Below are 68,781 nucleotides of genomic sequence, written 5' to 3'. Positions count from 1 at the left end.
TCTGCGCTCAGTAGGGAGTCTGCTAGAGATTCTCTCTGCCTCTCCTCTCTCTCTCTTTAAAAAATAAATAAATAAATCTTTAAAAAAAAAAAAAAGGTGCCAGGACAAGTGACTGCTTCCTGGGTCCCAGGGCCCAAAGACTCTCTTCCCTTTCCCTGCCTTAGGGACCTCCCTGCTGCACCTGACTTCCCTGAAAGCCAGGGTGCCCTGGAAAGGAACTCTCCCATGAGCTCAGGCTTTTTCAAAAAACAAGCAAACACCACCACCACAAAACAGGAAGAAACTTTGTCTTCCACCAGCTGTCCTATCCATATCTCCAGGTCCCTAAAATGGTGAGTAGCTGGCTGGCTACCTGTTCAGAACGGGCTGGACAGAAAGCATCCCTATGCCTAAAATGTATGAGCCACATGCATACGATAAAAGCAACATAACAACTCCTGCTCTGTCAAAAGCCAGTTGTGAGTCCTTGTGCAAGTGATTTAATCTCTCTACCATATAAATTCTTGTTTCCAGGTCTGATAAACTCAAACTCATTATGGAATAAATAGCACTGCTACTCTGGCCTCAGAAATACAAGATGATTTCTCTTGTTGAGATGTCAATCAAGATGACTCTTACCTGGAATTGGAGATCTTTAGGGTCCAACAGAGGTGGTGACCCAGAAATCAATGTAGAGGATGAGCCCATTTATGCCCACAGGGAGGGGAGGGAATCTGAGAGTCACAGCCTCTAGGCCCTGGGTCCACCTGCCTCCCAGGCACCTCTCCTGGATGTCCCATGAGTATCTAAATGCAACATATCCCTATATGCCCTCTCTGTCTTTGCCACAAACCTGTTCCTCTGCTCAAGCCCTCCAAAGGGCACCACTAACTACCTGGTCCTTGCCCACGTAACCCAGTCTCCTCCTGGTCCTTGCCCACATAACCCAGATAGTCCCCAAGACCAGGCAATCCTCCTTCTGAAGCATGTCCAGTGTCCATTCCTCCCACTCTACTCCAGTCCGGGCCACCACCATCTTCCTTGCTGATTCTGCCCCAGCCTCCTATCTAATGGCTACTTCCAGGCCATTCTTCTCCCAGCTGCCGGGTTTATCATTCTTTCTCTTAAATTTTTTTAAAGATTTTACTTTTAAGTCATCTCTACACCGCACATGGGGCTCAAACTTGCAACCCCAAGATCAAGAGTCACATGCTCTACTGACCTAGCTAGCCAGGTGCCCCCTTTCTCTTTATTTGTTAAAGTGGGTTGTAGTCTGAATAATTGCCTCCCAAAGATGTCCACACCCTAATCTCTGAAACCTATGGATATGTCACTTTACAAGGCAAAAAGGACCTTGATTAAATTAAGGAGCTTGAAATGGGGGAGATTATCCTGGATTTTCCAGGTGGCTTCACTGTAGTCACAGGGCCCTTATAAGAGGGAGGCCCGAGGGTCAGAATGGGAGAAGGTGATGTGATAATGAAAGCAAAGGTCAAGAGATATGACAACTCTGCGCTACCGGCTTTGAAGATGGAGGAAGAAGCCAGGAGCTGAGGAATGCAGACGGCCTCTAGAAGCTGGAAAAGGCAAGGAAACAGATTGTCTCCGAGAGCCTCCAGAAGGAACCAGCCTGCTGACACCTTGACTTTAGCCCAGTAAGACCCACTTCAAACTTCTGATGCCCAGAACTATAAGGTAAAAAACGTGTATTATTTTTAAATGTGTGCTGTGGCAATAGGTTATTGCAGCAGTAGGAAATTAATATAGTGGGTTTCAAATAGGGCTAAATACACATACATATAATGAGTTAAAACTGGTCTCCTTTGAAACAAAAATCCAAGTGGTAGCTCAGGTTCCCTCCATGTCTGTCCGAGTGACTCCAAGCCAAGTTCTCTGAGAAAAGGACTCCCTCTGGCCAAATTTGCTTTTTATTTTATTTATTTATTTATTTATTTTTATTAAGCTCTACAGCCAACATGGGGCTCGAACTCATGACCTCAAGATCCAGGGTCCGTGTCTACCGACTGAGCCAGTCAGGTGCCCCTGGTCAAACTGGCTTTTTACAAGCACAGGCAGTTTGATCATATTCTTCTGGAGTCTGTCAACATAGTGTGGTCCCCAGTCCAGAACCTGACACCACCCAGGGCACCACCTACTAAAGGAGGCAACACATTGCCTGCTCCCAGGGCAGACAAATGGCAGAGAAACCTTCTCAATATGAAAATACCATCTGATCGGTCTTCTGCGGAAAATACTTCCAGGGCTGCCTTTTGCGTTTAGGATGAATTGAAACACCAAAGCATGGCTACCAGGGCTTGCTCAACAAGTTCCTATCCACCTCCCTGTCCCTGTCCTCTCTGAGGATTATGCAGCTCCCGGAAACCACAGCATCTGCTGCCACCCCAGGCCTTTTCCCACAGGGTTCCCTTTACTTGGAGTGTTGCTTTAGCTCCTCCTGCCACCCGTGGCCAACTTCTGTGAAAATGTGCGGCCCATTTTTCTGGGACAGAAGTCAGCCCCTCGGGCAGGACTTGTTCCTATCCACAGCAGCTGCCCCTGACCCACAAGGTAGGTCTGCCCAGGGTGGGAGAGCCCAGAGGGGGAGAGAAGGCCCAGCTGTGGTTTTAAGGGCTTGCACACGCATGTGTGAAGATTCTGAGCCGGCTTTCATGACTCCTAGAACCTCTGGGCCAGGAAAGAGCAGCTCACCGTGCCCGGTGCCAAACCAGCCCATCCTTAATTAGAGCTATTGAGTGCCTGGGCCCCCTGAGACTTGTCACTCATCCCAGGGCAGGTCAGTAGTTTACCAGTTTCAATCCCAGCTCTACCATCGCCAGCTGGGCAAACTCCTTAACCTCTGTGAATCTCAATTTGCTCTTTTTGTAAAACGAAGGTAACGAGAGCTTCTGCACGAGGGTGATGAGGACTGAAAATGTGCTCATACTTTCAAAGCACACAGAGTGTTCAGCTGATAGTAGACATCGATACGAATCCTCTAGACCTTGCTTGTCTTTCCATCAGGAAGATGATGCTATCCATTTCATCAACTAACAAAATTAAATTTTAATTGTCAAATCAGACTGGGTGGGATGTGGTCAGCCACAGCTCCTGTTCTCTGGGTCCACTTTGTCTGGGTCACAGTATCCTTTCCAATGAACCCTGGATGAATTGGCCGATCCACTTGGTTCATCCCCATGGCCACCAGCATTTCTTACCCCAGCAAGCTCAGTAGCCTCCTGACTGGTCTTTCTGCTTCTACTGTGGGCTCCGCATCCCCATCAGTCCATTCTCCTCACAACTTGTGGCTGTCAAAAAAAAAAAAATTTTTTTTTTAAAGCCAAACTGATTATTTTACTTCCTGCCTACCACCATCATGACTCTCCCTCCTCCCCAGGGAGCAGTATTTCAATGAAATTAGAATCAAAACCTCCTCCTCACAGTGGCCTCCAAGACCTCCCTTGCCCCCTGGCTCCGGTTAATTCCTGCAGCCTCATGGCCTCCATTTCCTCGAAGGACCAGGCTCGCAGTCGTACTGGGGTCTTTTGCACTGATGCTGTTGCGACCTGGAGCATCACTTCCTCTGGGCAAGCTTTCCCTGACCCTCAGAATAGAAGACGCCGTTACTCCCATAGCGCCATGGGACTCCGGTTTCTGCTGTCAGTGGCTCCTTGATTGTGTAGTGATCTGATTAGGGGCTGTCCCTCCAGTGAGCCGGAGAGACCACACGGGGAGGAATGATGCTTATCTAGCTCCTTAGTACAGAGCCTGCAACACAGCAAGCACTCAATAAATGTTTGCTGAAGAAAGGAAGGGGGGGAGGGAGGGAAGATGGAAGGAATAAATGAAAAGATAGTGCTTCTTACAGGAATTCTCTGGCGAAGCCTTTGTAAAGTAAATGATACTTGGTGAATTATTTTTGGTGTAAAAATTGACTTTCCTATGTTATCGTCCCTTCAACATAGTAAATCTATTTTTTTCCATATGCCTCGTAAAGATTCTCAGGACATTTTCCTCCCATTAATTTTTCCTTGTTAAATGGTTTTTATGACCACTTTGTGCTTTAAGAAAGAAGTACTGCTCGGTATTTAGAATATTCTCTCAGCTTCCTTGGTGAGAAGATTTTGGCAGCTTTCCCACTGTTGACTATAACCAGTACAGCTTGGAACACGATGTCACCCCTCCAGAACTCTCTCGGACCTAGATAAAACTTACTCTGTGTCTCTAGTTGGGGACAAGGTGTTTGGAAACAGCACTTTATGCAACAGAGTTGCTGCAGGGCTGTCCCTTGGAGGCAAATGTAATAAAAATCATGGTGTGTGAAAAATGTGCCCACAGAGCCCAAGGAACTAAAGATTTTAAAGCTTCTCTGCCAGTAATTCAGTTTTTATTTTATGTTTCTTGGAAAACTGAAGGCTTGTATCTACCACATGCAGGGGAGCATTGGGGGGGGGTAGTAAAGGGTATTTTGTGCGGTGAGAATGTCTATGCAGCCTGGTCAAAGCTGTCCTCTTTGTAAATAACCTCCCCTCCCAGTCCCCAACCCTGCTCGTGCTCCCCAGGGAGGGTATTTCCATCCTGCATGAAATTTCTCTCTTTGCTTGCTCGCTTCTATGGGGAATGGTAGATGCATGCAAAGCTGCTGGCTGTTGTTACTTTATTTCAGAAATGTGCAGGTCTGAGACACCTGAATTTTTCCTGGAATACTTGAAAGCAAATTATGTGCCGGAACCTCTCAGGCCTGTTCCCAGCGGAATTTCCTTTGAGTGTTCATATCTCGAAACCTTATGTAACCTGACACAATTATCTGAAAAGGCTCAGAATCCAAAAGAACAGTTTTCTGAGCTAGGAATGAAGGTTGGAGCTGGGAAAGAAGTGTTCTCCCCTGCCCGGGGACTGGGTCATACCTCGCTATGACAATACCCAATTCACATTCCAAAGAAAAATGCTAACCCCCTGACACTGTGACCAGTGGGAGCATTTGCTTCATCTCTCCGAAGAAGGAATCGCTTAACGAGGTGCTCGAGGGACATTACAAAAGCCCTAGACCTGGCTGGTGGTTAAAAATATTTTGATAACCACCTTGAGCAACTGGTCTTCCCAGGATGGAAGCCAGAATGGCTTGGGCCCCTTCCGGGGGTTATAACCCCCTCCACTCACTCAAAAATCAACCCATCGGGCGCCTGGGTGGCTCAGATGGTTAAGAGTCTGCCTTCGGCTCAGGTCATGATCTCAGGGTCCTGGGATCGAGTCCCGCATCGGGCTCCCTGCTCCTTGGGAGCCTGCTTCTCCCTCTGCCTCTCTCTCTCTCTCTCTCTCTGTCTCTCATGAATAAATAAATAAAATTAAAAAAAAAAATTAAAAAAAAAAAATCAACCCATCCGAAGGGTTGGTGTCTTGTACCAGCAGTTAGCAGTACAAATGGGATATATACAGGGGTCTGGAATCCATATTTTCACCAAGTGATGGGTCCGGGTGATTCTGACTCAAGCTCAGCCCAAGACTCCACCTCCCCAGCCCAACCCCCAATTCCAGGGAGAAGGGGAGAATGAGGACACAAACTCTAAGTGCAGACCTAAAATCGGGGCTCCACAAGGAAAGGACCCTGCATTCCTGAAAGCCCCTGCCCCAAGAGGCTTCTTTTGCCCCTCCTTTTGTTTTACTTTCATAAATCCCAACCCTGCTCGCCATTTGCATACCAGCGGTGAGAGACCTCCTAGGAGAACAGGCACCACTCATAGGTGGTTGGCTTTTCAAGGAATTTGCTGGAGAAAATTGTAGGCAAGGCTGTGAACAAAACCCCCCTCCATCTGGTTTCAGTTTATTTAAAAAACAACGCACACAGGCCTCCCCACCAGCAATCAGAAAACAGCCACAGCTTCCCCAGGGGGGTTGTTAGCCACCAAGGGTGGGGCTGAATTTTATATATGCAAATAAATTAAACCAGCTAGCCAACAGCAACTAATTTTTGTATCTTTTGCAGTTGTTCTGCCAAAAAAAAAAAAAAAAAAAAAGCCTAAATCAGGGGTGATGGAAGCTGTAAAGAAGCAAGTCTTGGAATTAGTTTTAACAACTTGCCTTAATGTTTCTAATCTAGAAGCAAATAAAAAAAAGGTTGATAGTCTTTTTCACCTGGGTATTGCCAACCCCCTAGGCTGAAGGCCAGGGGGCAGTGTGACCAGATGGTTGGGAGCCCTGCGTCTGGATGGCTGTGACCTTCAGCACCTTGTAGCCTCTCTGGATTTGTTTTCTTTCTTTCTTTGTTAAGATTTTATTTATTTATTATTTTAGAGAGAGAGAGAGAAGGATGGGGGTGGGAAGCTGAGGGAGAGGGACAAGCAGACTCTCCCCACCTGGGGCTGGATCCCAGGACCCTGATATCATGACCTGAGCAGAAACCAGGAGTGGATCACTTAACTGACTGAGCCACCAGGAGCCCCATGTTTTCTCATGTATAGTACCTACTTCACAGGGACAATATGAAGATAGTAAATAAAATAAAGGACAAGCAAACCACACACAAGGACTGGCATACAACAAACACACAGGAAATGTGGCAGAGGGTTATGAATGACTCAAAACCTCACTGCTGGATCCGAGACAGCTGGTTTCACCTGGAGTCAGCCAAGCTCTCCTGGCAAGTGTTCTCAACTGGGCTTGCCTTCCCCCCGGGGTTGGTCCAGAAAACGTTTCAGAGCACATTCTTGTAGTGTTTCCCAAACTTGAGGACCCTAATCCACAAATATCTGCCTTCAATCCTAGAGGCAAAAGAAAAGTTCTGAGGAGGGTGCAAGACAATTTGAAAATGCAAGTCTGCTTCCCCTGCCTCACCATCCCCCCTCCCCGCTAACAAAAGGGCCCGATTTCCAGATGCACAGCCTAGATGGGGTTCCTCTAAAAATAAAGGGATTTCACTTCACGCCCAGGGCACACAAAGGTGAGTCGTCGATGTCCTGTGCCTGGCCTCCCGTGCCAGGGAGCTGTGGGATGTGCTGGAGGCCATGGGCATCCAGGTGCCTCTGGGCTCGGCCCTTGCACGTCCACGAGCATCTTGGGCTCCGTTAGCCCAAAACAGACCTCTGTTTCTGTCCCTTGTCTGGATGCAGCAACAGAACTCCCAGCCTCCACTCTTCCCCCATCTCTAAATCCATTTCCTGGCAATTGGGACAGGTGTCTCATTTGCTCAAGACCATTCCCAGCTCTCCTTTGCCCTCAGAATGAAGTTTAAGAGGCTGCATGTGGCAAACGTGGTCCTGAATTAACACAGTTCTCGAGATCCCAGACTTTGGGCTTAAGTACGCCTGCGCAGAGATGTGTCTATGGTATTTGGGGACTGGGATGTCATTTTCTGGTGGCCTTTCGTGAGGTCAGGAGGGGGAGCCATGCAGAGCTAGAGTGGGGGTGGGGGGAGAGTGGAGATGGTGATTGTAGACAATTTTAAAGAAATGTGGCTGAGAAGGGGGGAGCACGAGAACAGTGCTGGAGGGGAGTGGTATGGAATTGAGGTGAAAGAAGTTCTCCATTGCGGCTACCAGTGGGAGAGGCCAGTTGTTGTTATGAACCCAGGGCATCCAGCACTGGGCCCGGCACGCAGTAGAAACTCGATAAAAGTTGGCTATCTTTGAGGATGGGTAGGGATGGGGTCTGCAACCCCGGTGGGGGTACTGGCCATTGGCAGGAAGGTGGGCCCCTCTGCCATGTGCTGGGAGGTAGGGGTGGTGGGGTGCCAGGAGAGAGCAGAGGGCAAGGCAGGGCCTCCTTGGGACTTTGCTGCCTCCGAGCTGCACCACCGAGGGAGGAAGACATGACAAGGGAGTCTTGGCTCCAGGAACCCCAGTGTGGCCAGGGGACAGGGGGTGAACTCTTGGAGACTGCGAGGGCACCCCACACCTGCTTCTGTTCCCCTCATCCTCAAATCCAGCATTCACCTTCACTCTATCCCCTTCAGAGCCGCGCCCTTCCAGAAAGGCCAGCAGATGGTGCCAGTGAGCTACCAGACTCAGCTGGAGCGGACAGGAGCCAACCAGCCAGCCCCCCACCAACCCGTGACCCTCTGGAGCCTGGGGCAAGCTAAGGGTTTGGCTCACTAGATTTCTGACCAAGGGGGAGGAGAGACCACGGGTGGTGGGGGGGAGGGGGGGAGGGGGGTGTCAGACTAAGGACTAAGGGAGACAATGTGCTGAGGGCTTAGGGGTGGGGTGGCTAGGGGGCTCTGATCCTTCTGGTTGCCCTTCATTCCTTTGCCCCTGCTAGGCCCTGCCTTACCTGCCGGGGCTCCTGCCCTCTGCCCCCCTTCCCTTCTCTTCCCTGGAGGCCCCTGCCAGCCCAGACTCCTGGTTCTGGCAGAGGCTGGTTCTCTGCCCCTGGGCAGGCACAAACTGGCACCAGGCCTCAGACAGGGTTGGGCCAGCCCCTCCCAGCCATGACTGCCTGAACCACTTTCTTTCTACTTCCAGAACATCTCCACCTGATGAGGGCTAAGGGTTCAGCCGCTGAGGAGGCCGCAGGGGGCTGCAGCATAGATCCCAGGAAGGAGGCCTGGCCTCCTGGCCTTGGAAGTAGGATGAATTGGGTGGGCTGGGTGGGCACATATAAAAATGTGCCAGATCATCCAGTCCCACAAGACCCAAATCGCACAAGACAAATGGTTCTGTCCAAGGTGGCAGAGCGTCCCAGAAGATGAGCTGGAAACACCCCCTCCCCATCCTAGCCATCCTATACTCTGCAGCCAAAGGCAATTCCCTATACCCCCTCTCAGCAAGTCTTTCTCCCCACCATGGGCTTCCCAATAAGTCAGGATCCTTCATGGTTCCTTCTCAGGACAGTGTAGGATTCTGCTTCTCAGTCTCTGTTCTCACCTTCTTGTCCCATTGCCACTTCCCCTAGTTTCGATTCCAGTTCAGGCAAGTGCTAGTACTACCTGTGTGGCCTTGACCTTGAAAACTGCCTGGGACCCCCACCCCACTTCCTCCCCTAAACCCCCTCTCCAGCTCCAAGGAAGCCCTTAATAGGCTGAGGCAGGAGAAACCATAGTCAGACTTTCAGTAGGGTGACAGAGCGGGGGTAGGAGCTCCCACAAATCCAGGGTCTACAGCTCAGGTCAGGAAGCCAGGCCAAGGTTGCTGTGTCTACCTGTGAGCCTGGGCCATAGATTCAGGGCAACAGAAGTCAGCAGGTTTTAGAAGAGGAATGTTTCCCTGAGTTTCCAAAGGATGACCCAGATGGAGGGAGAGTCACCAGAAGCACAGACAACACACACAAATGTACTCACATGCACATGCAGGGTCATGGCACAGGACATGGACACAAGTGTTTGCAAATCCTGGCACAAACAGGTACACAAGGTCATGTACTCAAGGTAGGCACACATGTCCTCGCCAGGCAAGTCCTGACTCCCAGGGCCAGGGCTAGCCTGCCATCCGTGCTTACAAGTGGAGGAGTACATGAAGGCACAGCAGTGGCTCTGGACAGGAGATGGGCCCTCCACCCAGAGCCTCCCTTCCTAAATGGCTCCCAGCCCCCTCCCTGAGACTCCTGTGGCCCACCGGGGAGCCATGCCTGGGTGGCAGAGAAGGCTTTGGAGGAGGCTTTGCCTCCAAGCCCTGGCACAGAGCCTGAGCACCTAAGATAGAGATTGAGCACAGGGCTGGGAGGGGTCCATGACCTCCAGAGGCCCACGGGAGGCAGGGATTCCTTCTGCCATGGACTGCACCTACTGCCCTCAGAATAGGGCCTGGCAGCCAGGTGCTGGCACCAACTCCTAGTGCCTGGCAGAGCCCTAGCATGGATGCCAAACACAGGGTGCCAGACATGGGGGTGGGCAGGATGGGGGGGCCGCTGGGCCACACACAAACACAGATCTTCATATATACAGGCAGGGAAATGCACCCACACGCACAGCACTTACTTTATACCCTGCGGAATCATGGGAGTCAGACACGGATCACCTTGTCCTAGAGGCTGCCCTCACTGACCCTCCAGGTGTCCCCATTGGCCTGACTCTAGGAGTATCGGTCGGAGGGTGGGCTGGAGGTAATGGAAAGCCTAGACACTTTCTGTGAGCCCCCGCCCCCGCCACACACGCACACGCACACACCTGCACTCCCACACACCTAGGCAGAAGGAGGTGGGGTTGGTGCATCCCCAGGACTGGGCCCTGGAGAGAAGGTGGAAGGCGGGGCGAGAGACTCCCAAGAGCCTGGGCATTCATCTTGCTCCCCCCACCCCCGCCACAAGCCGGTTTTGTGGCCGCGGGCTGCCTAGGTGTGAGCGCGCGCCAGGGCGTGTGTGTGTGCGAGGGACCTGCGGCCGCGCACAGCGTGGGAGTGCGGCGCGTGTGCCCGCCGCGGCTGAGGCGGCCGGCCGGCGGAGGGCGGGCTGCTTCCCCGCGCTGTTCCCGCAGGCCGGAAGGCCGCGCCGGTGCTGTCAGTGTGGCAAGCTGACGGAGGTTGTGCGTGTCCTCAGGTGTTCTGAGCAAGTGTGAGCGGGGTGTGCTCACCTGGGGGCGGCGGCTCAGCGGCCCTGGGCGCGTGGTGGTGGGGGAGGGCGAAGGGGTGAGCAGATGCCAGGCACGAGGGCTACACCGACCGGCCCTGTTCCCGGCACGGTCCGCGGCGAGGCGGCTCCTCCTCTAGCAGCAAGTTTGGGACTTTGTTCCGGCCTCTTAGAAAGCAGATCTGGCCGCGGGGGCGGGGCGAAGGGGGGGGGCACCTGCCCGGAGGAGGGAGCGGGTGAGAAGTGGCGGAAAGCCCCGCCCCCTTCCCCTCCGCTCCGCCCCCTCCCCCGCCCCCGGGGCTCTTTATAAGCCCGGCCCGAGGGCGAACAGAGAAAGCGAGTGTCCCTCCCGCCCTTGGCCGGTGTTCTGCTGCACCCCGCATCCCTCGCCCCGGACCCCAAGTCCCTCTCCCTGCTCCCCAGCCCGGCTCCCGCCCCGCCCCGGCCCGGCCCGGCCCGGCCCGGCCGCCATGGAGCGCTGGTCTTGGCCGTCGGGCGGCGCCTGGCTGCTCGTGGCGGCCCGCGCGCTGCTGCAGTTGCTGCGCGCAGACCTGCGTCTGGGCCGCCCGCTGCTGGCGGCGCTGGCGCTGCTGGCTGCGCTCGACTGGCTGTGCCAGCGCCTGCTGCCCCCGCCGGCCGCACTCGCCGTGCTGGCCGCCGCCGGCTGGATCGCGTTGTCCCGCCTGGCGCGCCCGCCGCGCCTGCCCGTGGCCACTCGCGCGGTGCTCATCACCGGTGAGTGCGCGGAGCGCGGGGACTCCAGGCTCGAGGGCGGGACCACTCCGAGGGCTCCCCATGAGCACACCAAGGCAAGGCGGGACCCCAGCGCAGGAGTGGGAGTGTCGCCTTCCCTTGGGTGCCGGGAGTGAACCAAGTAGGAAGCGCAAGGCACCTCCCTAAGTCTGGGTTGACTACCTGCCGCTGTGGAGAGTGTTGGAGGGAAAATGAGGCCGGGAGTGGGCAGGTGCGCGGGGACAACTGCTGCATGAGAAAGACGGAACCTCCTGGAGTTTGGGGTTTATGCTACGCCCCTCCCCAAGAGAGCAGTCTTTGGCCGGGGGCATGCTCTGAGGGACTTAGAGGATGGTCACCCCTTGAACTCTGCCAAACATCCCCACGTGGGACGCCCCATCTCCTCTTCCCTGGGGTCAGAGGAAGGCGCTTAGATGGGGAGTTGGGGCGCCCACCCCCCAGTTGGCTGGGATCGTTGGACTCCAGAAAAGGTTGAGGTCACCATGAGGAGCATCTGGGCATTCAGCTGCCTCTCAGAACCCACCACCCACCCTCAAACTGCTGAGGTAGCCATCCAGAGTCTGCAACCAGCACCCCACCCCACATTCCTCCTAGTCTTCAGTGCCCAGGAAGGAGATCTTGGAGAGCTGTACTCAGGTGCCTCTGCCCGCCTGGCGGAGTTCCCTTTGTCTGGAGCAGGGAATAAATCTGTCACCAGAAGGACCGGAGGTGGGGGTGGGGGTGGGGAGGGGGACTGAAGCCCAGCCGGAAGTGGGGAGAGGGAGAAAGGCCAGGGGGTACTGGGGGAAGGGCAGTCTAGTTCTCCCCCAACTCCCATGGCTTTGGTTCTCAGAGCTCTGCCCTTACATTGGGCCCTGGGCTGGGGGCTGCCTCTAGACTGGCTTCTCAGAGGCTCTGTCCAGTAGGGGGTCCTGCCTGATCAGATGGACCTGGGAGAACTTCCCAGAGGCCATCCTTGAGCTGGGCCTGGGAGGATGAGTGAAGATAGGTGGAGTGCGGAAGGTGTTTTGGATCAAAGTGTGGATATGGGACAAAGGTTTGAGACAGGAATGAGCATGGTCTGGGTAGGGAACAGTAACCAGTAACCAGTAATCAGTAACCAGCCTGGCTGCTGTGATGTGGTGGGATATGAGGTTGTTTCCTCAGAAGAGGCCTTGAATGCCAAGCAAGAAGCCAGACTGCTGAGGTGGGGTGGGAATAAGGATGGCATGAGGGCTTTTGGGCTTCAGCAAGAGGGTGCACATTTGTGCACTGATGGTGGCAGGGGGGTCTCATGGGAGTGAAACCCCGTGTGAATATGCAGGCAGGTTGGAGGTGTGTACAGGTGAACAACAGGGTATGCAAGGCATGGGTGACTGTGGGGACCACAGAGCAGAGGCTCTGGAAGGCCTCCATTTCACTGTGAAGGGCCTGCCTGCTCTGGGAGGGAGCTTAGGTGAGTGGACACACATGTGCTCACTCGCCTCCCCCAGCCGCCTCGTGCTCTGGAAGGACCCAGCAGCCCAGGGCTGTCTGCAATCCCCCGGCCACCCACACAACGCCCAGCTCACAGCCCCCTGCCCAGCTTTGTTCTCCGCCGCAGCAGAGGGGGCGGGGCTGAGGTGGGGAGGGCTTCCCGCCCCAGAGCGTCCAGAATTGGAGAAGCAGGGCTACTGTGAAGCTTCTGCTCAGCAGGACCACGAGGGAGGCAGGTCTCAGAGAGCCTCGGCGCTCACAGGCCTCTCCCTCCACTTGCTGGCTGCCCACGGAGCCAGGATCAGAATGGGAACAATCAGGAAGGGAGCGTTGCTTATCAGATCCCCACTCTGGCTCTGCCTGGTGGTTCCTCTCTCTACATACTGAAGACAGGAAATTAAGTCTCCAAAGTGGTAACTGACCTCAGGTCACACTTGTTGGGAGTGGGAAGGGATTCAAATGCAGGTCTGTTCTCTTCCCCATCCAGGCTTTTGCCTGTCCCAGGGGCAAGTGGGTCTGAGGCTCAGAGAATGCCCCACTGTTGCCACTGATTGGAATTCCAAGAGCTGGGGGTCAAGGGTGAGGTGGGGATGGGCCTCCAGCTTGCCTAGAGCCTGGAACAATAGTAGGGGTGTTGGCAGGGGAAGGAGGTGGGGCTCAGGTTGTGATGATGGGAGCTGAGAGCTTGGGCTTCATCCCGGGGGCTGGGGGGGAGAGAGGGGGCGGGCTTGGAAAGGTTTTCAGCCGCAGAGTGATACTGTCATTATTGGAAAGATCTCTCTGATTGCTTAGGTAGAGAATGGATTCAAGGGGGCAAGATGGGACAGGACCAGAGAGGGGGCTGCTTCCTAGGCCAGGTACGAGGAAGAAGCCTAGGCAAGGGCAGCTAGAAAGGGAGGGAGGCTGTGCTTCCACGCACGCCAGCTGAGGCCTGAGAGCAAAGGAGGCAGGACACCGGGGCTGAGACAGGGTCTCATGCTGACCTCCAGGAGAGTCCTGGCCTTCCTCTTTGTTGGCTAAGTGACTTTGGGAAGCAACTTCGCATTCCTAGGTCTCAATGTCCTCATCTGTAAAGTGGGAATCGTAAGCCATGTTTGGGGTAGCTATGGGGAGTCAAGGAGTTGGCAGCTGTGAGAGAGCTGGTGCCCAGGTGCTCAGCCAGAGGGGAGAAGCCTGCAGAGGCCAACCCGGGAAAGGAGGGAGGGCTGCTGATTGCTGGAAGATTGGATATCCGGGGGCCTGGATCCTGTCCGGACCCTGGTGATCCTAGAGTTGTCTCAGGCCGGATTGGGCCACAGTGGGAGTTCACTGGCTGCCCTGCCCTGGCCAGGCTGTGACTCTGGTTTTGGCAAGGAGACGGCCAAGAAGCTAGACGCCATGGGCTTCACGGTGCTGGCCACCGTGTTGGAGTTGGATGGCCCCGGCGCCCTAGAGCTGCGTGCCTGCTGTTCCCCTCGCCTAAGGCTGCTGCAAATGGACCTCACCAAGTCAGCAGACATCAGCCGAGCACTGGAGTTCACAAAGGCCCACACCACCAGCACAGGTCAGTGGCCGTAGCTCCCCCAGGGATTAGAGGTTTGCTGCTGGCCTGACCCAGCGCTTCCTCCTTTCTTTCACCCCCTTCTCTGTGCCCTCAGGCTTGTGGGGCCTGGTCAACAACGCAGGCCACAACAATGTGGTGGCCGATGTGGAGCTGTCTCCAGTGGCCACATTCCGCAGCTGCATGGAGGTGAATTTCTTTGGTGCCCTTGAGCTGACCAAGGGTCTCTTGCCACTGCTGCGCCGTTCTAGGGGTCGCATCGTGACTGTGGGCAGCCCAGCAGGTGAGGGCCCTTCCCCACTGGAGCGGGGAGGGATGCCGGAGCCTCTGGCGCAGGCTGAGCTGCTTCGCTCCCAATCCCTCCCCAGGAGACATGCCATACCCATGCTTGGCAGCCTATGGGACCTCCAAAGCGGCCATGGCGCTGCTCATGGACACATTCAGCTGTGAACTTCTGCCCTGGGGGGTCAAGGTCAGCGTCATCCAGCCTGGCTGCTTTAAGACAGGTAGGGGTCGGGTTTGGGATGGGGGTATATGCGTGTGGTCTTCTCTGGGGTGGGATCAGGTCTGAGAAATGGGCATGGCTCTGGCTGGAGGCCGGGATTGGTTTGGGGGATAGACGGGCCTGAGTCTGGCTTTGGCTTCCGTAACTGACCTCACGCTGACCTTGCTGCTCCTTCTCCTCCCTCCCCGCCCCAGAGTCAGTGCGGAATGTGGGCCAGTGGGAGCAGCGCAAACAGCTGCTGCTGGCCAGCCTGCCCCGAGAGCTGCTGCAGGCCTACGGCGAGGACTACATCGAGCACTTACATGGGCAGTTCCTGCACTCACTGCGCCTGGCGCTGCCGGACCTCAGCCCGGTCGTAGACGCCATCACCGACGCTCTGCTGGCCGCCCGGCCTTGCCGCCGCTATTATCCGGGCCGCGGCCTGGGGCTCATGTACTTCATCCACTACTACCTGCCTGAGGGTCTGCGGCGCCGCTTCCTGCAGACCTTCTTCATCAGCCACCTTCTGCCGAGAGCGCTGCGGCCTGGCCGGCCTGGCTCAGCCCCAGCCCAGGATGCAACCCCGGACCGGGACCCGGACCCAAACCCAGGCCCTCCCCCGATGGCAGCCCAATGAGCAGTGCCCAGACGGCCTAGCTGCTCCGGCAGAGGAGGTCCCAGGAGCCCTTGGCCCTTCCTTGGTTATTGTGACCCCCAAGTCTGCCCTAGAGCCTGCCCTAAAGGACCCCAGCCCTACCCACTCGGTCAGTGCCCCAGGCCAGGCCTGGTGAAGCTGAGGCTTCCCAGTCAACCTCCCGGCCTCTCTACTGCTTCGTGAGCCCACACAGACCCTCCTGGGTGCAAGGTTCCACCATGTAGCTGGGAGAACCCAGCTGGATGGGGAGTTTTGTGCAAGACTTGGCTGTAGACTTTGACAGGATCCCGCAGACAGTGCCTCTGCAAACTAAGGAGTGACTGGGTGGGGTGGGGACCACCCCCCCTCAGGATTTTTTCATGGCACCAGTGCCTCAGTGCTGCAATTCAAAGGGTGAATCCTGTGTCTTGACTAGCTCAAGAATTAGGGCCCTGACCACCCACCCCAAGCCCCCCTAGCCCCAGGGAGGCTGCATACCCCACTTGCCCAACTGCCACCTTTTAAATACAAATTTTTATTTCTCCTAGAATGGAAAGATGCTGTGTTGGGAGAGGGGTGACTGCGTGGATGACAGGCTGTGGCTGGGTGACAGATTGGGAACTGCCTGGGGAACCCCTGGTGTTAGCATGGGCCAAGGCTCTGGGCACAGGCTCTGTGGTTCACACCTATCCCCCTTCACTGACCGAGGGTAGATCATTTATCCACAGATTTGGGCTTCCTCATAGTGAAATGGGGGTAGTGCCCCTGGCCTAGGGCATAGTGCCCCTGGCCTAGGGCGTAGTGGGGCTCAATGAGGCAAACGGGGGCCTGGGACCCTCCAGGGCCAGGACCCAACTCCACAGGCCTATCTGGGCCTCCAGTGACTTCCCCCACCTTGCAGCACCTGGCTGCACACGGAGAGGGCCAGCGAGGGAGGTCGAAAGCTTGGGGTGGGGGTGGGCTCGACAAGGGTGGCACCCAAGGGAAGTTGGGGGTCTGAAAGAGGTACTGGGGCCCAAAGGAGACAGCAGACAGCTAGGCTTAGGGCAGTTTATTGTCTCAGAGGGCAGAGCTGAGGGACAGGGTTGCAGAGCTATGCCTCAAGGACACATACTCTATCCTTCCCCTGGGCCAACCACAGAGGGAAGAGGAGGCTCACGCTGCCCCAGGGGTTCTCAGGGAAGTGACCACATGCTTCTCAGACATGTCAGTGGCTAGAAACAGAGGGCTGAGGGGTCCTCCTTGGGGCAGGGGGTTGGGGGAGAGGGGGAATTGGTCCATCCTTGGTAGGGAGAGCGGGTGCCCAGCCCCTTTTCAGGCCCAAGAGCCATCTCAGAGAGGGTCAGGGAAACCGAAAGTCACTAAGACAATGTGCTACCCCCGAGGGCAGGCATGTGAACCATGGGCTTTGTCACAGCACACGTAGACACACGCTTGTGGGCATCCTCGGGCCAGGGCACTAGAAGATGGGGATGTAATTGTCGATCTTGGCGCGGTGGCGCTGGGCAATGCACTCGGCAATCCACACAATGTTGCGACACTCTTGCTCCTTGAGCTTCACAAAGGCATAGAAGATACCAAAGTGGAACTGGTTCAGGAAGGCCAACTTGTTCAGTTTCACCTACAGACAGAGGCAGGCGTGGTGTGCAGGTGGCCATGACGGCAGTCAGGCCCGGGCCACCAACCCCTCCCTACGATGGGCAGGGGAGCAACCCCTCACCTCATGCTCGAAGAATCGGTCCTCCAGGGTCTTGTCTCCAGGGTTGCTGCCTGCGCCCTCGAAGAGCAGCTTGTACTCCTGGCCCAGGGGAGGGATGGACAGCATGAGCGTGAGGGCGCTGTGGGGCGTGGGGTGGGGATGTAGATGCCAGTAGGCCCGCCCATCACGCTGCAGCCGGGCACTCACCGGGTAGTAGTCGGCCACACTCTTCACCTGCTCATAGTCATCAGCCCGAGCCAGCTGGGCCAGGCCCTCCGGGTAGAGCCGCCCGCAGTGCGGAAAGAGCTTGGCCCGGTCCTCCTTGGACAGCTCTGTGTCGAACGAGTTGATGGTGATGATGAAGGCTCGTCGGTCGGCTTCAAACTGTGGGGCCGAGGCACAGGCACGGCGAGAGGGAGGGGAAGGGGGCGGTTGCCAGTCAGCTGTCAGGGCCTCCCCCAGGCCCGGGCTACCAGGGACCGGCAGGTGGGAGGGTGGGCAGGCACTTACCTCCAGGATGGGGCACATGGCATCGGCCGTGGTCCCGCCCAGTAGGGTGCAGAACTTGTAGAAGGACTCCAGGTAGGCCTGTGCAGACCAGGGGGCTTACTCAACCCAGGCAGGGAACCGGGGGACTTGCCTGGCCTCCTCCTCACAGTTCCCTCTTTCCCTCCCCAGTCCCTGGCATGGTGAGTCCAAACATCACGTCCATGGACTGGCCAGGGAGCCCCCATGTCAGAGCCTCGGAAACAGCCACAAATTCCAACTGTTAATCAGCTGGCATGCTGTCTCTCGGCACCCAGGAGTGACAGAGCAATTTCTGGCCGACCATCTGCTTCATGGTGCGCTGCCCCCTACACGCCCCTACACCATCATCCCACAGGAGGCCAGGCTCAGAGGGGGCTTGGTCTGCCCCCAGCTGTTCTGCCTGCCTTTCCCCCAAACCTCCCCTCCTCAGCCTCAGCAAACCACAAGTTGATGGGCTTGGGGAAGGAAGGTGACTCCTGAGAGTTCACGGAGACAGCCTGGCCTGGGTGCCCTGGCCCCTCTTGGCACCCCACCTCACAGAACTCCTTCCATCCCTCAGGTAGCTCCCAGGCATCGTGAGGCGGCAAGCAAACTGTCAGCCCCGCTCCTGCTGAGGGATGGTTATTGCTTGCACAGCCCTGCAGTGCAATGGCTGGGCCCATGGGCTGTGGTGGGAATGAGCACTTCCTGCCTGGACAAATTGGATCTGCTGGGCATGAGGAAAGGACAGGTCAGCTCAGGCCCTAGTTCCCTGCCAGCACTCATTCATAAAACCAACCAGGCACCTGTCAAGAGAGAGGGGATGGTCTTGCGGCCCCCCCAGGGAGCTCCCTTCACTCAGATCCTCCTGGGTCCTTTCTGGTGGCCTGGTCACAGGGACTCTGGCTCCACAGGCTAGAGATTCTTCTTCAGGGTTGAGGGTGAGAGCTGGGAGGCCTGGAAAGCTTTCAGCACCAAGGTCTGCCCTCCAAGGTTCGGAGAAGTTTCCACCCACCACCAGTTGATTTGGGCCCCAGGCTCTGCTGCCCCAAGGAGGTGAGATGAGACTCAGGAGTCCACAAGCACAGGCAGAGCCTGGCCAGCAGCCCGGGGCAAGCGGGGCTCAGGAGGAGGCCTGTGGTGACCACTGGGGTCACAGGAAACAGAAGTCTAGGACACGTCAGGGAGCCAGAAACCTGGAAGGAGAGAGTGGACCCCAGCACAGCAGATCCCCAGGAATCAGAGGGCTTGAGTGGCAGAAACCAATCTGCCAATCCTACTATGCTTGGTGGTGATTTAGTTCCTCTATGACTGTCCCCAGCCACTTTTCTCCCCACGGCCAGCCAAGCTGGCTGTGCCCAAATCTCTAGCTTGCCCTGGTCGGGCCTGCAGCTCCAATCTGTGGGGAAGCCACCAGCCTTCCCCGAGCCATACCAGTCCCTGGAGAGGCTGAGCCCAGGGTCGGGGGAGGCGGTGGGATAGGCCCAGACTCTCTTCAGGAAGCTAGGGCAGCTGAAGAAACTGGTAAGACCCCAAAGGCCCAGGTACCAAGATTACCTCCCCACCCCTACCCTGTCCCCTGGAGCCTGCCAGCCCACGGCTGCTGCACCAGCTGCCCACAGTTCCCACCCGCCAGGCATTGAGGGTCCGTCTAATCTCCCATCTGTGGCCACTGGGCTGGGACATTGCCTGACGAGCGGGCGGTCCTGGCACGGTGCCCTCAGCCTTGGATCCGTGTTTACGAGCTGGTGCCCGAGCAGCCCTCGCCAGTGACTCCAGCTAGAACCAGTCAGGCCCGGTGAGGGTGTGGGTGAGGCTGGGGGGACAGCCGCACCCCTCACCCAGTCTCAGGGCAGGGATCCCGGCAGCAGGCCAGTTGGGCGGGCGGGAGCACTCAGATGGCATGCACATGCACAGCCCCGGCTCACTGCCTGGCCTGCCTCCCTGTTAGCGGGGCAGATGAGAGCACGTGCTGTGCAAACAGGCAGAGCCAGGTGTGATCCAGGCCTGCCAGAGTCTAGCAAGCGGCTTCAGGCCACCCACCCTGCTTCTCTGAGCCCTCAGTTTCCTCATCTTACCAGTGTGGATACTGATGCCCACCTAGCTCCTAGGGCGGTCCTGACGATTAAAGAAGTCGGCGATCTTCCTAGCTCAGTCTCACCTCTCCGCTCTGTCCTCCACATTGCAGCCAGAGGCAGCTTTCTGATGACACTCTGCCCTGCTGTGGCAAACCTTCACTGGCTGACCCCGTCCACAGGACACAGTTCAAACTCTGGCCTGGCACTGCAGGCCCTGGGTGACTTGATCCTGTGCCTGCCTCTTTTTCCAGACCTGTGTCCTGCTGTCCATCTGAAACCTGCACTTCCACAGCAAACCGCATGCCACTTGGCCCACGTTCCGTGCTTGCTTCTGCGCGTGCCTACACCCCTGCAACTTACAAGCAGGCTCCTCACCTACCCCCAGAGCCTCCCTTGCACTCTAGCCCAGATTCCTGGAGGGAGACTGGAGGGCCTCAGCTCAGGCGGCGGCCCTCTGTTGGTCCCCTAGCTCCAACCCAGGCAGGAGAAGAACTTCACTGTAAAGATCCGACCGACAGATGTTCTCAGGGTTAGGTCAGCAGGGCCCTTGGCCTGGGCTATCCTCAGCCCCCACTTCGGGGCCTGATCCATGTTCCGAGCTGCAGCCCATCAGGGGTCCTGGCACCACAGCTCAGTGCCTCACTACAGCCAGAGCCCAGTCTGTCCCAAATGTCCTTCACTGGTCCCTGGCCGGCCCCCTGCCTTGGCTCCCAGCCCTGCTCCTAGCCTCTCTGGGCCAGGGCAGTGCGGACCCATGAATCCCAAGCTCACTCTATCTCCAGGGGTCACCAACCTGTGCCAAAGCCTGGGGGGAAGCAGAAGGTGGGTGGGGGATGCGGATGCTGGGACATGACACTGGTTCTAGGCCTGGAAACCCGAGAAGGACGTGGTGACCTGGCTACACCTGGCTGGGTCCCTCCCTCCACCATAACTGAGCACAGTGTTGCCTCTGCTCAAAGCCTGTCCTTGCTGGCAACAGTCCAGGCGGGGTAAACCTGAAAGCTTTGACCTGGGTGGTGGCCCGTGACCCTCTTAGATGCAGGGGGGAGCGGCCATCCAGGAGCCAGCTCTGACAGGCCAAGCTGTGGGGCACCAGCCACTCCTGCTGATCTTATCAGGGCCTGCCGCAGGCGCCACGAGATGGAGAACCTGTTCCATGCAGCCTGCACCCATCGTGGGAGCCAGCAAGTAAGTGGATAAGCCCCCAGGACAGGAGCCTGGTGCAGCTGCGTCCTGTCCCAGCACCCCACCTAAACCACCAGCCCACCACACCAGGGGCCCCCACCTAGAGGCCAGCCCCCACCACCGGTGAGGGCACTACCTTGTAGAGTGTGTTGCGGATGATCTCGATGTTCATCTCATCAAGGTCCTGCTCTGAAATGCAGTCTTGGAAAAAGGCCGCTGGGGAAGAAAGACGTGGGGGTGAGGGGGGGTGACTGGATTCAGCCTAGGCAAGAATCCAGCTGCTGTTCAGCGACCCCTGCAGGGCACAGAGGGCTCCTGCCACAAGGCCTGACTGCCTAGGGGTTGGGGGCCTCCTCAACCCCGCCTGGGCAATTGCCTTGGAAGTGGCAGAAGCAATACTCGGGGCCATGTGCACTGACCTGAGCTTCTCCTGCATCCCTGCTCCTAAAACTGATTTATAAAGAGGCGGCCAGCCATAACATGATCTAATCGCCTCTGGGGCAGACCCAAGTTCAGACCATGCCAAAGACAGACTTGCGTAAGAGGCCATGACATCCTCCTTCCTTAAGGGGCAGCTGTGGATTTGGGGTCTGATGCCCACAGATCTGCAACCCCCGGGAGGGCCGGGGGCCCACATTTGGGAAACCAGCCTCTTTCTCTTTCAGACAAGGAATGAGCTGGGTGGGCATGGACCAGTGACCCAGAGGGCCACTGTTGGGCTGAAAGTGGAGGCCAGAGCAGGACAGAGCCCCCTCCCCTGACAGGGGCCCTCAGACTCACTGGTCTGTCTCTTCTTTAAAGATGGAGAAACTGAGAAGCCACAAACAGCCCAGAACCAGCCCAGAGTTCCTGGGAGAGTCTATGGCAGATATGCCCAGCAGGTAGGGCTCAGGCCTCTTAGTACAGAAACAAGTGCAGCTTGTAACCCAGTGGTTTAACCCTGGAGGCTTCCCGGAGGTGGTGCCCTGGGGGCTAGGATTGCGCCTATGAGGGCACTAGCTGGTGACAGCCTTAGTGCCTTCTCCCCAGCCTCCAAGACAGGCAGGAGCCAGCACTGCCTAGGCGGGGCCCTGCAGGAAGCTCCCAGTTCCCCTTCCTTTCTTGGCCTCTGACACGAACCCTGCATCCTGCCGGACACTGCCTGACCTGGCCCCTGGGACCTGCTCTGTGGAGGCTAGTGAAGCTATTTGCTTCCCTCCTCTGCCTCACAGGCAGCCAGCCACTCTGGCCCAGCTTGGGGCCACAATCGAGCACAGTTTGAGCTCCCAAGACTCTGAGGGACCCGGGCCTCTCCCCTCTCCATGAGCTCCGCCCTCCCCTGCATCCTGAGAAATTGGCCAGTTTCACAAAGTTACATGCTCCGAGTCAGGCCCTGGGGGTAGCCTGCCTGGCCCAGCAAAAGCAACAGGAAAGGAGCAGAAGGCAGGGTGAGAGAATGAGAGGGAAGTCTACGGAAAGATAAAGACAAGCAGCAGGGGGCAGGCCTCCCTTTCTGGCTCAGCATCACCCCCAGGGGTGCCCACAGGAACCCTGCATGGAGGCGCTGCCCCCCGCCTCGCCCCTCCGCCCCAGTGGCTCACCCAGGGGCGTGTCCACCAGAATGGCATTGTAGAGCTCGGCAGGCGTCTGTGCAATGTTCACAGCCTCCATCTGCTCAAAGCTGCCTAGCGGGTGGCACTTGGGCACAAGTTCGGCGATAGAGCGCTGGTGCAGCGTGCCCGTGATGAGCAGGATGACATTGTCAATCATGTAGCTGTAACTGCGAGAGGCACACAACAGCAGGGAAGCCGGTCAGGGAGGGGGGTCTGCAAGTCCTCGACCAGCACTGCGCCCTGCCCCCACGTGCACAGGTCCCCGGCCCCTCCATGGTGATGCCGCCTCGAGGATGCTGGGGCCGGCTCCACTGGCTCACCTCCCTGCCCAGGTGCACCCCTATATTCCAGCGCCAGGAGTCCGGGACACACACGGCCCCTCCCTTGGGGGTGTGGCACAGATCACGCCCCCTTCAGTGGTTGGGAACAGGTAACTACCCCACGGTGTGAACAGTTCCGGCAGGGCACAAGGAGGGGGCTGCGAGGCCAGCCTGGGGGATGAAAGAACTGGGAGATGAAAGTGTGCTCTGGGAAGAAGAAACAGCGTGTGCAAAGGCCTGGAGGCATTCATGAGTGCCTGCCGCATTCGAGGAACTGGGCACAGATCAGGGCTGGCAGAGGGAGGGAACCAGGCTGGTGCAGCCAGCAGGCTGGGGCCTGGACACGGGTACTCCAGGCCAGGCTCAGGGCCCTGACTGCATTTTGAGCGCTAGGGATCCATGAGCAGGACGTAGGCAGGGAGTCCCATAGTCCCATTAGGGTCAATCTGGCTGCTGGGTGGGGAAGGCCTGGGGGTGGTTAGCAAGGAGAGAAGAGGCTGAGGGGTAGAGTGGGGAGAGAGCAGAGAAGGAGGCAAGGCCAGAGGGAGCCAGTGGGAGGGCCCCTGTGAAGGAGGGCCCCAGGTCTGGCAGAGATGAAACAGGTAGATAGCTGCCCTGTGCAGCCCCACTCCAAAGGCAGGGCACCGCCTCCTCCTGGGCAGGAGGAGGCCTCCCCAGAGGCCAAGGCCAGGTATCCAGCCAGGAGGCCTGGAGGAGACCCAGAGGCCTGGAGGCAGGGCTCAGGTCATCCCAGGCCGAGGCTCCCCTGGCTCTGCGCTCTGGAGAGCGCATGGGCAGCAGAGGGGGCTATAGAGCTGGGGAGGGTGGGGTGGCCCACTGCAGACTTGGCAAGTTTAAGACAATGCCACAAAGGAGCTGAGGCAGAGCCGTGTAGTCGCCTCTGTGGGCACAGGGTGAAGACGGGAGAAGGCCCCAGGCACAGTCAGGTGGCAGTGACCACAACATTCCTCCAGCCTGTCACCAGTGATGAACTCGGGGAATAAGGGAGTGGATGAGGCCCGGGGGGCGGGGCACCACTGCAGGGTCAGAGCCGGGGTGGAGGCTTCTGCCCTGAACAGCCACTGAGCACAGGTCTGGCCCTAGCTTTTCGGTGGCCCGCAGGTCGGCCCCTGTCCTGGGAAGGCTGAAGCTGTCCACAGAAGACCCCTGGTGAGCAGTGGCCCTAAATACCAAGAGAAAAATGGGAAAGGGGTGGCCCAGGCCTCAAGTCAGAGGGCCAGCCATGTGGGGAGCTCCCACAAGGCCCTCCAGGAAGGCGGCAGGAGGAAGAAGTCACAGCTCCTGTCCTGGCCTGACCCCCACTCCCCCTGCTTACTGCGCCCTCCCTCAGCTCCCACCCAGCCCAGCGCCCCGCTGCGACCTCTGCTCTCCTGGGCTTGGGGCCAGGCAGCTGCCCTCTCTCCGCCCCCAAACCGGCTGGGTCAGCAACAGGATGTGCACTAAGAAGAGACAGGCCCCCCCCTTCTCAAACTGAGGGCTTCAGGTGGGGCTCATTTGTAGCTGCAAGCCAAGAAGCCCAAATGGCCAGCCTTCTGCCCCTGACCTGACAGAGCTGGCAGAGCAGAGGGACCTCAGAGACAGCTCGCGAGAGCTCTGTGCCCTCTGTGCCTTGGCCTCCAGCCCAAGCCTGCATCCCCTCCACCCTAGACAGCATCCCTCGTTCCCAATGCCTCCAGAATCTCACGTAGCACAGTACCACAGGACTACATGTCACCTCCCGCAGCCCTCTACCTGCATCCCATCCAGCCCCACTCCAGCCATCCTGTTCCCCAAGTCAGCCACAAAGACCCCCGCCCCCACCCTGAAGATGCTCTTCTACACTCTCACAACCCTTTGGACAGGGACAGGGGGCAGAACATACTTCTTAGGCCTTTATTATCCTATTGATCCCCAAACCACCAGCATCAGCAACCCTACTGTCCAAAAAAAGAAGAGAGACTACAGGCACTCAGCCCTGCCATGCCACCGGACAGCTGAGCTCTATGTCCCCATTTCCAGGGTCCCCATGCCCTGGCACTCCACTCCCCATCTAGCCTTGTCTTCTCAGAGGGATCCCCACAAGCCAGTTTTCTTTCTCTAAACCTCCCCACTCCTTGTGTCCACAACTCAGGGTATCTGTTTATGTTGGGGGTGGGCTGGGGTCAGGGTCCTGGAGAGGCGCTCATACTCCTCAGGGTCCTGGTGGCGACTCAGGGGAGAGCCCTGCGGGAAGACTCTACCATCCCGGCTTCGCTGTTTTCCCTCCAAAGGTGTGGAACAGGCCAGCTGTGATTCACGTTTCAGGCCTGAGAGCAGACGTGGGGGCCAGTGGTAGAAACCCCTAGCTACCCCCAGCCTCTCCTGCTAGAAGTCCTGGCTGGGCACCAAGGAAAATTCTGAGCCAATTAAGGGCCACTTCTGATCACATATCCCCAGCCCCTTCCAGCGCCCCATTCTAACCCAGGCTAGGCCAGTCTTGGATAATCCTGTGCCAGGCCCCGCTCTTCCCTCTCCCTGAGTCAACGACAAGGTTGCTGCAGAAGCAGCCCCTGCTTTTCTCCTCGGCCCAGTGAGAGTCAGAATCGTCTTTCCTGGGAGAAAAGAGGCAGAGCAGGCCTGGCAGAGATGGTGCTGGCTGTTTGCTTCTCCCCCAAGGCCAAGGCCTTCAGCAGGCAGGGAAATCCTCCTCCTCCTCGCCTGGCTTCAGCAGCTGCCTCCCTGCCCCCAGAAAGCCACTCCACCAATCCTCCCCTCATTTGGCCTCAACAGGAGAAAATGAGGTTCCAGCTGGTCAGCATCTCCCTCCAGAGGAAGACAGCTGGGGAGTGGACAGGCGGCTGCCCGCCAGGCCAAAGAGGCCCTTGTGGGGTGGGGATTGGGGAGTCTGTATTCCTCTGCCCAGAGGCCCTCCCTCACCCTGAGCCTACAAGACTCAGCTTGGGCCCACAGAAGTCTCGGGTTGGGGTTTAGGAAGCCCTTCTTCCAAGAAGTCTTCAGAGCCCCTAGCCAAGCCTGGTCCCTCTGCTGCACCCTTTGGCGCCACCTGCTGGAGAAGCATGGCTCGCTTCCATGTTCTCATCATCTTGGCCCTGGGGGCTGGCCTGGCACTGGTGAGGAGCCCCCGATGGCTAGGTACCTCTGCCAGTCTGTCCATCCTACAGCTCCCAGCAGAGGCTGCTCCTAAACAGTACTTGTGCTCAATCGCATCAGAGTCCTGCAGAGCCCTGCCCAGGGCAGAAGGTGTAACCAAAATGCACCCCACAGCAGAGCTACTGAGTCCCTGACCTTATCATCAAAATCCTGCCCCTCCTCAGAGGCCCAGCTGGGTCTTCGCACTTGACCTAAGCCTTCTGGGCCTTGAAGAGCTCCTGTGAGCTCTCCCTCAGTCTCCGGAAAAGAGGGTCACCGCTGGCTCACTCTCAAGGCCGGAGACAGGTCTAATGCAGGCCCAGAAACCATGGCAGGTCTAGAGCCCCAGCTGTAGAGACCCTGCTGGGACCCAAAAACAGTGGTTGTAAAAAAAGAGGGCCAGAGGGCCAGGAGAGGAGGTAACCTGATAGGGAGTAACCTAAGGTAACCCGATGCCTCTGTGGCCCGTGGCGCATAAAGTTCTGGGGAGAATGGCAGGTACGCTAAAAGGCCTGCTGGGTACTGGAGGCCACTGTCCTGGGACAAAGCCTCCTTCCAGCTACCCACTCCAGCTGGTGGCACTGAGGTCCCTGGTACAGAAGAAAGATTGGACCTCACCTCTCCCAGATGGTGCCACTTACCAGGCCCAAGCTCTGCCAACAGGTACCTGGCCGCTGCTCAAGGGGGAAGGCATCCTCCAGGGAGGCTCACTCATCTAAAGACAAAGCCTCTGAGGCCCACTTGAAACTTCCCAGAGACCAGACTCACCTCCCACAAGCAACTGTCCCAGCTACCCTTTCAGGGCCTACTCTCCTATGGGAAGCCGTCATGGAATGGCCTGGATCAAGATGCCCCTCCCAATGCCAAAAGAGCCTAATAGAGGCTCCATCCCAAGTCTCAAAGCAAGTTAATGGCTCGGCCCAGAGAGGACCCTTGGTACAGTGACATATTACGTTTATCGCCATGAAATTGAGCTAAATCGTTTCAAGACCACATGACCGATGACAGCCTACTTCACAGATTCTCACTTGCTCAAGGCCTGTCTGCCCCACACCAGACAGCTGCCTCTGCTCTCACCACCCATTCTCCTGAGCAGCCTCTCTAACCCCACCTGACCCTGCAGTCCTCTTCATGCCGGGAAGCCTCCTATGACCCTGGCTCTCTTTGTAGCAGCTGCCCACAGGCCCCTGCAGAAGCTGTCCACACCACCACCAGCACCCACATCCCACTGCATTCACACGCCCCTCCCTCCTGGCGCCGGGCCTAGCCCAGAGCTGATACTGGTCATGTGTGTTGGCCAAAGGGATCTACAAAACCATGGGACCCCTGTCTTTCACCATGGGAGGGCAGAAAAGGCCTTGACCTCCTTCTTTTTGCACACCTTCAGTGACAAGGAACCCATCACCTCCTGGGGAATCCTGTTCCCGCCACCCAGGGGCAGCTCTGAAGGCAACTAAGAGACTCTGAGGGATGGAGCCAAGTTGATCTCTCGTGGTGGTCCCAACCTCCACCCCAGTGGGGCCAGCTTTGTCTGTGGACAATGATGGCACTGTTCCTTCAAGTAGTCACACCCAGGATGGAGCCACTAGCAGACGCTTCCCCTCCCTGAGGTAACCACACTCTCCTCTCTGGTTACATTCCTCTGGACATCCCTAGGATTGGAGGCTCCATGCTCCAGCTGCTCAGGACATGTATGGTTCCCTCGGGCCAGAAGCCCCCCTCCTCTAATTCTTCCTGTAAACACCCTTCCCCTCAGCCACACAGCCACCTCCCCAGAGAAGCCAGGTGTGAGTTCCCCGTCTCGGGGTCCTGCCCTGGACGGGCCCTGGCCCCGACGGAAGGGATCCCCACTTTCTGCAACACTGTGGGATGACCCAGAAAGGAGGAAGGGGAGGAGGTGGAGTGGAGGACAAGAGCAGACAGGGAGGCAGGAGTGAAATGGCAGAGATGCTGTGGGAGTGAGGGTGAGAGGGCCGTGGCTCCTGATGAGGCCTGGAACCCTTGCCGCATAAAGGTCAGCGGTGACCTTGGTCAGGGCCTTGTGGTGAGTGATGGGAGGGCTGGGAGCAGACTGGGGACGCAAAGGATGGGCAGGGCTGGGCGCAGGGGTGAGAGAACAGATAGTGCGTGTAAAAGAATAGGCCTCAGGAGGTGGGTTTTTAACGGTGTGAGAGATCTGCACTGTCCAGATGCTGATAGGAAGAACCTGGAAGTGGAAGGTGGCTGTACAGACAGGTGAGTACATGTGAGTGGCCAGTCAGGGTCCAGGGAGTGGGGTGAGGGGGCTCGGGACTCTGGCAGAAGGACCCAAGAGAAGAGGGAGCCTCTGCCTTCGGATCAGGGTTGGGGACACAGATGCGGTGCTGGGAGGTGACTGGTTTCTACTGTCTCCATGGAGGAGGAAGGTGAGCCATCTGCCCAGAGAGAAGGCTGGGGGCAGGAGGGGAGTGATGTGCAAGATGGTGAGGTGCTCTCCCGACCTCGGCGGGGGGCTGCGGGGTGCTGGGTAGGGAGGGCAAACGGCCGGCCGGGCAAAGACAAGCCGAGGCCAGCTGTGCTGGTGAGCAGCACATCTGGCAGCAGGGATCACCGCGCAAGGCCGGCTTCCCCAGCTTTGCTCCAGGCTGTGGAGGTGGGGGAGGGTGCCTCCAGGCCAGAGGCTGCTGGGATTCCTCCAGGGCTGGGGGGCTGCCAGCCAGGGCGGGACCAGAAGACGGGCAGCCAAGAGAGCTGCAGATGCTGGCCGAAGAGTGCTCAAATGATGGACCAGGGAACCTCAGCTGGGGAGGGAGAAAAATGAAGACAGAAGGGGCAACAGGGGAGGAAGCAAGGCCCAGTGTCCTGCTAAGTCCGGAACCCGCGTCCCACAAGGGACTGAGAGTGGGCTGGAGGGCCTGACTCGGCGGGGGGCTGACTCAGCGATTTTGGGGTGGAACAGTTCCAGTAGTGACATGGCCTTGGGTAGCCATCGGTGGGGGCGGCTGGAGTGGAGAGCAGAGGAGTGGGTCACTGGAGATGACGAGGTCATAGAACGAGCAACCTCAGGCTCAGACAGGCTGACACGTGGCTGCTGAGCTCTTCCTGAGTGAGGGCAGGAATGAGGAGATGGGAAGACTTAAGCCACGATCACCCATGAATGGAAGGGGCGGGGAAGTGACGGCCTGCCACAGGATAGTGCTTGGCTGCTTTAAGCACGCTTGCTGCTTGCAGCCAACCTCCAGCAAAGAGCTGGCAGCTGTGCGGCCTCAGTCACGCTCGGAGCCCTCTCCAGTTTCATGGCCTGGCAGGCTGCGACCAAGCCTCAAAGGGTACCAAGAAAGGCCAGGAGCTAGCTGCACAGGCAGGTGGCCAAGCGGGCAGTGAGATGGATGGCAACTGCCCTCTGACCACTGGCATGGGTCAGGCCTCCTCTGGCCAGCCTAGCTGGCAAGGCCAGAACATTCATCAGGAAGCTGAAAGAGCCTTGTGCAAACAAGGTGAAGGCTGGGCTCTGGCAATACATGCATTGCTTCCTGGTATGTCCCCAGCTCTGGCCTTGGGGCAAGGGATACCGCAGGCCCGGGACAGGGGGCTGACTGACACATGGGACGCTCCAGCGTGACCCCCAACTCAGCAGCACAAGACATGCCCCATCTCTGGCCTCCCGCCCCAGAAGGACCATGTCATGTTGTCTGTACCTTGACCAGAGCCAGGGAGGTGCGATTACAGGCCCAGCCAGGATAGCAAGAAGGCCCCAAGAAAGGAGACCTGTGGCCGGGAAAGAGACCGCTTCCCAGCCTGGGCAGGTTCCCCGAGCCTTTCAAGGGTCCCAGCCTGTGGCCTCCACCCAAGGAGGGAGCCCTTCTGCAGAGCTGCAGCCCCTCCTTGAGCAAGTGGATCTTGAGTAAGTGGCTTCTCTTTGCTAGGGGTGAGAAGCAGGGCAGGCAGGAAGCACCAAGCCAGGCAGGTGTGCCAGGTGCCAAGGAGGCGGGTGGGAGCACCAAAATCAGGGAATGGTAAAAGCTCAACAGTGCCCAGAAGAGTACCTGGAAATGCTTCCCCACAACACACACTCACACACTCCACTAACACAGTGCACACTCATTTAAGCTAGCCACCAGTCACACCTCTGGGGCCATCTCTTGGTTCACCAGGCTTGGCTCCTGGCTCCTGGGCTATCCTGGCAGAAGGAGCCTCTCTAGCTCCGTTTCCACAGGCATACCTGGCAAGCAGGGGCTGCCTCATCCACGTGCCCCTCCCCCTCAGCCTGCAGGACCTAGGGGCCTTTCTTCTGCTCAGGTTCTCCAGGAGCTTAGTGGAGGCAGGGCTACACCCAACGGTTAGACAGTGGGGAAGCCAGGCAGTCAAGGGTGATAAGCATGGGGACCTGGGGAAATGGGAAAGGCAGCCAGGTGTTCAGCCTCCCCCTTCTCCCTAAGACCCAAGGCCATGGACAGAGAAGATGGAGAATGGGCCTCAGCTCAGACAGGGCCAGAGGGCCTGACTGGTGCATTCCAAGAACCTGGCTCTCCAGAGCTCCGCCCATGCCCTTAGCCCTGACCCCAGGATGGGAAGTGGGGACCTAGCAGTATTCAGTGTGCATGCTGCAGGGTGAGGGAGGAAAAGTGCTCCCATCATCCTTGGTCTCCCCACCCCAATCTCTGTAATGCCAGGGGTGCAGGGAAAAGGGCTTCATCCAACACGACAGTGTGGGACACTCTTGCCTGCCCACCAGCTTCCCAGGCAGCAGTGAAGTGGCTGGTGGTGTCCTGGAGGCCCAGGGCTGCCGAACGGCCAGCGCAGCCACACAGCCCAGGAAGACCCTGCGGGCAGCTGGCCTGAGCCCACGCTAGACCAGCTGCACCAGGCGCAGCTATGCTGCCCAGAGGGACGGGAAGGCACCCCAGGGCACACTTACGTAATGAAGTCCAGGAAGCTGGCGAGTGGCTCATAGGCGTGGTTCCTCATGTGGCGGAACTCCACCACCATCTTCTCCTTAAGCCGGTCATCAATAACTGACACAGTCAGCGGCGAGGCCTCATTGGCCAGGAAGTTGCCGTAGTCAGTGCTCTGCAGGTGCAGCTTCAGGTCTGAAAGCCGAGGCAGGGGGTGGGGGGGTGAGGGCTGGCCATGCTGAGCCTCCCCAGCACCCCAAGACCCCATCCCCACCCGGACTCTGGGCCCCAGTCTCTCCCCTAGAGTTGTGGCCTGCTGCTACCCTGACCTCGTGTCCCCGCCTTCACCTCCCTGTTGGCTCAGGGCCTACTCCAGGGCAGTCAGGCCAAGGCTCCAGAGATGTCCCAGACCCTTGGGCCATGAGCCAGTACACTGGGCCTCAGAGGCCAAGCACAAGTAGAACAAGTGTTCCTCCAAAGGACAAGAAGGCCTGGGAAACCCCAACCCCGGGTGCCATTTACAGCCCATTGCCTTTGAGGCCCTTCTGTATGGTGGGCTCTGGGATGGCCTTAACCTAGAGCAGGGTAAGACGTGGGCCCTGCCCTCCAGAGCCTCAGGGCTAGAAGAGCAAGCCAACACACCCTGGGCAGAAACAATGCATATAAAATAAAGGAGGCAGGACTTGAGTGGACACCAAGATAGGACTGAGACGATGAGAGAACATGCCAGGTTGGGCCTTCCCTGTCCCTGTGCCTAGAAAGTAATGCTCTCTCCTCAGACATCCCCTCTTCAAAGACCTCTCCTGCAGCCTCACCACCCTGTCCCTTCACGTGTGCCGCTCTTCTTCGTAACACTGTTCCACCCGTCACAGGACCCGTAAGCTCCATGATAGCAGGGATCTGGGGCCACTGCAGTGTCCCAGGGCCTAGAACAGAGTATATTCTGGTGCGTTTTCATGCTCAGTAAATAACTGGGGAATGGACAAAAGTCTGGGGAGAGTGTTGGTGAGGACAGCAGATGGGTTTAGTCCTGGATTTTGAAATGGGGGACACTGTAGCAGCGACAGCAGTACCAAGGACAGTGGCCAAGAAGGTACCCATATGTGCGTGCGTGCGTGTATGAAGGCCCAACAGCCAAGGCCGGCTTCTGCTGTAAGGAATGACGTGTTTTCTGTCCCCTGGGGAGGCTGTCCAGGGGAGGACAGAAAGGGTATCACTCGTGAACATTTCCACAAGCCCCCCTGATCAAGCCTCCCTGTGTGTCTGTGGGCCTGGAGGGCCATGCTATCTGGGGCCACTTCAAAGGAAGGGTCAGTGTGGCACATAATTCCTTTGAAGTCCCTACCCCTGTACCCCATCAAGAGAAGAACGTTCCCAGCCTGGAGTCAGGGGTGCTAAAGGAGAGATGAAGGAGCAGGTGACAGGGGGAGGTGAGAGGGAGGGAGGGGCGTGTGCGCCCCTGGCTGAGATGTCTTCTCCCTGCAGCTCTGGGTGGCACCCAGGTGGCCACCAGCACTCATGTCCTCTGTGGCTCCCGGGCCCTCACAGAGTAGACTTTAGCCTTGGGAAGCCTGCAGGAGGCCTTCACCATCTGCTGCTCTTGCCATCACCCTGCCACTCACATCTCCTTCTCTCCACAGCCACCCAAAAGTGGGAAAGAACCGAGGGCAAGGTAGGGCAGGGAGAAGCCACCAGCCCCCTGCTTTACCCCATGGACCTTGCTGCCTTTGGCCCAGGAGGTGTGCACACTCCTACGTCCTCACCCCAGGCTGTCTGCCACGAGTCCCTGCCCTGGGTTCCATTCTTCCCCATCCCTACCATGGTCTGGCCAAGGCCCACCTATGCTTATACTAAGGCATAGGTGAGAGAAGGTGTTTTGCTCAGTGGCATTCAAGTTGTTGCAATGTTTAATTACCCATTTGGCTGTCAGAGAAAAATTCTTAGCCATAACTGATGGTTGCTGGAATAGTCCATCACCTTGTATTCCTACCTCTAGTAATGGGCTTTATGTGCCAGATTTTAACATCCTCGACCCTGGAAAAGCACAGAATTCTTTTTAAAAGAAACATGGTTTTACTTGCACACAACTGATCAGTTTTGAGGGATCATTAATGCTCTCAAAGTGGTTTTTGTGGGTGTAAAACAGAGAGTGAGTATATGAACTGATCCCTCTTACTATAGTATTGAAGTTAATATACTTGTATCTATCACACATTGTGACGCTTGAAAAACAAAGTGGGCAAGGGGTTCTGGCCAGGGCACAGCAGGTGCTCAAATCCCCACTAGGGGAAGCTGCAGAGCCGACAGCAGCTGGAAGCTGGGGCTGGAATGTGGTGTTCTGGGTCAGACCGTCTAGTGCGGTAGCTGCCAGACCAAACCTGTTCGTTGATCCACCCAGCCACTGCAGCCAGCAAGAGCCCATCTCAGTCGAGAAGACTCCTTCCTCTCTAGCTCACAGCTGGGCCTGGAGGCCAGGGCAAAACCCAGTCCCCTTAGCAGGGCCCCTCATGCCAGTGACCCCACTATTCTCTGGGACAGCAAGTCCAGGCCCTGGGCCCCAGGCCAGCCTCCTGCCTCCTCCCCTCCAAAGCATCCTTGCATGTGCTGCTGGAGGCTTCCCTAAATGCTGTCCCCCTAGCCTCAGCTCTCCAGCAGTGTGCCCTGCCTCTGCCTTTCTAAACAGGGCTTCTCTTCGCTGGGAAGGCACGCTCCACAGCTTCCCCACTCCCAAGTACCCTCCCCGCTCTCCAGCTCCCACTGACTCTCCATCCAATACACTGGTCAGGTGGGAGTCAGCACCCCAACACGAGGGGAAACCCAGACCCACTCTAACTGGAAACAGAGGGCTCCCTGCTGTGTACTTAGTCCCGTGCCAGGAGCAACATGTGCGCTGGACCTCCCAGCCATGCCCATTTCACAGACTTAGAAAAGAGCAATCAGAGGGAACATGAAACCTATACAGAGTCCCAGTCAGGTGTCGAGGGGCCGGGATGTGGATCAAACCTGGTGGATTCTGGTCTCCAGTTCTGGCCTCCTTTCCTCCCCCCCACCCTTTACATCCTTGACCACATTCTCCCACGGCCCTTGGCCCAGGGTGGGCTTTGCAGATATGGACCCAACTGCCTAGACAGACTTTAGTCCCAGAAAAGCTGGCAGGGGGCAGGGGGCAGAGGGCATGCTGCCCTCATGACCTTGGAGGCAGCCTGGACACTCGCTGCCCACCTGACATCATGCTCAGCAAGCCCCTCTGGTATCACCTGAGGCCACGTCTATTCCTAGAGAAGCCAGGAACTTGTGCATGTGAATGAGAGGGTCAAAGCTGAGGGGTGGGCTCTTCCTTGCCTGCTCCCACCCGCGGGGCTCAGCACAGGCCTGACAGCAAAGCCCCCGGGGCCTTGGCCCTGCGTTCTGCTGACGCTGCATCTGGGGAAGCTGTGGCTCCTAGGGGGGCTGGAGCACAGACAGCTGCCTGGTTTCTGCTGGCTTTTGTCAGATCGCGGCAAATCCGGGAGACTCTACTGAGAATCCTGCCCAAGGCCCAAGGAGTCTTCCTTACCAGGAAATTCATTTTTTAAAGGCCCCCAGGGATGATGTCAAAGGGCCGTTCCAGACCACTTTCCCTGGCCAAGCCCTGCGTCTCCCTGTGAACCAGGGAGAGGGGACAGCCTGCCAGCCAAGAAGGCGACTTGGAGGCAGGCAGACTAGCCGATCCCTCTGCTTGGACCACACAGGGCTTCTGAACCAGCTCTGACCCTGTTCAAGCAACCTGGCGCCCAGAACCAGTTATGGGCAGCCCCAGGCCCTTCAGACAGTCCTCAGGACTGGGAGGAGGCCCGCTAGAACCACCCCCTCCACCACCACCAGCAGCTTCCTGTGGGCTCTGAGGGACGCAGAGAAAGGGGTGTGCCTGGGGGTGGGATCTAAACACAGGAGTAGAGGCCTGGAACTCGTTGAGAGCTTCGTGGGAGACCCAGCCACCCAGCCCTGGCCCAGCCCCCAAGGGCGGCCAAGGACGCCAGGGGCTCTGGGAAGGCAGGGGCTACTTCTACTCTGTGCCTCGAGCTCAGCAGCCTGACAGCCTCAGTGACAGCCCCTGAGAGCCCCAGACGTGCCGGGGCTGAGGCATGAGCAGTGTTCTGGTTAGCATACACTCAGGGGACCGCTCTGGTCTACCCACAAGCCCAGCTGTCTACCCCAAATCCTCCCATCTGTGGCCCAGCACCAGGAATGTCTGGCCAGCTTGGGAGCTCTCATAGCAAAAAGACTTCCTCAGAGGCTGATTTCTCATGTCCAAGAGGACGGTGCTGCTATCAGGAAGTTCTCTCTGCAGTCTGACCTAAACCCCTCCTCAGAGGAAACCCCCCAACTCAGTTTCCCAGTGCCTCCAGCCTCCCCTGAGAGCTCTGGGCTTGCTCCTCAGCACCCCTCACCCCACCCAGGACCTTCCCCTACCTCCTCTGCTTCCCAGGGTCGCCTGTCCCAATATTACAGTGACTCTCCCCACAATTCCCATCTTCCGGTGCCACTCAGGCCTCCTCACCACCATGGTGCCCTCTTGCTGGCCTCCTGCCCCACGTTTTGGCTCCTGCTCCCTAGACCACTCTCACACCGTCACTAGAGTGAAGTCGTCCAACTCCAGCGAGTCGTTGTCACCTTTACCCAGCGGCCTCTGTGGCCTCAGGGCTAGAGCCCTGCCTCCTCCCTACAGTCTGTGAGGCCCCACGCCCTCAACCCTAGCACCGCCCCAGCCTCAGTCATCAACTCTCTGCTCTACTGGTCCCATGCTCTCACTAGGGCGACTCGCCTATGATCTCCGTCCCAAGCGAGTGCTTCAGGGATGTCTACAGAATGCCCTCGGGAAAAAGCCCCTCAAGGGCAGGAAACAGGGCTGCTTCCTCAGCCAGAGGCCTCTGCCCTCCCTCTTCCATAGGGCACCACTGTCCGCCTTGAGTCTGCCCTTGTCAAAGATCACGGCCCTGGCTCCTGCAGGCTTCTGCTGAGCTCTCTGAAGTCCCCTGGGCAGGCTGCAGCCCCACCCACCCCGCACGGCTGTTCCTCCCCCGGCTCACAGCGTACACCAGAATCAAGCTGGCTCCACAGCTTCCCCGTCCCTTCACCCCCTGCCTACTCCTCAGCCCACGTCTTCCAGGTCGGGACCCCTCAGCAGCAGAGCCCTGGCCCCAGCTGACACCTCTGATGACCATCCAGCCCCTGATTAGCAAGAGGGCATGTGGACGCCTGGCCTGAGCAGCACTCCCTTCTCTGGGTGGGACAAAGTGTGGGCTTGGCAGCCAGTCCCAGCCAGGCCTTGAGCGGTGGCAGCTAGGCAGCCCCGTTCCCCATCCACTTCCTGAAACCCTTCCCAGATCCTGCCAGCCCCGAAAGTGATCGTTCAGGCCATCCAGGACTCCCAGGGGCAGGCAGCACGTGGCCCTTACAGCCCCGAGCGGGAGCCCCTCCCCAAGGGCCCCAGGGAGACAGGAAGAAGGGAGGGCCTCGGCCCGTGCCAGGGGGCTGGCCCCACACTGGCCCCGGGGCCCAGCAGGCACACAGGCAGCGCCTGGCACAGCACCCCGGGCGGGGCGGCCCCCTGCTCTCCACTCACCCATGGCCTCATGGCCCACAGAGGGGCCCCGCTGGCCAGCTGGCCGCGGCACAGTGTGAGAGGACAGTGTGTTCCCAGACTTCACTTCTGCTTTTCCAGAGGTCACTCAACGATGCTCTCCTGGGGAGCTCAGGGGTTTTCAGGAATTGCGGCCCGCTGAGTAAAACCAGATGTGCAAATCTGCTCCCTAGAGCCCAGCATGTCCACCCTGCCACTCCCTTCAAGGGTGCTGGGGCCCCTCGGAGCTTGTTCTACCACGGCCCTGCACCCAGGTGAGGGGTCTACTCGGAAGAGACTGAACTGGCTTCTACCTCCAGGGCTTGTTCTGCCCCAGATGCTCTCTAAAGCTGCAACTTCCAGGGGCTCAAAGCAGGCAAACTCGGACAGATGGACAGATACGGACAGATGGCCAGGCTGATGGCCCAATGGAGCCACAGCCCCGCCTCAGCAAATGTGCTGTGCCTGAGTCTCCTCCCCAGGCTCTGGGGGTGGCTGAGACCTCTTCTTCGTATCAGCTCCAAAGCAGATGTGTGCACTGGCTGGCTCTGCAGGGTCAGAGCACCACATCTGGAACTCCCAGAGTGGGAGCCACAGCACGGAAACCGTTAACCCGGGGTCTACCTGGGACCCGCAGCGCAGACTAAGCATCCTTTTCACCCCCAGACCTCTGCCAGGGCCCAGCACAGGCCCCCTCCCAACCTCACGTAACACCAACCAACTAACCCTGAGTTCCAGCTCGTCCTATCAAATGCCAGCTCTTCCTCCACTCCCTCAGGTACCGCCTGCCGTTCCCCTTCCAGAACCTCCTCACTGCCCACTCCTCCACCTGAGATGCCCATGGTCTCTTGCCCTGGCCAGTACAGATCTAGCTATCAGCCGTCAGCTGATGCATGCCACAGCCCCTGCCCCCTGCCCCGCTCTGCAGACCAATTTTGCCAGATCACTGGTTTTGGACATTGCTCCTTAGGTGGCTGAGTGGGGCAGGGAAGTGAGAACCTGAGCTTTGGAGCCACAGTGACCTGGGTCCAAATCCTGTCCCACAGCTTGGCTCTGAGCAGCTTGTGGATCCCTCTGGATCCAGGCTCCTGGCCAGTCACCTGGTGAAAGGCTGTGCGGTGCCCGCCAGCCAGGACACCAGTGACAGACGCTGAGCAGAGGCAGTGTTAGAACGGAGCGGTACGCACATAGTCCGTCCCTCCAGGCAGACAGGATCCCAGCAGAGCCTCTTAACCAGGACCCTCAGCACCAGTCAGGTGGTACATGTTCTCGGCCCCAGCCTATTGCTCAGGCTGTCCTACTTGGTACTCTGATGAATGCCCCTGCCCTTCTTCCCCATGGTCTGTCCCGACCCTTTCCATCTGGCATATCCTCCTCCTCACTGTAAAGGCCATGGGGGGCCTTGTGCAGCATGAGCATGCAAACACACAGGCCCCACTCTGCTGTCTCCGACGGAGGGAGGAACAGAACTGGCCCAACATCTGGGCCTCCTGTCCCCAAGCCCATGTCCCACTTCACCTACCAGCAAGACAATATAGAACTTTGGGCAGCCCCGCGGACCTGGACAGAGGCTAGGACCCCAGCCTGCACCACCCACCACACCCTGAGCTGCTGTCCTGGGGGCCTTGGGAGCAGGCAGGAGGTGGTGCGGCCAACAGGCAGCTCCTGGTCCATGGGAAGCCCCCAGGCTGGCGGGCCAGCAGTCTCGGGAAGAACCTGGAGTCCACTGCTGGCAGGGCCACATGCAAGTTACTGCGTCTCAGTTGGCGTGCGGCAGGGCCCCTGCAGGGAAAGGACAGAGAGTTCTCCTTCCATGGTCCCTGGACCACCATTTCGTTTCATGTTGGAGGCCTTTCAGTGAGGTGAGGCATTCACAGAGGGGGATGGGACTGATCCACAGAGGTGGTCCAGCGGACACCAGGGGCCCGTGGCACCGCTCGCCAGCACACCAGATACACGGATCAAATGGGAGTGTCACTCCCCATGTCCCGGAGCAGCAGGGCGCCCGACCCAGCTTTACTACCCTTCTCTCTGCTCTGAGACAGGTGGCAGGTGGTGGCAGAGCCACATTTAATTACCCTCATGCTCTTAGGAACACCTCGTCCCTGCAGCTGGGAGAATGAAAGCATCCCTCATATCCCATGAGGAAGTCAACCTATCCAACAGTCAGAAGGGTGCCAGGCAGGCGACAGTCCCCTGTGCCAAAGGGAGGGGCAGAACTGGTTACTGCTGTATCCAGGGCAAGTTCCAAGAAACTCTCCTCTGACTGAGCGGAGATCCGCCTGGATATCCCCTCACCAGAACATCTCCACACAGGCCCTAAGGCTCCACAGGACTGGCCTGTCCCAGGAGACACAGGGCTTAGAGGGCAGCTTGCCTGTGTTTCCCTGCCACTGACCAGCCTGAGAACCAAGCAGCCCAGCCTCGCCCTGGGAGGCGGAGGCCACACCTCAGCTGCTGCCCTGCACTTTGACCTTGAACCAGCTCTTTCTCTCTCTCTTTTTTTTTTTTTTTTAAAGATTTTCTTTATTTATTTGACAGAAACACAGCGAGAGAGGGAACACAAGCAGGGGGAGTGGGAGAGGGAGAAGCAGGCTTCCTGCGGAGCAGGGAGCCCGATGTGGGGCTCGATCCCAGGACCCTGGGATCATGACCTGAGCCGAAGGCAGGCGCTTAACGACTGAGCCACTCAGGCACCCGAACCAGCTCTTTCTTGCCACCACAGTTATAGAACCTGCAGGTGGGAGTGGATCTGGGGCTGCGAGGAAGAGCTTTTCATTTTACCAAAGATGTGAAGTTTGCCTGGGTGTGAGTGAGAGAGGTAAAGTGGTCCGACATGGTCAGGTGCCAGGCAGCCCAGGCAGGGCCAGCTGTGGCGGTGAGCTTGCTCAGAAGCTGGCCCATGCCCGTGTCTGGCTCCCAGGCCCACGGGCCTGCGCCGCTGGAGCGATCCCGTCAGCCCTGGATGCTGGGCTTCTGTTCTACATGCACAGACCTCTGGAGGAAGGATGCTAAGGCAAGCTGGAGCTCACCTGGATGGGGACAGGGCAGTTTTAGGGCCCCCAGTGGCTACTATTCACAGTGAGATTAAGCCAGGTCAGACTGGATCCTGGCTGGAGCATCCTGCCAGCTCCGCAAGGCCTCGAGCCAAAGCTATGGAAATACTCATTTTGCTTAGACTTAGGCCCTATGGCTGGGCTCACCAGATCAAGTCTCATTTGGGGCTATGAGCCATGCTGCTTTTAGCATAAAGTCTCATTTACTGCAGCTTATAGAAACTGGACTGAACAGCCCAGGCTAGAAGCAGAGTTGACCCATCCCATACCCATGACCAGCAGAGCCAAGAGGCTTGGGCCGGGCAGGAAGTGGCAGGAGCAGTAAGCATCCAGGCTGATCCTGTTTAGTACCCTCAGACCCACTTACCCAACCTGCTCAAGGGCCTGGCAGGGCACGTACAGGGTAGGCAGTAACATGCCAGACTGAGCATGATCCGTCCTGTGGACTTGGGCCAGCCCCTGGGATAGGTGGTTACCTGCTCAGGGAGCCTCATAGCAGAGGCTAGGTCCCAATGATAGAAGCCAATGGAGAAAGGGGGTGAGACACGGAGCGTGGGCCAGGCCTGAAGGATAACATTCCAGGACCCTCACTTCCCCCAGGCCTTGCCACAGGGTATCTGCCTCGGAGCCTAAAGGGGTTAAGTGGGTGGGGAGGATGGGTGAGCTATAAGCCATGCCTTGGCTGCCTTAGGGCCCTGTGTGCTAGGTCATGTGTTGCAGCTCATCAATATTCCTCAACTCCCAACCCTTTAATCTCTAAGCTAGATACCGTGTGGCAAGGCCTGAGGGAATGGTGAGAGGCCCCCAAAGCAGGCTCTCTTGACCCTGACCACCACTTCCTGAACCAGGGGCCGGGCACACAGAGGCGTAGTTCAGGCATCCTTCAGTGAACATATGCAGGGATAAGAAGGAAACAACCAAAGACTGTATGGTGACAGGATAGGTGGAGCCAACACAGGTGTCCAGAGATTGGAAGCAAGCCCTTGGCCCTCACCCGGACCCAATTTCCCAGGTAAAATAAGAGGGTTGGATAAGGTTATCTCTAGGAGGCTGGCCAGCTCTGACATTCTCCACCCTGGTCAGGCCTAGATCACATCGACCCTTTACGACTCAGCCCCTAAGGGCCACTCAAGGGCTCAGGGTGAGTCTAGAGGCCTGGGTACCCACGGAGCAGCCTTGGCAGAACTGACAGCAGGTGCAGGGGAGGCCCGGGCTTGCGGAGCCTCTGAGCAGCCACCAGAGCAGGGGAAGGCAGGGAAGGTGGAGTTGCAACAGTGAGGACAGCAAGATAATTCCTCAGAGGGGAAAGCCCCATCTGCCAGCCACATGCAAAGCCTCAGATGAGGTTAAGGCCTGAAAAAAGTCGCTGCCTGAGTAGCCAAGGAGAGACAAGATCTGGGCAAGTGCCCAGGGCCAGGCCAGAGTTGGCCAGGAAAGCAGTGCCCAGCACGCAGTCAGGGCTGTTCCTCCACACACCCCCTTCCCCTGCCACAAGTCTGCCTGCCGCTCTTTAGGACCACTCAAGTTCCCAGGGGGGCAGCCCCAGTCCAGGCCCTCAAGCTACAGGGTGCTGGATGCAGAACAGCCAGAGCACGTGTGTGGCTACAGAACAGGAGCCAAACCTACTAAGTGGCCCTTCAGAGTCTTGATCTTCCCGCCTCGAAAAGAGGAGGAAGGCCAGCGCAGAACAGCCAAGTAGGTGCTAGATGAGGCAGAAGCCGGGAAGGTCAATGGAAAGGTCCCCCAAACTGGGGTGCAGAGTGGAAGAGAAGAGTTGTCAGCCACCTGCTAACAACCCCTTTCCAGCATGACTGTGTGTACCTACAGTGCCTACAGAGTTTGGGGTGCCTACTTTGGACCTTTCCCAGAGTCACTCTACCCATGTGTACCTGTATGCATCCCCTAAAGTGCTGAAGGAGACTGGGAGAAAAGGAGTCTGTCCTGAGGATGAATCTTCCCTCTCCTGGAGGGACCAGGGCTGCCCGACAAGAGTGGAGGCCACATGGGGAAGAGTGGTGCTTCTGGGAGTCTGGGAAGTATCCCGATCCCTCGGCAGCCTCAAACTCCGCTTGGAGCCCCAACGACCCCTGGTTCGTGGTGGGTACACTGTGCTGTAGCTACTTCTCTCAGAGCCACCTGCATGGCCTTGGCCTGGTGGGGGGGGGGAGGTGAGGACAGCCTGATGGTTAAGGCTGGAGCAGCGTGTGCTCAGCACCAAGGCGGAGAGCCTCCGAGTATGTCCCCTGGCCTTCTCCTTCCCAGCCCAGGAAGCTGGGGCATAGGGAGGTGAGGACAAGAAGAGATGGACAGACAGGAGACACTGAGCCGTGAGTCCTGCTTAATCTGAGAAGGCCAACTAGGACTTGGGTGAGGGAGGTAGAGCCCAGACGGAGTCCCAAGGGACGGTGGCCACAGGCAGATGCTGTGCAGAGGTGAGGAGAGGCAGCCTGGCTGACTCACTAGCTCGGTCAGCCACACACCCCTCCCCGGCTCTCTCCAGCCCAGCGGTCATGGCACACCCCCTTGTGGCCACAGGGAGGATGGCTTTGTAAACAGCGAGGGGGTCCACTCTTCCCCCCTCCCTCTCAACACACCCCTCCAATCTAATCCCTGCCTCAGATTTCTGGTCCCTATCTCCCCCCAGCCAGCGATCCCTGGGGGTGGAGGCTGCGGGCACCCACAAAGCCACACAGGAATGTGTCATACAGAGCAAGCAATAGGCCTGAGGTAAACATGAGTCTGGGAAAGCCAGAATGGAGACAACGTGGCCTTGAGTCTGGTCAGGAGGGACTGGTGGGTCTTGCATCACTGAAGACAGAGCCTGCTGAGGAGCAGGACTGGAGAGACCGCAGAGGAGGTGTGGCCATCCTCAGTCCCCTACACTCTTGTTTCCCAGCTCAACCAGACCTTCCCAAGTCTCCAAAGCCCTTGATCCAGCTTTCTCCCCAACCCCTGCCCCTCCTCTACCGCCTAATGCCATATCTAAAAAAAGCAGGCGCGGGCATGCCTGGCTGCCTCAGTCGGTAGGGCAGGCGACTCTTGATCTCCAGGTTATGAGTTTGAGTCCCATGTTGGGTGCAGCGATTGCTTAAAAATAAAATCTTTAGGGGCGGGTGCCTGGGTGGCTCAGTCGGTTACGGCTCACGTCATGATTCCGGGGTCCTGGGATCAAGCCCTAAGATGGGCTCCCTGCTCAGCGGGAAGCCTGCTTCTCCCTCTCCCTCCCTGCCCCCCACCCCAGCCTGCTTGTGCACACGCACGCATTCTCTAACAAATAAAATCTTTAAACTTTTTTAAAGATTTTATTTATTTATTTGAGAAAGAGAGAGAGCATGCAAGGACCCTGGGATCATGACCAAAGGCAGCAGCTTAACCAACTGAGGCCACCTGGGCACCCCTAAATAAAATCTTTAAAAAAAAAAAATCTTGAGGGGCACCTGGGTGGCTCAGTCGGTTAAGCATCCAACTCTTGATCTCAGCCCAGGTCTTGATCTCTGGGTGGTGAGTTCAAGCCCCGTGTTGGGTTCCATGCTGGGTGTGGAACCTACTTAAAAAAACTAATCTTTAAAATTTTTTCAAAAAGCAGGTGCTTAATAACCCAGAAACAAGATAATCTCTGACACGGCACACCCCTCCAGGACGGGGGCCTTAGCTTCTCCTCCCCTGTACACCAAAGCCTAGTCGTCTGCCACAGCACCAATGCTGAGTCGTCCCTCATCTAATCATATAAATACTTACTGTGCATTCACTCTGGCTAGGTACTGTGCTGCTGAATGCTCACAGCCTGCACGGGATTTCATTTCACGGGCGGCCAAATGAGCTTTGGGGTATTAAATCACCTGCTAAGCATCACACAGCTGGCCGGAAAGGAAGCCATGGTCTGCCTGATGCCCCACCGCACACAGAACTCAAGAAAGGTCCTGGCGACCCAGGGGGACCCTGAGGCTCCTGAACCGGAGCAGGCAAAGATGGTTTTATAGGAGAGGCCACTACTTCGTGTCCTCACACCTGTTCGCTCTGGATGCAGACCTTCTAACAAGCTGCAGTGTGTCTGACCGCTGAGCCCCAAGCACAAGAACAGCTACGAGGTAGAAAAAGGGTGTGGGGTGCTGTAGCAGGCACCCCGACTACAGTGGGGTGGGCAAGTGGGCAGCCTGACAGGGGGCCAGGAACGAAACTATCTGAAGCGGACTTGGGCTCTCAGGGACAGCAGTTCTTTGCATCTGAAGTCCAACAGCCCTGATGTGGGAGAAGCTCTGCTATGCTCAGTGTGTGCCACCAAGAAAGCAGGAAAGGGAGACTAGTACATTCCAGAAGGGTTCCGTGCAAAATATTTAAATTAAGATGTTGGGGCCTTTCCTTCTCTACCATCCAGAAACGCTGGCCACCCAGAAAGCCTCTCTTCAAGGGTCTTGGATGGCTCACATCTGCCGATTCGGAGGCCACCGCAAAAGGCCCTACCTACCTAGGCTTGGGTACAGTCACTGGCTCCACCTCAGAAACCAAGCCCAAGAAATCACGGAGTAAAATCCAAAAAAAAGTGTGTTATCACCCAGCAGAGCAAGTTCTGACGTGACCTCTGGGGCAGGGCTTGTGAAACAGGGGCTATCAGGTCCTATGCTAAAGTCTATACCCGCGCAAGATGTAATCAGGGAAGGAAAAGCAAGAAGCGGAAGCGGGGTGGGGGCGGTGGCGGGGGGAGAAGAAAAGGGAAAGGTGGCCAGGTGAGAGGTGAGCAGTTGAGCTTTACCTGAACAGGAGCCCGGGGGTTCTGGCCTGGTCACCAGCCAGAGGTGTCCAGCCCCAGCCTGGGCCCTCAAGTAATCCCCTGGGCTTGAGTCTTCAGGTATAAAGAGAAGGGGCGGGCGCCTGGGTGGCTCAGTTGGTTAAGCGACTGCCTTCGGCTCAGGTCATGATCCTGGAGTCCCAGGATCGAGTCCCGCATCAGGCTCCCTGCTCAGCAGGGAGTCTGCTTCTCCCTCTGACCCTCCTCCCTCTCATGCTCTCTGTCTCTCATTCTCTCTCTCGCAAATAAATAAAATCTTAAAAAAAAAAAAAAGCAGCTTGGATTATTAAAAAAAAGAGAGAGAAGGGGCTTGATGGGGGTTCCCTAAGACTCAGACCGGCCCTAGCAGGCTGTGAACCAAAATCTGGAAGTCAAATGTCCAGGGTCACCAGCAGAGGTCCCATCGTGGATGGCTGTTGGGTATGAGTAGCTTTTCTTGCATATCTATATGTTCTAATTTCCCTCGTTTTACATATCTTCATCAGATGTCTTAAATTATAAACTATTTGTTCACTGCAAGAAATCCAAAGAGTACATAAAATAAAAAATGCACATATTCTCCTCCCAGCCTCTTCAATCCCTCCCTCCAGAGGCTGCCATCCATTTTAGACCACATGGTGTCTAGGCTTCCAAACACTTTTCCATGCGCACACAGTATTCTACTAAAGTGGGAATATATTAACAATATATTTTTAAATCAGTCCTTATAGAACTTCATGCTTTTGAGCACTTGTATAGTATTCCACTGTAAAGACAGACCGTGGTTTATTTAACCATACGCCTGTCAATGAATATTCTATTGGTTCTAACAGGCTGCGGTTACGAACAAGGCTGACGTGAACATCTCTATACGTGCCATCTTGTGCTAATCTAGAGGGACACAATCCTCTAAGTGGGGCTACGGGGACACAGAGTACACATGCATGCAATGTTTTAACAAAGTGGTGAAAACCTGTCCCCCGCAAGGTCCACACTGAGTCACCCGTCCACCAACTTTACTTTTGGGAATTAAAAAAATATAGACGTTTATTCAAAAACAAAAACAAAACCCCCACCACGCCCAGTCATGCAGGAGAACGCACGGCAGGGATCATAGGGGAATCCCTGTGCCGCTTGCCAAATTAGGCTCCATGCCAGGTGTCCTGGTCAGAGCACACCTGTGTCCCCTTGGCCTGTCCTTAAAGCTTCTCTCCAGCCTCCTGGCAGGACTGGGCTTCTAAGGGAGACTTGCCCTGGCTGCAAGCCTACGGATGGCCGAGCGTGGCCAGAGCGCTGCTGACTTCCAGTACCTTCAGTGCTACTTCCCCTGAACTCCAGGCCCACACAGCCGCCTCCCTCAGACACTCCGATTCAGCACATTTGAGACAGAACACCTCCTCTTCCATCACCCCGTTCACACCCCAAACTGTCTCCTCTTCCGCTGGTCCCCATCTCAGAAGCATTTCCAGCACCCACCCAGGCATTTAGGAAGACAGAAGCCTGACTTCTGACGCCTCTCATCCCAGTACCGAATGAAAACTGGCCCAACCTTGTGGGTCTCACCCCCTGAGCTGGTGCCTGACCCAGTCCTTCATCTCCCCCCATGCTGGTCCTGCGCAGGTTCGGCCCGTGTTGTCTCACCTGGAGAGCTGGAACCGCTGCGTGCCTCCAGCCTGGCTCCGCCTAAATCCATCCTCCAGAGCCTCAGACCAAGCTTCTAATGGCATCCTCCTCCCACCCCCACTCCCTTCACAACCCCCTCCCCTTCATCTACCGAGGGACCAAGTGCGAGCTGGCTCACCACAGCAACACCTCTCTCCTGCCCCTCTCAAGCCTCCACCCCCACTCTGGAGCCTCGGCCTCTTGGGCAGCAGCAGCAAGGTGGAGACGAACAACGAAGGTATTAGGTGGCCACGGTCACCACCAATGATCCATGCCACCTGATCCATCACTGGGTATCAGGGGTCTCTTCATTCAGCGATGCCACCGCCCAGGACAATTGGGACAACATGGATCCTCAAACACCGAGGCGAAAATTTCAGGTGTATATGGGGCCAGGCTCTCATTGCTCAGAATCAAGGTGCTCGTTACTTTTGATCTGCAGTGCAAACTCTCCCAGGTTATCACCTTCTGCACACTCTTCTCCCAATGCCCCCGAGCTCCTCTCTCTCTTGCTTGTGGCCAGTGGACTCTCAGGGCTGTGTTACCTCTTCCTTCAGAATACATCCGACTCTGAAGAATTTTGCACTGAGCTAAGCTCGTCTTCCTGTCCAAGCCACGGTCCTCTAACTTCAACTCACTAGAGTCTCCTTTGACCAACAAAATGCAATATAGGAAATAATTCCAGGCAAGACTATATACAGAAACTCTTAGACATTTCCCACACACCGGCCTTGATCTAACCCTAAGAATCTCTCCCTTCCCTTCCTTTGTTTGTTTTTTTAATCATAACATTCATCCCTCCTGAGCTGTGTCCAAGGCGCTCAAAGTCTTCATGAACCAGCCTGATGCACCTATCCATATTCAGCCCCTGTATGTCCCTGACATGTGTTCTATTCTCTCTTCCCAGCTCCTGAAGCTCCTTGGACACTCTATGACGTTTCATGTTTCCGAGACGATAATGCCATTCCTTCTTCCCACCTCTTTGGCCTGGTTGACTTCTTTTGGTAACAGCTTTACTGAGACATAATTCATATGCCATACAACTTTCCCATTTAAAGTGTACAATTCAATGGGTCTTAGTATATTCACAGGATTGTGTGATCATCACCACCATCAATTTTAGAACCCCAAAAAGAAGCCCCATACCCTTTTACCCCACCTGCTCCCATCCCCCTAAAATTTACCTTGTGCCTACTATACATTCGATGTTGTCTGCCCATTAGACAGGCACACTTACCCTGCAGGCAAGACCTGCACGACATGTTTTCATTACCCATTCAAGGCCCAGCGTGGCGCCTGTCTCTCAGGAGTGACCATGGCGAGAGCAGCAGGCTTCCCTGACTGTTCACTTGGCACCGGGCCCTGTGCTTACACTTTGTACACATCTCAAAGAGATGTTACTAACATTTCCGACTGTACAGCTGAGGACAAGCGACCTGCCCAACGTCACGAAGCCAATAAGTGGCTGAGCTGGGTTAGTTGACCAGTGAGCTCTGTTCCGTCTATATGTCATCTCTGCCCATACGCTCCATGCACTGCTCTCACCTTCTAGTCCCACTCTCCTCTCTTCTCATTAAGGTCATCACAACCTTTGAATGGCAAATCCAACTGAAAAGCTGTCTGACTGTATTTCAATCTCTTGGCTACGTTTGGCATTCATCACCCCTTCTTTTTCAGGTTCTCTGCTGGGGCTGCCCACCTCTCAGGGGGTGTCTTTCACCTTTTTGGCAGGACCCCTTGCTTAACTGGACCCTTTCCTGGGGGAGGGTCTCATCTTGAGCCTCTACTCTTCTGACTCTATGTTCCCTCTTGGAGGTAGCAGCCACACTTCTATCCTGATTCCCAAAATTGTCTACCAAGCTCAGACTCACTCCCGAGCACCAAAAATCACCTCTACATTGCCACTCAAATGGCTCACAGAACCCTCAACCCCATCATTTCACTCTGCCACCGACATGGTTGCCTACACCAGAGATGAGGACGTAGGCTTTGACTCTTCCTTCCTCCTCAGCTCCTTAACCAACCCCTCAAGTCCTATCACTTCCTCAAAGAGATGCTATTCATCCCACGATGATCCTTGCCCATGCCAAAGGCAAGCTGTCATCACCTCTGACCTGGATTACTTATAATACCCTGCAAGTTGTTCTTCCCACTTCTGGTGTGGCCCCCACTTCCAATCCCCTTTTCACACTGCAGGTGCACTCTAAAGTACAAGCTCAATAGTTTTACTCACCCATCCCCTCACTCAGGACAAAGCACTTCCTCTATGGCTTTTGCAATCCTTCAAGACCTGATCTCTAACTCTCCAGCCACACTCCTTGCCACACCACAGTTAGTGCTGAATGACTTGCCACTCCTGGAGGACATCATCCACCACTGCATCTGCAGTTTCATGTGACTGGTGATTGGCCAAGCCCAGCCTGGAGTCTTGCTTTCTTCTTCCCATAAGAGATAGTCTCTTGTGGGGCGCCTGGGTGGCTCAGTTGGTTAAGCTACTGCCTTCGGCTCAGGTCATGATCCTGGTGTCCCGGGATCGAGTCCCGCATCGGGCTCCCTGCTCGGCAGGGAGTCTGCTTCTCCCTCTGATCCTCCCCCTCTCATGCTCTCTGTCTCCCATTCTCTCTCTCAGATAAATAAATAAAAAAAAAAATCTTTAAGAAAAAAAAAAAAAGAGACAGTCTCTTGTGAAAAAATGTTGAAATGCAGAAGGAGATGTTGTAATGAAAAGAACACAAGCAACTCAGAACAGAAACGATAAAGTGTTCTGGAAGACAGCCAGCATACCATACATGTGAGCCCTTCACCATGGTCCCTGAGGATCTAATTTGCTGGCTCTCCGCCTCCTGAATGTTAATTATATTTCTTTACAACAGAAAGAGATGTCTTGACTGGTCCCATTGTCAGGTAGAGCCTCCATTCCAAATTAGGAAGCTAGCATCAGCCGAATTGTGGCTGCATTATCCAGCTAGCCATATGCTTTTCTCTATTTTCTATGTTTCTGAGTAAGAAGAGAGCTAATCCATAGAAAAATCCTGGAAACAATGACCAACCCGGTAGCAATGAGAACACCTTAGACTCATTATGATCTCTAAATACCATTTTCCAATAAAAAGAACCAGGTCTCCTAAGAGAAATGAGGACTCTAGGTCTGGGTCAGGAAATGTATAAGATAAGATTAGAACATACTGTTATCAGGCGCCTGGGTGGCTCAGTTGGTTAAGCAACTGCCTTCGGCTCAGGTCATGATCCTGGAGTCCCGGGATCGAGTCCCACATCGGGCTCCCTGCTCAGCGGGGGGTCTGCTTCCCCCCTCTGCCCTCTTCCCTCTCGTGCTCTCTGTCTCTCATTCTCTCTCTCTCAAATAAATAAATAAAATCTTTAAAAAAAAAAAAAAAAAGAACATACTGTTATCTCCAAAGTAAGGAAAGCTCTCAAAGGCTACAGGATTGTGTCAAAAAAGACTCAATAGCCTATTGAATAAGCTCCCACTGGCCAAGGGATAATTTGAGCATCAATAAAAAGATTAAAAGACAAAAATATATCAAAATCCGTATGTGCATTATGATACTATACCAAGAAAAAGAACAAACCTCATCAGTCCTCTCTAGGATTTTGGAGAACCAACTCATTATTTTGAAAACTGATAAATATAGGAAAGAATCAAGCATTTATCCTACCTCACTTATATAGACTGTATTTTAGGGTAACAAAGTGGTTGATTAGTGGAAGTTTCCTAGTATAGAAATATTCAAGGGGCACCTGGGTGGCTCAGTCATTAAGTGTCTGCCTTCGGCTCAGGTCATGGTCCCAGGTCCTGGGATCGAGCCCCGCATCGGGTTCCCTGCTCTGCGGGAAGCCTGCTTCTCCCTCTCCCACTCCCCCTGCTTGTATCTCTCCCCCTCTCTTGCTGTGTATCTCTCTGTCAAATAAATAAATAAAATCTTTAAAAAAAAAAAGAAATATTCAAGCTAGCAATCAAAGAAGGAAACATAGAATTAGAATATCACCATTTTGCAACACCTAATGAAATAATGATTCTAGGCAATAAATGTCAATGATTTCTTATGTCACAAAAAGAGAAACAACTAGACGTTATGTGCCTCCCAATGGAAGTACAAAATCACCTATTAAATATTCTTTTTTCCAAAAAAAAAAAAATGAACTAGAATCTAATCAAGCCTCTACATCTAACTACCAATTTACAGGAAAAACAAGGGATAGAGGAACATGTCCAACTATATGGCAAGGATGTAATCAGCAAAATTGAAATGGAGGGAAAATCCATAAATCAAATGACCCAGTTTCTTCAATAAGTAAAAGGAAAAATAAGAGAGACAAAGAACCTATATATTAAAAGACCTGAGATAGCATCAACCAGCTAAAATGTATGGATCATATTTGGATCCTGATTGAAACAAATCATATTTAAAAAATTTGAGATGATCAGAGAAATCTGAACACTAAATGGATAGTTGATGACATTAACCAACTATTGTTGTTTCTTTTAAAGGAGGAATAATAGCTTTGCGGTTATTTTTTTAAAAATTAGTCATGACCTTTTTCAGAGATATTGAAATATTTATAGCTGAAATTATGCGTTGTCTGGGATTTACTTCAAAATAATTCAGGAGTTGGGGGGTAAGTGGAGCTATTTATTGCAACAAGATTGATAATTGTTGTAATGACAAGAACTGATCATTGTTATAGTTACGTGATTATTACTTACAGATTCGTGATACTATTCCTTCTAATTTCTATATATCTGACAGCATCAGTTTGAAATAGTTTTAAAGAGGAAGGGAAAAATTGCTCTTAGGCTGAACCCAGGGTCAAAGCTAAGAATTGAGGCTCAGAACTATGGGAATGCCTGAAATACCTGCTTGGCTCACTTAAAAAGCCCAGGAGCTGGCACACAGTAGGCCTTTAGGAAGTGTTTCTTGAATGAGCAAACAAACATCTGGACATCAAAGTAGCACTACATATGCTCCTAATGCCTGAAATACATCCAACAACCCCAAATTTGGCAAGCCTTTGCGGAAGGTGGTGCTCCATACCATCACTTTCACCAGTGTCACCCTCAGTACGTAATTATATATTTAGTCTACTTTAAAGTAACAATAACGGGGCACCTGGCTGGCTCAGTCAGAAGAACATGTGACTCTGGATCTTGGGGTTCGAGAGATTAGTTAAATAAATAAAACTTTAAAAAATAACAATAACAGCCACTAACACACTGACTCAACACTTGCAATGTGCCCAATCCATGCTAAGTGCTTTATATGAATTATCTTGTTTAACCTTCATAACTGGCCCTTGAAGTAGGTGCCATTATTATTACCATTTTACAGATGATAAAACTCTGGACAGAGACGTTACGTGGCACAGAGCCATGAAGTAGTAAGCCCACATTTGTAACTTCTACGTTACACTGATCTCTTAACGTCTTCCCCCTGCCCACGCTGACCTCCACCACCAGATTATGAGGGTCAAGAGAACATCATTCAACAAAATATCTCAGCCCCTATCACAATGCCTGGCACTAAATAGGTGCTTCATAAGTATATGCTGGATGAATGAAAACATTCTAAGTAATACTGTATGATTTCTCTTTGTGTATCTCTGACCCACCTCATCTTCCCCACAATTTCCAGCACAAGACTCAGCCCCCAGGAGGTACTCTACATATCCAGAAACACTCAGAGTTAAAAAGTGCTTTTGTGACCACCCAACTCTGTCCCCTCAGTTAACCAAAGGATAGGACCTCTCCAGGTTTTTTCTCCTACCTCTGAGTATAGACAATCAAGCAAGATGGACAATGGAGAACATATGAGCTTTGGAGGTCCTAAAAGACTGAGTTCTAGCAGAAGAGGTCAGTAGCAGATGCCCTGCTGGAGTGAGATTCAGGGAGGAAGGCCCGGGGTGTGGTGGAGGGTATGCATTTGCCCTTCCTTGAAGAACACACGCTCTGCCCAGTGCCCTGTGCCTTCTGGGAACTGTCCAAGACCTGAAACATCTTTGGAAATCTTGTCACTTCAGGACATACTTACAGATCTCACTAGGGACCAACGGCTTCCATGGTCTCCCCTCCCCTCTTTCCTTTCCCCTGGAGATAGGGAAGCAAAAAAACACCCAGCAACAAAGGCCTCTGGTGTCATCTTCCAAGCAGCAAAGGACTTTCTGTAGAGGATAATGGGGTTTCTAGTCACTTCTTCTGCTTCTGGCTATCCCCAGCCCCTGAAAGTCTTGAGCATCTCCAGCATATAAGGTCCCAAGAATCCCAAACCTTATGTCAAGAAACTTCTAGGAAAATAGCACAGACAACCACAGGAGCTGTAACTGGGTGGAGGGGATAACATTCTAGTCTAGCATGATCACAAGGGGGTGCTATTGGGGCTGGGCCTTGAAGGGAGGGAATCACTGGGCTTCGTGGGGATGAGACGGATACAGAAGGAATGGCAGGTGCAATGTAGTGAAAGCAAGAACTAACATTTATCTAGCATATACTCTGTGTTCATTGCTGGGCTAAGTGTTTATACATAAAAGCTTGTTGATATTTCACCTTATGAAACAGGGGATGACAATATACCAGATGAAGAATCCAAGGGCCCAGAGGTGTTAAATAACTTGTCTAAGGTAATCCAGTAATTGGTAATCCAGAGCTGGGATTCAGACTGATTTTTCCAACCCCAGGGTCCACCATACTATGTGCACCAAGAATTGGGGCGGGGCAGGCGAGACGGTTTGTGTGAGGGAAAGGACTAAGTGTAGAAGAGCAAGGGAATCCTTAAATGTGACCCTAAAGGTCTAGATGGGGTGCCACAAGGCAGGCCATGTGCTGAGCCGTGTTGCAGGAGGAATGGCCTAACACATTTATGGAGGATAATGATGGAGGGGTTGCTGGGAAGATGGAACCTGGTGCCCCCAGAAGCTCTACAGGAGGAGGAAGGACAGGCAGCAGCATGAGTGAGGAAAACCTAGAGGAGAAACATTACCAAATGCCAGTTGGTAATCAATGGTGTTCACCTTCAGATTTAAGCAAAGAAAGATCTCCAGTCCCAGTCAGTCCACAAAACTTGTATTAAATGCCAACTGTGTGCCAGGCCCTGCCCTAGGCAGCCTCCCTCTGTTTCTCCTCCTTTTCCCAGTGAGGAAAACCAGGTTGCTGGCAGGCTCCTACAACTCGGCACCCTAAGGTGCTCTCCTCTTCTTCCCATCTCCACTCTCATAAAGCAGACAAACAGCTTTTCTCGGATGTTTATGTTAAACTCATAAAGTCCAGAATTCCTGCATTTTAACTTCAATAAGTTTTAAAATTTAAAAGGATTTATTTCCACTTTACTGGTCTAGCTTACAAGATAAACAATAACTTATTTTTAAAAACTAAATCCTCTTTTAACCTCAGTAAGTTTTTTAAGCACTGGAATATGCTTTAATTAATATTCTAAAAAAGAAAAACACTGGAAAAGTGAACCCCAATAAGTTTTTGATGAGAAAATTTTCTCCAGAGGGCAAATCGTCTCCCACTCCAGCTACCAACCATGGAACCAAAAGTACCTCTGCTCAAGGGTATCTCTTGAGGGTCAGAAATGGGAACTTACATCCCAACCACAATGCCCTTCGTGATCACCAGGGGAAGTGGGGACTCACTGACATCTCTAAATCAGTAAATCTGATGCAGCTGTGCCTCAGGGAGTCAATCTTAGTTTGGAGCTGAAGAAAGGGGAACTTAGCTTCTCATTCTTGTGCTTTAAAAAAAAAAAAAAAATCCTGTTCCAACAGACAACCTTCTCACTGAGGAGGTGGGATTTATTAGCCAAATACAACTTGGCCTTGGAGGCAACCTCTTGCTCTCCGAAATCACTGACTTCAGGAAACTCTGCTCAGCCAGTGGTTCGGCGATGGGAGCAAACTCTCACTAGGCTGGCTCAGCAATTCCCCAGGAAGGTTCACCCCGCCGGCCAAGACTAAGAGACAGCGATCCCAGATGCCTTGGTGTATGTTGGGCGGGAAGCCGGGGACTTTTCCGCTTAGGTTCTCTAAGCGGTGCCACGGGGCCGTTCTTTGACTACGTCAGGGTAAAGAGGTTTGTATGGGCATTTCTCGCACCACCGATTAACCACTCTCGAGAGACCGTCTTTTTCAAACTATACGACAAGCATAAGGGGGGAAGAGGCGGCCCCAGCAGACGCTAACCACTGCGGTTCTAAAAGCCTTGGTTGCGTCTGGGCCCGTGCGGAGCCGCATCTGGAGGGAGATTCCCTTCCGGGGCGCCCGCCATCAGCCCCTGGATTCCCAGCAAGGCCTCTCAGGCCCTTCGAGAACCCCCGCCTCCGGCTTCCCCGCCCAGATCTCGGAACCCTCAGGCCCGGGCCAGTCTCTTTGCCGGCCTTTCAAGGCCCAGCCGCCCGACCCCGCGGCTCACCCTCGAGCGTCTCGCACTGCACCAGATTGAGGTAGTCCGCCTGGCTGAGCACCCCGGCCTTCAGGCCGCGCACCAGTCCCTCCAAGTAGCCATTGTCCACGTTGAAGTAAAGCTCCGGGAAGAACGACATGGCTGCGGCGGGGGAGGCGAGATCGGAGAACGCCGATCGCCGGGTGGACAGCTCGTTCCAAGATCAGCTGACTCGGCGCCAGCAGCAGGCTGTCAAGCGGGTCAGGTGATGCGCGAGCGCCTCACGTGACCACAATGGGGCGGGGCTCTGAGTGGCGCCCGGCTTCCGGGTGGTTTCGTCCGAAAGCATTGCGCAGGTGTGGGCCCTCTGGCGCCTGCGCGACTAGGGTAGGCGTACCTCTCGCTACCAACTTGGAGTGTCTGAGGCCGGCCGCGTGGTGGCGCACGTGGCCGCGGGGATTCGATTGGGCCTTCTAGCTTTACAACGCCCTCTGGGTTAGCGGGCACCGAGACGCAGGCCGAGTAAAGATGGGAGTGAGCGGTGCTTCTTATGCTTGGAAATATTCCAGACTGTTGAGTCAGTCTTCCCCCGAAGGGAACTACGGTTCGAGGGGCAGGCTTCGCCGAGGTCACAGGTCGAGTTAGCTGCAAGCAGGCCCTGGAGCCTAAAGCTTGCTGGCCAGCCAGGAGTTACAGCCCCTGTGTGCACTGCGCGCTGCACCCGCATTTATTGTGCAAGATTCTGGAGGGCTGGAGCCCGGCCCTTCCGCCTCCCCACCGACGCCTAGCACCGTAAGAGCATGCATGTAAGTGATTCATTCAGATGATGGGTAGCCTAGACCCTTGGGAAGGGGTGTGTGTGATTTCTTGGCTTGGCCGCAACCCCAGCCCTACCGTGACTTCCATGACCTCCCGCCTCCGACGGCCACGTTCGAAATAACGCCACAGCCTTGGGGTTGGTCCCAGCCTTTATTCGCTACCCCGTGTACAGCCCCGACCCCGACGTCGGCCCACTAGGTACGGCTGCAGGGGTTCATGGCAGCACCCAGCTTGCGGCAGTAGCAGAAGGCGTTGAAGAAACGGCAGTAGCACGTGGCACATGGGTCGCAACATGGTACCTGGTGTCCCAGACAGGATTCATGCAGCCTTACGCAGCGACGCGGGGAGCGTGGCTCGCGGCCCTCCGGATCAAGTACCTACAGGAGTGAGGGAGCAGGACTGCAGGCATGGGCCTCTGAATGCAGGTCCAGGGATGTCACCTGCCTCAATGCAGGCAGGATGGCCACGGAGCATGGAGAGAGTAGTCTGCAGTATCACCCCAGGTGAGGGGGTCATGAGGTGGAGCGAGGGGCTTCTGCCTGATGTCCCTTCCCAAAGCCTGTGGTCGTCCCCCTTTTCCTGGGCAGTTACCTCTGCCAAGGCCTCAGCCTCCTGCAGCCGAGCTTCCTCTGACTGTTCTGCAGTTGTCCTTTTCAGCGAGGACTGTAGGCCCAGGCCTGGAACAGATGATGTGAGGGCAGAACCCCCTCCCTCCCCATGCATAAAACACCCACCTCCGAGGCCTGGGACTGGGAAGGGGGAAGGAGGGCTCATATCCCGCAGGATACTTTGTGGCCAGAGGGTATCCAGGTTCCATCCAGCTCCACCCCTGCCCATACTGACCTGGGAGCTCTGGGAACTGGGCCTGGTCAGGCCTTCTGATGCCTTCCATGGGGGCCAGGCCCATCTGGGCCCCCTGCATGGGGGGCAGTGCCAGCAGCAGGGCACAGCTGAGCAGCACTGCAGGAAGCATGACCTGGCCAGCAGTAAGACACACCACTTAGTCCTTCCTCATCCTTGATGCACCCTCTAGGTGCCCTACCCCAGACAGAGACCTCCCAGAGGTCAGGAGTCTCTGCCCAACCAGAGGACTTACCTCTGCTTGCTGGATCCTTGCCTGGAGAGTTTCTGGCCACTCCGGCGCCCTCAACTTATATGGCAGGGTCTAATGAATGCCCCACACGTGACTGCCGCCTGCAACCAGGACATAAGGGGCCCTCCCCAGAGGGTGGGGGCACAGCTCAGGCCTCTCTCCCTGAAACCTGTGCTTTTGGATGCTCTATAAGAGGTGTGCCCATCTCCAATTTGGGGGTGAGGTCCCCAGGTGCCAAAGTTGGGGAACAAGACAGGGTACCCAGAACCCCCAAATTTCTACAGGACAGGGACCTGGGTAGGGGTGGGGAGGTTGGACAGGCAGGAACCATTAGCAGTAACAAGGCAGGCAGCCCTGAGATCTTAATTTAATTTGTGGCCCCAGAGATGCTCACTCAGACCCTGTGTGGCATGTTGTTTCCTTTGCTTCCAGGAACTTTGGTCAAGGGCATTGAAGAGGGTGATGGGCCAGTGGCCAGAGTGGGGTGCAGACTTAGACCCTGGGGTTTTTTTTGAAGGGAAAAGGGAGGGGAGAAGCCCACTTAGCCAAAACCAAGCCCTCCTGCCTCCATCCCTAGTCCTTCCTCCCCTCCCCTTTGTCCCTCCAGGCTTCTCCAAGACCCCCACCCCTGCTCCTTCTCCCAAACCCTTTTCCGCCCGGGGTTCCTGGAAGCCAAGGAGGCAGAACGGACTGTTCCCTGGGTGGGCGAGCAGCTTCAAAGTAAAAAGCTTTCAGGCTGCCTGTCTCATTAGTGCTAATGGCTGTTGCCTTCCGCCCTGTGTTGTCAGGCCTGTGCCCACGCCTGGTCTCATCAGCACGAGGCCAGGGTGAAGACTGCCCTTTTGTGAAGGTGGGAGGACACACAGGACCCCACCTGCCCCTGCCTTCCCTCTCCCCTCTGGAGGACTCTTTAACACACCCTTGCCCGTCAGGGAAAGGGGTACAGGCTGAATTACCTTCAAGACCTCAGTGTACAAATTGAGCTGCCTGAGACAGTAGGAAGATGAGGCTGTTGGGATTTGCAGTCCAGGTTCACACAGGCTATTCTGCCCAGGACGAGGCCTGAGGAATTCCTCCCAGCAGCGGGTGGAAACCATATGTTGTCATCTGACAGCCTTTGGCCTTCAGCACCAACAGTCAGTCTCGGGGTTCAGTTGCATGGGGAGGGGCCACTCTGCAGATTGTGGGGCTGTGGCAACTCCATTCACAGACGGGCACTGATGTCTGTTCTGATATCAGGCTAGCACTGGCCTCACTTGTGGTTGGCCCAGGAGCTCGGAGGGTCACATACTATTGCCCAGAGGGAGGAGGCTGGGGAGTGAGGGAAAGCCTCTCTAAGGAGGTGGTCCCAGGATAATCCAGCAAAGGGCCATCCCCGTTTCTCCCCTGACAATGCTACTAGCTATTTTGGTGACAAATAGCCACAAAGTGGACCTGGTGTCAAAGCCTCCCTGGCAACTGACATTGACCTTTCTTCCCCAGAGGCTAGAGCTGGGCCCCGTCGTCTACCCCAGGGCTTTCTCATCTCAGGGTGGTGCAGGGTGAAGGTATCAAGCAGTAGATATGCTTCCATCTTGGAGGGGCCAGTGGGGGTTCAAGAAGGGCAATGCATCAAATGTACCCGAGGCACTTTCCCCAAATCCCTGGCCCCTGGCCCCATCCTTGGAGATTCTGGCTGAGGAGATGGAGGTGGGGAGCAGAGACTGCAGGTGGATTTTGGAAAGGTGCCCCAGGTGAGTTGAGGTGGAGGCTGTGAGCACTTGGCTGGGCCTGATCGGCATCCATGCTAAGAACAGTTCATGTTTGGAGGTGGTGGGAGTGCTCATCCCATCCAGGCGCTCAGTGTCTGCTCATCTACAGAGCAATGACTGTCTTCCCCTGTGTGTGTGCGGGGGATGACATGGGCAGTGATGGACAAGGGCTGAAACACTCCCAGGGGCAGCCCCGGTCCCTAGTCAGGTCCGGTGGGCAAGACAGTCGAAAACACCAACCATCAAAACACAGTAGGATGATGAGAGAAATATAAATGTTGGCTATTTGATGACATTAAGGAATAATTGTTAATTTTTTAAGTTGTGATAATGGTTTTGTGGTTTCAAGTAGCTTTTTTTAGTTTTTTTTTTTTTAAAGATTTTTTTATTTATTTTTTTTTTTTTATTCATGAGAGACAGAGAGAGAGGCAGAGGGAGAAGCAGGCTCCCAAGGAGCAGGGAGCCCGATGCGGGACTCGATCCCAGGATGCTGGGATCATGACCTGAGCCGAAGGCAGACGCTTAACCATCTGAGCCACCCAGGCGCCCTCAAGTAGCTTTTTTTAGAGAAATATAATGAAGTATTTACTGATAAAATGATGTGAAATAATCCAAGGGAGGGGGAATAGCAGGACATGATATAGATGAAATAAAATTGTTCATGAGTTGGTAATTTGTTGAAATTGGGTGATGAATACACGGGCTTCGTTATCGCATGACTGCTATCCTTGTGTAGGTTTGAAAATCTTCATAATAAAAATTAAAAACAAAGAGAATTACCTGAAATGAAATGGGATAAATGCTTTGGTAGAAAAATGCCCCAGGAGCTTGTAGGACTAGGAGGGGCATCTACCCCAGCTGAGGGAGGAGCAGGAAGTTGGCTGGGGAAGGCTTTCTGGGAGAGGAAACTTTTACTCATTGATGAAGCTTGAGTAAGAGTCAGGGGTGGAGCCACACTAGGGACAATGTAAGTTTTCTGGACCCATGATTGGCACATGGTTTACCGAGCTGCCTAGTTCTACAGCTTAACACTGGTACACGCTCTGCTCCAAGCCTGGTTCCCACCGGACGAGCCCCAGCCTGTTGAGCAGTCAGTAGACGCTTTTCTCCCCCTTCCCCGACCCGCCCAGGGTCAGAGAGTTGGCTACTCCCAGAGTTGATTCAGTCAGTGAGTCAATCAGCAAACATCTAGAGCCACCTCTACATTGTATCACTGCTGTGAGTGTGCACAGGCTCAGACTCATAGCCTCATAGCCTCGTAGCCACAAGAGCCCAGGAGCTCTCCTGCCACCCAGCTGCAGTCCAGAAATCGACATTTGTTTATATCCTTTCCCACCCTGTCCTCCTGCCCTCCAGCACTGTGTCACCTAGCCCCCTCCCACAACCACTGAATTAGCCCAAAACATTACCTGTGGGTTTCTGGTCATAGCTCTTCCTCTATATCTATATCCATATCCATATCTATATCTGCATCTCTATCTAAAGTGAAATTTCCGTTGACTTATCAAATTTTATTTGTTTTTGCAAATAACCAATTTTTGGCCCGATTTATCAAATTTTGTTACAATTAAGTTTCTGCCTTCCTACGATTTTCTATTTCCCTTGGGTTTATTGATCCTTACATTTATCTTTCCTCCCGATGAACGCAGTTGCCTACAGCTAGTAGTGTATAAAAGCTCCCCCCCCCAGCCCGTTTCATCTGCTAATGAGTATAAATACTACGGGGGTGATTTTACTGGTCAGGAACTGATGTTCCCAGGATCATGCTTGTTGACAAAAAGACCTTCAGAAATGTTCTTCGCGTTGGATTTGGGAGACCTGGGGGGAGGCAGTGCCTACTTGGTGAGGCTGGGGAGGGACCCAAATGTAGGCACCCTGACTTCAGGGAGAGGAAGAGGAGAATGTAGTTGCTCTGTGCGGGAGATCAAGTATGAGGACAAGGAGCGGGGCTTGACCCCGACCTCTGTCCCTTTCCCTCCTCAGGGTAGTCCTCACCTCCAAGGGCACTGTTCCTACTTTGTCCAGAAGGGGGCAGCAGAGCACCCACTGGCTCTCCCAATCCAACTTTGTTCTGAAAACCAGACCCCCTTCCAGCACACTGCCCTTGCCCCTGTGGCTCATCTGTAGGACTTCCAAAAGGCAGAGGTTGCCTGGAGAGGTGTGGTCCCCTCAATTATTCCGGGAGGGGGAATCAGGATGGATGGGGGTTATTTCAGGCTGCTGTCTTGAGCCCTAAGATGGGAGGGATTCCTCCGTGATCAGGTGATCCTAGAAGAGAGAGTCGTGTTTGCCGCCTGAATGCCGAATGCCAGCCCTTGCCATTCTCCCATTCATGCAAGAACAATTTACTGAGTGCCTGCTACATGAAAAGCGTTATGCCAAGGCTTCCAGACTTGGAAGGTAGGTCAGAGGCTGTGGTGTCCTGAAACTCCTGATTCTGAGGTCAGACAGGCTTTGTGGGCTTTCCTGCTGCAGTAAAAGTGTAGAATGGAGCCAAACCAAGGGAAGATGGAGCAAGGTACAGAGATAGCTGATGGAGAGACTGCAAGGGGGCTCAGGCCCAGAGACACCCTTTACCCTCAGGCCTTACTCTAACTCCCAGTCCCCCCTCCCCCTACCATCCTCACTTTCAGTGCTGGAAGTGGGCCCTTCATTAGGGGTCCCCAGAACAACTGAGCTATGGCTGGAGTGTTTAGAGGAAATTTCACAAAGGCCCAGGGGTGCCAAAGACAAGTAGGCCCAGCTAGTCTGGTTCATAGGATGTGGCTTGCAGTCTGGGTGCTTGGGCCCTGCCGGTATGGCAAAGGCCATCCTAAACTCCAACCCCAGGCCCCTCTGAAGACATCTACAACCCAGCGTCAACTGCCAGATGCCTGCAGAGGTAGCCAGTCCTTCCTCCCATCTGCCAGGCTCCACCTTTCAGTGTGAAATATTCTGTTTCTAGGGGGGTTGCAGCACATCACCTTCTGTCTCAGGGTGATTTCTAACTGTCAGCATGTTCAAACAGGCAGACATCAGCCTCCACACTCACAGGAAGCCCACACAGAGTGGTGAGGGGATTGTTCCATTCCAGGTGATGAGAGGACCCCAGAATTTAAAAATTGATTATTTATTTATTTATTTATTTAATTGACAGAGAAAGAGAGAGAGAGCGCACAAGCAGGGGGGAGCGGCAGGCAGAGGAAGATGAAGAAGCAGGCTCCCGGATGAGCAGAGAGCCCAACGCAGGGCTGGATCCGAGGACTCTGGGATCACGGCCTGAGCCAAAGGCAGATGCTTAACTGACTGAGCCACGCAGGCATCCCGAGAGGACCCCTGAATTTTACAGGATCTCTGGGTAAGGGCACTTTGAGTCCCCATCAACTCTTCACAGAGGCATGGCACTGTTGGGCTGGGAAGGGGGTGCCCAGGATGTCCCCTTCATTGTTCCTAATCTATCCCCATAGAATGGAGCAACCCAACTCCCTGGGGATGTTCAGTGGCTCAGCTAAAGCCCGGGAACAAAGGTGTTTTCACAACAGGAACCGTCGGGCTACCTAGGAATGATTCTTATCCTAGGAATGACTCTTTCTTTCTTTCTTTCTTTCTTTCTTTCTTTCTTTCTTTCTTTCTTTCTTTCTTTCTTTCTTTCTTTCTTTATGTAGGCTCCACGCCAAGCATAGAGCCCAATATGGGGCTCAAACTCACAACCCTGAGATCAAGACCCATGCTGAGATCAAGAGTCAGATGCATAACTGACTGAGCCACCCAGGCGCCCCAGGAATTACTGTTTCTGCTAAAGCCCCAGGAGCTGTGCAACCTGCTCATCCCTCCTGCCACTCGGGTTCTGTGCAGGTAAGAACAGAGGCTACAGAACTCTAGATATAGGCATGGAGATGCTGCCTAAGGCCCTGGGCACAGGGCTGCACTGGTACCTGGCTTGACAGACTCAGGGTGAGCCCAGGGTCAGCTAGAGAAAGCAGCGAGAGCTACGGCAGCTCCCAGAGTCCTCTGGACCCCCTCCTTTCTGCTGTTACCCCTTCCCATCCCTTTTGCCTCCAGCTGGGAAGAAGGCCTGGGAGATAGACATATAAGAGCTGGGAGAGGGTGGAGTCCCCCGGGGAGTGGTCATCTGGGGACCTTGGTTGGAAAGGATAACCTTCTTGCTTAAACCTCTGGAGCACAACTCTCACCCCAGCACCAAGGCCCAGCCCAGCATGTGAGGAGGAGCTCACAGGGTGCCCCTCCGCGAGCAGACCTGCTGGCCACTTCCCAATTTTGCCCCAGTAGGCCCTGTGTAAACTGTCTCCACTAAGTCCTAGGTAGGGGTCCTCCTCCACATCTCTGGCCAAAGCCAGACTTTGTGTCAGGATCTGGCATAGAAGCAAGTTTTCCTCCCTACCTCAGCCCTTTACCTGCTACAAGTTTATCCAATGCCTCACAGCAAGACTCCCATCCCATACATTTAATTCTCAGCAGAACATTGAAATAAACCATCCCCATTTTCAGAGCTCAGGCTTACAGCTTAAGTGACTTAGTTCTGATCGCTCACCTAAGAAGGGGCCGGCCTGCTTTCCTTTCCTCCTCGCATGGCTCTGGGCGTGTTTTAGAGCTGGAGAAGGATGGTATGTGTATGTGCACGCGCAGGTGCACGGGGTGGGGGTGTGTGTGTGTGCGTGCACACACGCACATGCACGCACATGCTAGGGCCAGGGGGTTAGCAGACATGCTGCCCTCCGGTGTCTCCCCACACACCTCTTGGTGGTGGAAACCATTCACCCACCTACAGAGCTCCCAGGAGGGGCACAGACAAAAGCAAGCAGCTGCCCCACCCCCACTCGACTCAGCCCCCATGAGGCTGTGGGCTCAGTCGGTGCCAGAGCTGTGCTGAGTGTCCTTATGCTCTTGGACACATTTCTAAATAATCTATGAATCAAAGAAGTCACAAGGGAAAACTAGAAAATGTTTCAAATTAAATGATAATGAAACACAGTATATCAAAACTAATGGGATGCAACTGAAGTCATGTGTGTATTTAAGTGCCTACATTAGAAAAGAAGAATGGTTGAAAATGAATTATGCAAACTTATGTAAGTGGTGAAATGGTGTTGGAGTAAGTGACTATCGGTTTTACTTGTACCTTGAGGCCTTCACAAAAATTAATTTCAGAAGGAGCATCAGCATAATTGTGAAGGTAAAACAGTGGAACTTGTAGAGAAACATAGAATATCTTTATAACCTTGGACTAGGCAAAGATTTCTCTTTTTTTGATTTCATTTATCTGACAGAGAGAGAGCACAAGAAGGGGAAGCAGCAGAGGGAGAGGGAGACGCAGGCTCCCAACTGTGGGGCTCGATCCCACACCCTGGAATCATGACCTGAGCTGAAGGCAGACGCTTAACTGATTGAGCCACCCAGGTGCCCCTAGGCAAAGATATCTTTCTTTTTTTTTTTTAAGATTTTATTTATTTATTTGTCAGAGAGAGAGAGAGAGCACACGCAAGCAGGTGGAGAAGCAGGCAGAGGGAGAAGCAGATTCCCTGCTGAGCAGGGAGCCTGATGTGGGACTCGAACCCAGACCCCTGGGATCATGACCTGAGCCAAAGGCAGACACTTAACTGACTGAACCGCTCAGGCGTTCCCTAGGCAAAGATTTCTTTCTTTTTTTTTTTTTTTTAAAGATTTTATTTATTTATTTGAGAGAGAGAGAGCACATGAGAGGGGGGAGGGTCAGAGGGAGAAGCAGACCCCCTGCTGAGCAAGGAGCCTGATATGGGACTCGATCCCCGGACTCCAGGATCATGACCTGAGCCGAAGGCAGTCGCTTAACCAACTGAGCCACCCAGGCGCCCCCCTAGGCAAAGATTTCTTAAACAAGACACAAATGGGGCTCTTGGCTGGCTCAGTCGGTGAAGTGTGCAACTCTTGATCTCGGGGTCATGAGTTCGAGCCCCATGTTGGGTGTGGAGCCTACTTTCAGAAAAAATAAAATAAAATATTTTAAAACAGAAATAAAAGACTAGACTCAGAAATCTCTCAGCATCAAAGGTTGATAAATTAGACTTCATTAAAATTAAGAACTTATGGTCATTAGTTAAAGATATTTAAGAGGGGTGCCTGGGTGGCTCGGTCGGTTAAGCGGCTGCCTTCGACTCAGGGTCCTGGGATGGAGCCCCGTGTCGGGCTCCCTGCTCAGCGGACAGCCTGCTTCTCCCTCTCTCTCTGCCTGCTGCTCTGCCTACTTGTGCTCTCTATCGCTCTGTTAAATAAATAAAAACCTTAAAAAAAATTTAAAGATATTTAAGAAAATGAAAAGATAAATTACAAACTGGAAAAAGAATGTGGCGATACATGTATTAAAAAAAAAAACTCCTGCAGAGTATATAAAGAATATATAAGTAATATATATGTATAATATATATATAATATATTTATAATATATATATATATATAAGTAATTTCCACACCCAAAGTGGGGCTTGAACTTACAACTTCAAGATCAAGAGTCAGATGTTCTACCAACTGAGCCAACCAGGTTCCCCTCGTTATTTTAATTCACATTTCTGAATGAATGAAACTTCTCTAGTGATATTGAGCATCTTTCCACATGCTTGTTGAACTGACAGGGTGCCTGGGAGGCTCAGTTGGTTAAGCATCCGACTCCTGATTTCGGCTCAGGTCATGTTCTCAGGGTCGTGAGATCAAGCCGCATGTTGGGCTCTGTGCTCAGCATGGAGTCTGCTTGAGATTCTCTCTCTCCCTCTGCGCCCCCTCCATTCATGTGTGCTCTCTCTCTCAAGATAAATAAATAAAATTCAAAAATAAAGAAAGAAATTTAAAAAGTAAAACCATAACGAGATACTGTTATACACTAATTACATTGGCTAAAATTAAAAAGATTGACAAAACCAAGTGTTGGTGAGGATATGAAGTAACTAGAACTGGTAAGAGGTAAGCTAGAAAACTGCAATATTCACTATAACTGCTACACCTGACCTATGATCCAGCAAGGTCACTCTTTGGTACAAACCCAGGAGAACTGAGTGTGATTTCTACTAAAATGCATGTATAGAATATTCTTGGCAACTTTATTCATAATAGCTAAAAACTGGAAACAATCCAAATATCCAACACCAGGAAAATGGATGAATAATGATATATTCATACTGTGGGAAACTACACAGCAATAAAAACAATGAACTGCTGTACACAACAGGGATGAATCTCCCAGACATAATGTTGGATGAAAGATGACAGCCACAGGGATGTCTGGATGGCTCAGTCGGTTGGGCATCTGCCTTCGGCTCAGGTCATAATCCCAGGGTCCTGGGATCGAGCCTCATATTTTCCCTCCCTGCTCAGCAGGGAGTTTGCTTCTCCCTCTCCCTCTGCTGCTCCCCCTGCTTGTGCTCCCTCCCTCTCCCCCTCTCTCTCTGTCAAATAAATAAATAAAATCTTTAGAAACACACACACACAGGGGCGCCTGGGTGGCTCAGTCGGTTAAGCGTCTGACTCTTGGTTTCGGGTCGGGTCATGATCTCAGGGTCATGGAATGGAGCCTCGCATTGGGCTCTTTGCACAGCACCGACTCTGCTTGTCTCTCTCCCTCTGTTCCTCCCCTCACACACACACTCTCCCCCTATCAATCTCTAAAGTGAATTTTAAAGATTTTATTTATTTATTTGATAGAGATAGAGAGAGGGAGAGCACAAGCAGGGGGAGTGGCAGGCAGAGGGAGAGGAAGAGGCAGGCTCCCCGCTGAGGAAGGAACCCGACATGGGGCTCGATCCCAGGACTCTGGGATGATGACCTGAGCCGAAGGCAGCCGCTTAACCGACTGAGCCACTCAGGTGCCCCTCTAAAGTGAATTTTAAAAAGGCATCCTTGAGACCAGTGGGGACGACAACACTCAGTTACTGTTGTTGTGCTCAGATGTAATTGTGTGGAACACTGACATTAGGGCCAGATAATGCTCCTGAGAGCTCAGCAGCACTTCTGGTCCCTGCCCACTAGGTGTCAGAGGCACGGCACCCTGTCAGTTGCAACAAGCAGAAATGTCTGAGAAACTTGTGGAATTAGGTAGTACTAACAGTTGCATCACGTCACGAATACACAAAAACACACTGGACTGTACATTTGAAAATGGTTAAAATGGTGAATGTTACGTGATGTGAATTTTTTCTCAATAAAGAATATAATTTAAAAATGTTTGCATTGGGCATTGTCAAATATCCCCTGAGGGACAAAATCACCCCCAGTGGAGAACCATTGGTGCGGAGAGTACAGCGCTTGGGGGAGCGGGGATGCAGGCTGAAGGCTTTAGGAAGGAAATGTCTTGTTTGTAACTTACTTTCTTTTTTTTTTTTTTTAAAGATTTTATTTATTTATTTGACAGAGAGACACAGCGAGAGAGGGAACACAAGCAGGGGGAGGGGGAGAGGGAGAAGCAGGCTTCCCGTCGAGCAGGGAGCCCGATGTGGGGCTCAATCCCGGGACTCCAGGATCATGACCTGAGCCGAAGGCAGTCGCTTAACCGACTGAGCCACCTAGGCGCCCTGTAACTTACTTTCAAAGAGCAGAAGTGGCAAAATGTTAACCATTGGTGAAACTAGGTGTCAGATGTGTAGGTTGTTCATTTTACTATTCTTGGACTTTGTATAAATTTGAAATTGTTCAAAAACAAAAGAAAATACAGCTTTGAAATTTCTGCTTACAACATCCCAAGGGACCCATGCTAGGTGCCAATTGTGTGGCCTCCATTCAGACAGATTTTTAAGTGCCTACGTGGGTTGGGTTGCTCAGTCCTCATTCCTTCAAGGGAAGACTCTTTCCTTATCTCTCATCCCCCCTTCCTCTCTGTCTCTTGTCTCTCTCTTCTCTCCTGTCCTATCCCACTCCAAGGCTGCCTTGAACACACTAGCCCCGTGGCACCACTGACCTGTAGAGAGAAAGGCATCCCATCCTGTGGACAATCATCCACCCAGACTAGGTGCAGATCATGGGCTCTGTGGTGAGTATTCTCCCCTGTGGTGACTTTAAAACATGATCACAAAATTCTCTAGCACTGGTCCCAGTAAGAGACAGGGTCTCTGTCCCCTCTCCTTAAATAGGAACTGCAACTGCTTAAGGCACAGAATAGTGTGGAAAAGCCTAGTATCTGCCGTTTCCTGTCTCTTTTGAGATACTTGCTCTTGGATCCCAGCCACCATGCTGTAAGGAAGTCCAAGCCACCCTGTGGAGAGAAGCCGCATGCAGCAGCAACTCGAAAGCCCGGTGAGTGAGTCATCTTGGAAGTGGCTCTTCCAGCCCCAGCTGACGCCATGTGGGGCAGAGGTGAGCTGTCCCTGCGGAGCTCTCCCTGTTGTACAGCTTTTCGTGCAAACTACATGATTGTGCTGTCTTAAGTCCCTAATTTTTGGAGTGGTTTGTGTGTAGCCATAGATAACAGATGCATCCCCTGCCCCCCTCCCCAAACTGGGGGCCACAGGCTTGGGAGGCGGGAAATGGGCCAGCTCGTTGTCCCTGGAGCTGGGACCTAGGTCAGCACTTCTTTCTTCAACAAATATTTGTTGAGTGTCCACCAAGTGCTAGACACTGTTCCAAGGGCCAAGGAGTTAGCAGTGAATGAGACAGACCTGGAGAAAGGGGGTTGGGGAGAACCGTCTTCTTGGGGGAGGTTATTTCTAAGCTGAGGCCTGTCTAAGAAAGAGGAGTCAGCCATGCCCAGAAGCAGAGAAAGGGCAGATGCAATACCATGTGCTAGTTCTGGGTGAGGTTGCCAGATTTGGCGAATAAAAAATAAAATTTTTTTTTCCAAACTTTTTTTTTTTAAGATTTTATTTATTTATTTATTTGAGAGAGAGAGAAACAGCATGAGAGGGGATAGGGTCAAAGGGAGAAGCAGGCTCCCTGCTGAGCCGGGAGCTCGATGTGGGACTCGATCCCAGGACTCTGGGTTCATGACCTGAGCCGAAGGCAGTCGCTTAACCAGCTGAGCCACCCAGGCGCCCTAAAAAATAAAAATTTAACACCCAGTTAAACTTGAACTTTAGATAAATAATGAAGACTTTTTTTATATATATATACATATACCCCATGTAGTTTTGGGGACATACTTATATTAAAAAGTTATTCTTTGAATGGAGCATTGGGTATTATATGCAAGCAATGAATCATGGAACACTACATCAAAAAATAATGATGTGATGTATGGTGATTAACATAACATAATAAAATTTAAAAAATAAAAAATGAAAAACTTATTCATTACATATCTGAAATTCAAATTAACTGGGAGTCCTGCATTTTATCTGGAACCCTAGCTCTAGGACAGAAAAGAGAGAAAAATTCATGATTTCAAGAGACAGTTCAGAAAGCTGGAGGTAACACAGTGGCAAACAGGGAGTAATATCAAAAGTAAAGGTCACAAAAGGCCAGCTTGCCAGGTGCATTTTGAATTTCATCCTGAAGCAATGGGGAGCCATGAGAGGGTTTAGAGCCGGAGAGTGACACAATCAGATTTGTGTGTTGGAACGATATTCAGGGCTACCATATGGAGGGGATGGGAGAGCCTGCAGGCAGGGAGATCAGGAGAAGGAGTACTTCGCCCTGCAAGGTTCATACTCTGCACTGTAACCACAAAGCCATGAGAATGTTGAACTAACCCCTACTTTCCACTTTTCTATAATGTGTTTTAAGCTCTAAGTTTCCCCTTAACTACTGCTTCAGTGTGTCCCACAAGCTTTGATATATTTAGTTTTATCATTCCATTCATGATGTTATCTAATTTCCCTTCAGATGTCTCCTTTGAGCTCTGAATTCTTTAGATGTGTGTTGTATTATTTCCAAATATCTGAGATTTTTCTGTATATCTCATTGTTACTTCTTTTAATTTCCTTCCATGGTGGTCAGAGAACATATTCTGTACTTTCTTTAAATTTTA

At 54.3% G+C, this 68,781-nt stretch overlaps 3 protein-coding genes across 3 annotated transcripts; 1 reads left to right on the top strand and 2 right to left on the bottom strand.

Annotated features, from left to right (window-relative positions):
* Nucleotides 1-10,784: 10,784 nt before the first annotated feature.
* HSD11B2 (hydroxysteroid 11-beta dehydrogenase 2) lies at nt 10,785-15,886 on the top strand. The gene is made up of 5 exons (XM_006741516.3): nt 10,785-11,205; nt 14,009-14,221; nt 14,316-14,501; nt 14,587-14,724; nt 14,918-15,886. Exons 1-5 carry the CDS (start codon nt 10,941-10,943, stop codon nt 15,337-15,339), a joined length of 1,224 nt encoding a protein of 407 aa, XP_006741579.2. The 5' UTR covers nt 10,785-10,940; the 3' UTR covers nt 15,340-15,886.
* A 486-nt stretch (nt 15,887-16,372) lies between these two features.
* Nucleotides 16,373-54,460, bottom strand: ATP6V0D1 (ATPase H+ transporting V0 subunit d1). The gene is made up of 8 exons (XM_006741486.3): nt 54,228-54,460; nt 30,744-30,915; nt 22,386-22,564; nt 20,942-21,021; nt 17,546-17,623; nt 17,243-17,419; nt 17,057-17,134; nt 16,373-16,957 (listed from the first exon to the last, which is right to left on the bottom strand). The coding sequence occupies exons 1-8, from the start codon at nt 54,355-54,357 to the stop codon at nt 16,796-16,798; spliced, it is 1,056 nt and encodes a 351-aa protein (XP_006741549.1). The 5' UTR covers nt 54,358-54,460; the 3' UTR covers nt 16,373-16,795.
* A 696-nt stretch (nt 54,461-55,156) lies between these two features.
* Nucleotides 55,157-58,113, bottom strand: AGRP (agouti related neuropeptide). Its single transcript, XM_081806471.1, has 3 exons — nt 55,860-58,113; nt 55,608-55,693; nt 55,157-55,393 (listed from the first exon to the last, which is right to left on the bottom strand). Exons 1-3 carry the CDS (start codon nt 55,987-55,989, stop codon nt 55,211-55,213), a joined length of 399 nt encoding a protein of 132 aa, XP_081662597.1. The 5' UTR covers nt 55,990-58,113; the 3' UTR covers nt 55,157-55,210.
* Between the last annotated feature and the right edge of the window lie 10,668 nt (nt 58,114-68,781).

Source organism: Leptonychotes weddellii, chromosome 16 (assembly GCF_054177405.1).
Source record: "Leptonychotes weddellii isolate Sample4059 chromosome 16, ASM5417740v2, whole genome shotgun sequence".
Taxonomy (NCBI): Eukaryota; Metazoa; Chordata; class Mammalia; order Carnivora; family Phocidae; genus Leptonychotes; species Leptonychotes weddellii.
This window is presented reverse-complemented; position numbering and strand designations above follow the sequence as displayed.

Coding starts and splice junctions, on each gene's coding strand:
- HSD11B2 (XM_006741516.3), top strand. CDS start 10,941: ATGGAGCGCTGGTCTTGGCCGTCGGGCGGCGCCTGGCTGCTCGTGGCG. Junction 11,206..14,008: donor TCGCGCGGTGCTCATCACCG/GTGAGTGCGCGG, acceptor TGCCCTGGCCAG/GCTGTGACTCTGGTTTTGGC. Junction 14,725..14,917: donor GCCTGGCTGCTTTAAGACAG/GTAGGGGTCGGG, acceptor TCCCCGCCCCAG/AGTCAGTGCGGAATGTGGGC.
- ATP6V0D1 (XM_006741486.3), bottom strand. CDS start 54,357: ATGTCGTTCTTCCCGGAGCTTTACTTCAACGTGGACAATGGCTACTTG. Junction 22,565..30,743: donor AGCTTCCTGGACTTCATTAC/GTAAGTGTGCCC, acceptor TGCCTCTCGCAG/TTACAGCTACATGATTGACA. Junction 17,135..17,242: donor GTGTGGCCGACTACTACCCG/GTGAGTGCCCGG, acceptor CCCCTGGGCCAG/GAGTACAAGCTGCTCTTCGA.
- AGRP (XM_081806471.1), bottom strand. CDS start 55,989: ATGCTTCCTGCAGTGCTGCTCAGCTGTGCCCTGCTGCTGGCACTGCCC. Junction 55,694..55,859: donor CCAGTTCCCAGAGCTCCCAG/GTCAGTATGGGC, acceptor CATCTGTTCCAG/GCCTGGGCCTACAGTCCTCG. Junction 55,394..55,607: donor AGGCTGAGGCCTTGGCAGAG/GTAACTGCCCAG, acceptor TCACTCCTGTAG/GTACTTGATCCGGAGGGCCG.